Consider the following 72089-nt stretch of genomic DNA (forward strand, 5'->3'; position numbering starts at 1 on the left):
ATGAACCATTTTATACCAAGGAAGTGCATTTTATACCAAGTTTGACTAAATTATATTAGAATAGGAGTTAGAGTGATAAAGCTGAAGAACTAAAATGGGATATTTTGATAAGAAAAGTGACTTTGAGATTACAGTCATGATTTTTAGAGATCTTTCCACTGAGTGATTTCTTCCCATGATGGTATGTCTTTGTTTTTATTTATTTTTTGCTTATTTGCTTTTTAGAATGGATAGAATGATAGACAGATTTGACTGAGAACTCCGTGTCTTGGAATTCACTATATGAAAATAATAAAAGATACACAAAAATGTATGCATAAAATTTAATCACTGTAGCATTATATTGCACATAACCTAGTTATGAGTTAAATATTAAATTAGTTAAAATATTACTATGCTATAAAATAGAATCTAGCTGTTTAAAGTGTGTTACAGAGAAATATTTCAGCATCAAAAATTACATATGATTCTAAATGAAAACTAACCAATGATACCATTAATATTTTAATTATATATGAAAATATATGTACAATAAATAATGGAACACTATATATACAAATTATTAACAATGATCACTGATAGATATGTTTCACACTATATCTTTTTAGCCTTTTATTGAATTTCATGTTATTCTAGGATACTTTTGAAAACAATGTCAAATTTCATGTGAAGTAGGAACCACTTTTTTCACAAAATGAGGCAAACTATTGAAACTTTAACCTGTAAATATAAAATTACTAAGAGCCTGTGATTATCTAAATATAAAAAAATAAAATAATAAGACTCTGGGATTATAAATATACTTTTCTGTTAAATACACTGCACAGTATCATTCATTTTCCTTAATCTTGATTTAGTAAAAAAGGAAGTCTGTAAAATGTGTTAAGATTGAAGTAAGTTTAATAATCCATTATCCACTTAACAATTTATGTACTGTGTTAAATTATGTACTTTCCAATTAAATGAAGATGTTAGAAATTTGGCAACAATCATGATAAAAATATTATTCAACAGCCAGTAAATCAGTTATTGCCCTGAGAATATGATTCTTCATTAAAAGGAACTAGACCTTCTGATTCCAAGCTGAAGTGGGAAATGTACAAGATGAAGCTACAACAGCTTGGTGAACAGAAATAAGTACTTTAAAATTATTAATTAATCATTTTATAATTGAGATAAATTGGAGCCACAACATTAATCAAACGATCCATAGTAGTATGGCAAGTATTGGGACAAATTAACATTGCTGTGCATTAATGAAAAGCATTAAGAAGGCACATTTTGTTATCCTATCCAAATCTTGAGAATGAGCTAAAAAAATGGGAGGTCTTAAACCCAGATTGAGAAACCTTATGCAAAACACTGGATTGTACTCTTTGGAAATATCAATATCAAGGTAAAGAAAGACTGAGTAACTTTTAGATTAGAGGAGATAAAATATGATATGTGATATTGAATGGCATCTTAGACCAGAGGAACAGAAAATACTGTATTTAGAATAGAGAACCATGTTAATGTTACATTTCCTGATTCTGGTACTTATTCTGAGGATAGATTAGTGAATATTTTTGTTCTTGGAAAAAATTAAGGGTTTAGGAAGAAATTGGCTCTATGGCTGTATGTTACTCTCATGTTTTCATAAAAAAGGATATGTATTTACAGAGAAAAATAAATTATAATGCAAATATGGAAAAGAAATTTGGTGAAATGTATAAAGTACTCTCACCATTTTTGCTAGTTTGAATTACTTCACAATAAAACTTCTAAACAAGGCAAAGAAACAACTGTGGGGAAAACTCAGACAAGTAGGGACAAGCATACAAGCTTCCTTTGAGTTCCTTTTGAGACAAATAACACCAATTTGTATTGATATCTGGCTCTGACTTTTCTATCATGCTTTAGTTTTTGGCCAACTATCGTTAAGAATGGGGGGCAACCAGTCATGGATCACAGAATTCATCCTGGTGGGATTCCAGCTCCGTGCGGAGATGGAAGTGCTCTTCTTCTGCTGCTGCTTTGTGTTATATGTCCTCAACCTGCTGGAAAATGGCCTGCTCTTGGGACTCATCTGGCTAGACGTCAGGCTGCACTCCCCCATGTACTTCTTCCTTTCTCACCTGGCCATCATTGACATGTCCTACGCTTCTAGCAATTTGCCCCATATGCTGGAAAACTTGGTGAAACACAAAAAAACCATCTCATTTGTCTCATGCACTATGCAGATGGTTCTGTTTTTGACTTTTGCTGCTGTAGAGTGCCTGATTTTGGTGGCGATGTCCTATGACAGGTTTGTGGCCATCTGCCGTCCCCTCCAGTACCCTGTCCTCATGAGTTGGAGAGCGTGCACCATCCTGGCCATCACTTCCTGGGTATGTGGATTTTCCCTGGCCCTGGTACATCTAATTCTTTTTCTAAGGTTGCCCTTCTGTGGGTCCCCAGAGGTGAACCACTTCTTCTGTGAAATATTATCTGTTCTCAAAGTGGCCTGTGGTGACACTTGGATCAATGAAATTTTTGTCTTTGCTATTGCTGTGTTTATCTTAGTTGGGCCCCTTTCCCTGATTCTGGTCTCCTATGTGCGCATCCTCTGGGCTGTCCTGAAGATCAAGTCAAAGGAAGGCCGCAGAAAAGCCTTTTCCACTTGCTCCTCCCACTTCTGTGTGGTTGGCTTCTACTTTGGCATAGCCATGATGGTGTACCTGGTCCCAGACAATAGCCAGCAAGAGGAACAGCAGAAAATCCTATCCCTGTTTTATACCCTTTTCAATCCATTGTTGAACCCCCTTGTTTACAGTCTAAGGAATGCTCAAGTGAAGGCTGCCTTCAACAGAGCATTGCAGAAAAAGAAGACATTCTAAAGAAGGATATATTTTAGTTCACAGGATTTTTCCACTTAAGAGATGGGATTACTGGTATAATAAAACTCAAGAAAATTCCCCAAGAATGAGGCATGATAGAAGGACAGGAATTATCAAGTGTAACATCAGCCAGATGGCAGAATAGGAATACCGAGGCCCTCTTCCTCCATGGAGACAATATATAGATTGGCTTGTCTTTGGGAAAACAGCAGAGACCAGTTAAGAGGATACAGCACCCCCAGACAATCGCAAGCCCAAGAAGAGATACAGTAAAGAGATTAGGCGAATGTGTGGCCTTTGCCTGCCCTAGTCATTCCCCATCCCTGGCCTCACGTGACATGATCGGGAGAATTGTCCCAACTCCCAGCTCTCCCTCAGGGGAAGGGGAAGAGTGGGCCATACCTATTGCATTCATTCTTCAGGGGACGCCCTGAAGGGTTGTTTCCTGTCTTGCATGAATACAGACTGAAGGCAATGGCAGCTCAGACACCATGTCAGGGCCACTGAGAAACAGGGCAAGCCCTCCAACTTTTTACAGCTGTAGAGAGATTGTGGCATCTCAGATACACACCAGGGGAAGCAAGTGTTTACAAGCTCCAGACGAGAAGTGGGCAGACCTCTTTGAGAAAATACGTGCACCAGCTCAGAGAAGCTGCATCCCCAGGAAAAGCTGGAAAAGCCACAAGAATTTCTAGAAGGGCTGGATTGCATGAAATCAGTCAGTGAAGACTGGGAGAAGTAGCTGTTTTTCCAAAAGGCCAAACCTCAACTAAAGTTCACAAGGCATACAAAAAAAATTGGGGAAAATATGGACCAATCAAGGGAACAAAACAAATCTCTAGACACCGCCCTAAAAATATTTGGAATCATGAATTACCTGACAAAGAAGCTACTGTAATCATATTAATGATGTTTAATGATCTAAAAGAGAACACAGACATAAATAAAAGGAGGAAAATGATGCATGAACAAAGTAAAAATATCAGAGATAAACATTACAAAAAAGGACCAGATTCTGAAACTGAAGAACAGAATAACTGAATTGAACATTTTACCAGAGGGCCTCAAAAGCAGAAATTAGGAACTAGCTGGAGACAGATGAAAACAAAACACAGCACAGCAAAAAGAGGCTGCGGTAAGCACAGCCTGAGGGTAGCTTCCTGCACAGACTCCTGCACTAAAGGAGACTGCACATCAGCGATCTCCCTTTACACCCCAAAAAGTAGAAAAAGAAAACAAATCCCAAAGTTAGCAGAAATAAGGATATGTGTAGTAAAGATTAGAGCAGAGATCAGTGAAAGAGAATAGAAAAACAATCAACAGAAAACAATCCAGGAGAGTAAGAATTGGTTTTCTGAGAAATCCATCAATATTGACAAACCCTCAGCTAGACAGAACAAAAAGAGGCACTAGAATAGTCAACTTCATAGAAACAAAGTAAAATAGTGGTTACAAGGGGCTGGGAGAGGGAGAAATGGGGGGGGGTTACTGTTTAAGGGGTACAGAGTTTCAGTTTGGCATGAAAAAGTTCTGGGGATGGACAGTGGTGAGGGTTATACATGGTGTGAATGACTGAATGCCACTGATTCATACATTTAAAAATTGTCAAAAATTCTACGGATATTTTTTCCATGATAAAATATTAAGGAAATGCTTTAGCTGGTGACTGTCCAAAATGGTGGTCTTTGCTGATTACATCTCTGTAATGGGAGTGGCTCATTCTGGTTTCACAAGACGAGAGCTTTCGTAGTGGTGACAGTGCAGAGCGGTCTGTTCACAAACGTCCCGTCCACCTGAGAGGTCAATGAAATAAATAAAAAACTCTGCATCACTTGACATGATTTCAGAGTAAATGATGAAAAGCTGTGGAAATCGTTAATCTAGCCAGAATTATATAAACAATTCTAAGACCTATTTCAAGTTATGATGAACGGAATGAAGTCCATTTGAAAATGTTTAAATGGTCCTGGAAGCTAGCGTTTTGAGCATTGATCTAATGTTACATTTATGGGTTTATGATAATTGCCAGTATTGATTCACCGGCAGAGACTCTTGGGTAAATTTTCCTACCACTGTTTTTAATGTTTGAACCAATTTATCTTAAAATGGTTTGGAGTGACACCAGAGGATGTGCGAATGACCTTGAAATAACCGACACTGTTTATCTTTCATGGTGGCAAAACACCCTCTGGATTTATGGAACAAGAGTGAGCAATACTCTCACCAAATAGACGTTAGGCTAATGTTTGCAAAATCAGTAAAGGCTGCATTTCTGTTGCCATCAGCTAAAGCATTTCCTCTAGTTGTGAAAGTATTGTCTTTATTATGGACTTTCACCTATGTAACAGATTTCATGTGCAATTGTATCAGTTAAGTCATTAATGTCCTTTTCTAAAGTGAATGTGCTTGATTTTTAGTTCAATTTCAGGTTTACACAAAACTTGAGTGCTAAGTTCAGAAAGTTCCACATGCTCCCTCACCCCTTCCCACACGGTTTTTCCTATTTTTAACATCTTGCATTGTGTGTTGTACATTTCTTACAATTGATGAGCCAATATCGATCTATTATTATTAACTGAAGTCCATAGTTTACACTGGAGTTTGCTCTGTGTTGTGCTTTGTGTGAGTTTTGACAAATGTGTAATAATGTGCATCCACCATTACAGTATCATATAGAATAATCTCACTGCCCTACAAATATTCTGTGTTCCACCTACTCATCCCTTCCTCTCTCTCCCCAAACTCCTGACAACCACTTATCTTTTTAATATCTCCATAGTTTTACCTTTTCCAGAATGTCATGTAGTTGAAATCACACAGTATGTAGCCTTTTCAGATTGGTCTCTTTGATGCAGCAATATGCCTTTAAGGGTTTTCCATGTATTTCATGGCTTGTCATTTCTTTTTATTGTTGAGTAATATTTCAATCTATGTATGTACTAGAGTTTGTTTACCCATTCACCTGTTGAAGTACATCTTTGTTACGTCCAAGTTTTGATTTTTATGAATAAAGCTGCTATAAACATTTCTGTGCAGGTTTGTGTGTGTTTCAGTTCCTTTGAGTGAACACCAAAGAGTGTGATTTTCTGGGTCACATGGTAACCATATGTTTAATTTTTTAAGAAATCACCCAATTGTCTTCCAAACTGGCTGCACCCTTTTGCAATCTCACCAGCAAATAGTGAGAGTTCCTGCTGCCCCACATCCTTGTCAGCACTTGGTATGTCGGGGTTTGGGGCCTTCACCATTGTAATGACATACAGTGGTGTCCCAATCTCATTTTAATGTGAAATTCCTGAAAACATGCAGCATTGAGTGTCTTTGCAGGTGCTTTCTTTTACCATCTGTATATCTTCTCTGGTGAGGTATCCCTTCATATCTTTTGCCCATTTTTATTTAATAAACTTCAGTTTTAGAGCAGTTATAGATTCATAGCAAATTTGATTGGAAGGTACAGAGATACTCCTTGCAACTCCCTTCACACAAGCATAGCCTCCCCCATTCTTGGCATCCCCCCCAGAGTGGAACATTTGCTATCACTGATGAACCTACATTGGCAGATCATTACCACCCAAAGTGCATAGTTCACATTGCTTCTCTCGTGGTGGTGTGCAAGCTCTGTGTTTGGGCAAGTTTGCAGTTGTGTGCATCCACCATTAGAGTCTCACAAAGCAGTTTCATTGCCCTAAAAACCATCTGTGTTGCACCCTTTCCTGTCTTCCTCCACCACCGCTAATCCTGGCAACCAGTGATCCTTTACCTGCCTCCATAGTCTTGGCTTTGCAAGATGTCATATGGTTGGAATCAGAATTATTCTTTTTCAGATTGGCTTCTTTCATTTAGTCATATGCATTTGAGTTTCCTCTATGTCTTGTCTTTGCTTGATATTTGGGTTCTTTTTGGTAAGGAATAGTATTCTATTGTCTAGATATTTCCAGTTTACTTATCTCTTTATGAACTGCAGGACTTCTTGGTTGATTCCAAGTTTAGGCAATTATGAATAAAGCTGCTTTAAACATCTGTGTGCAGGTGTTTGTGTGACATAAGTTTTCAAATCCATTGAGTAAATACCGAATAGTGCAATTGGTAGATCGAATAGTAAGAATATGTTTAGTTTTTATTATTTTATTATTTTGGTATCATTAATATATAGTTACATGAGCAACATTGTGGTTACTAGATTCCCCCATTATCAAGTGCCCCCGACATAGCCCATTCCAGTCACTGTCCATCAGTGTAGTAAGATGCTATGAAATCACACTTGTCTTCTCTGTGCTGTACTGTCTTACCCGTGACCCCCCACCCCCACATTATGTGTGCTAATCGTAATACCTCTTTTTCCCCCTTAGCCCTCCCTTCCCACCCATCCTCCCCCATCCCTTTCCCTTTGGTAACTGTTAGTCTATTCCTGGGTTCTGTGATTCTGCTGCTGTTTTGTTCCTTCAGTTTTTGCTTTGTTCTTATACTCCACAGATGAATGAAATCATCTGATGTTTTTCTTTCTCCGCCTGGTTTATTTCACTGAGCATAATACCCTCTAGCTCCATTCATGTTGTTACAAATGGTAGGATTTGTTTTCTTCTTATGACTGAATAGTATTCCATTGTGTATATGTATCACATTTTCTTTATCCATTCATCTACTGAGGGACACTTAGGTTGTTTCCATTTCTTGGCTATTGTAAAAAGTGCTGCGATAAACATAGGGGTGCATATGTCTTTTTCAAAATGGGCTCTTGCATTCTTAGGGTAAATTCCTGGATCAAATGGTATTTCTATTTTTAGTTTTTTGAGGAACCTCCATACTGCTTTCCACAATGGTTGAAGTAATTTACATTCCCACCAGCAGTGTAGGAGAGTTCCCCTTTCTCCACATCCTCACCAACATTTGTTGTTCTTTGTCTTTTGGCTGTTGGCCATCCTAACTGGTGTGAGGTGATATCTCATTGTGGTTTTAATTTGCATTTCTCTGATGATTAGTGATGTGGAGCATCTTTTCATGTGTCTGTTGGCCATCTGAATTTCTTTGGAGAAGTGCCTGTTCAGATCCTCTGCTCATTTTTTAATTGGCTTATTTGCTTTTTGTTTGTTGAAGTATGTGAGCTCTTTATATATTTTGGATGTCAACCCTTTATCAGATATGTCATTTAGGAATATATTCTCCCATATTGTAGGGTACCTTTTTGTTCTATTGATGGTGTCCTTTGCTGTACAGGAGCTTTTCAGCTTGATATATTCCCACTTGTTCATTTTTGCTTTTGTTTTCCTTGCCTGGGGAGATATGTTCATGAAAAAGTTGCTCATGTTTATGTCCAAGAGATTTTTGCCTATGTTTTCTTCTAAGAGTTTTATGGTTTCATGACTTACATTCAGGTTTTTTGATCCATTTTGAATTTACTTTTGTGTATGGGGTTAGACAGTGATCCAGTTTCATTCTCTTTCATGTAGCTGTCCAGTTTTGCCAACACCAGCTGTTGAAGAGGCTGTCATTTCCCCCATTGTATGTCCATGGCTCCTTTACGATATATTGCTTGACCATATATGTTTGGGTTAATATCTGGACACTCTATTCTGTCCCACTGGTCTGTGGGTCTGTTCTTGGGCCAGTACTAAATTGTCTTGATTACTGTGGCTTTGTAGTAGAGCTTGAAGTTGGGGCTTGAGATCCCCCCCAACTTTATTCTTCCTTCTCAGGATTACTTTGGCTATTCGGGGTTTTCTGTGGTTTCATATGAATTTTAGAACTATTTGTTTCAGTTCACTGAAGAATGCTGTTGGTATTTTGATAGGGATTGCATTGAATCTGTATATTGCTTTAGGGAAGATGGTCATTTTGATGATATTAATTCTTCCTAGCCAAGAACATGGGATGAATTTCCATTCGTTAGTGTCCTCTTTAATTTCTCTTAAGAGTGTCTTGTAGTTTTCAGGGTATAGGTCTTTCACTTCTTTGGTTAGGTTTATTCCTAGGTATTTTATTCTTTTTGATGCAATTGTGAATGGAATTGTTTTCCTGATTTCTCTTTCTGCTAGTTCATTGTTAGTGTTTAGGAAAGCAACAGATTTATGTTTTTTAATTTTGTATCCTGCAACTTTGCTGAATTCTCATATTAGTTCTAATAGTTTTGGAGTGGATTCTTTAGGGTTTTTATGTACAATATCATGTCATCTGCAAATAGTGACAGTTTGACTTCTTCTTTACCAGTCTGGATGCCTTTTATTTCTTTGTTTTGACTGATTTCTGTAGCTAGGATCTCCAGTACTATGTTGAATAAAAGTGGGTAGCGTGGCCATCCCTGTCTTGTTCCTGATCTTAGTTGAAGAGCTTTCATCTTCTCGCTGTTAAGTATGATGTTGGCTGTGGGTTTACCATATATGGCCTTTATTATGTTGAGGTACTTGCCCTCTATACCCATTTTGTTGAGAGTTTTTATCATGAATGGATGTTGAATTTTGTGGAAAGCATTTGTGGAGATTATCATGTGGTTTTTGTCCTTCTTTCTGTTGATGTGGTGGATGATGTTGATGGATTTTCGAATGTTGTACCATCCTTGCATCCCTGAGATGAATCCCACTTGATCATGGTATATCATCCTCTTGATGTATTTTTGAATTCAGTTTAATAATATTTTGTTGAGTATTTTTGCATCTATGTTCATCAGGGATATTGGTCTGTAATTTTCTTTTTTGGAGAGGTCTTTGCCTGGTTTTGGTATTAGAGTGGTGCTGGTTTCATAGAATGAGTTTGAAAGTATTCTCTTGTCTTCTTTTTTTTGGGAAAACTTGAAGGAGAATAGGTATTATGTCTTCTCTAAATGTCTGATAAAATTCAGCAATGAATACATCTGGCTCAGAAGTTTTGTTCCTGGGTAGTTTTTTGATTACCAATTCAATTTCATTGCTGGTAATTGGTCTGTTTAGATTTTCTGTTTCTTCCTTGGTTAGTCTTGGAAGGTTGTATTTTTCTAGAAAGTTGTCCGTTTCTTCTAGGTTATCAAGCTTGTTAGCATTTACATTTTCATAGTATTCTCTAATAATTCTTAGTATTTCTGTGACGTCTGTCATGATTTTTCCTTTCTCAGTTCTGATTCTATTTATGTGTGTAGATTCTCTTTTTCTCTTAGTAAGTCTGGCTAGGGGTTTATCTATTTTGTTTATTTTCTGAAAGAACCAGCTTTGGTTTCATTGATTTTTTCTATTTTATTCCTCTCAATTTTATTTATTTCTTCTCTGATCTTTATTATGTCCCTCTTTCTGCTGACTTTGGGCCTCATTTGTCTTTCTTTTTCCAGTTTCAATAATTGTGACTTTAGGCTATTTATTTGGGATTGTTCTTCCTTCTTTAAATAGGCCTGGGTTGCTATTACTTTCCTCTTAGAAACTTCCTTTGCTGCATCCCACAGAAGCTGGGCATTATGCTGTTGTCATTTGTTTCAATATATCGCTTGATCTCTGTTTTAATTTGGTTATTGATCCATTGATTATTTAGGAGCATGTTGTTAAGCTTCCATGTGCTTGTGAGCCTTTTTGTTTTCATTGTACAATTTATTTCTAGTTTTATACCTTTGTGATCTGAGAAGTTGGTTGGTAGAATTTCAATATTTTTTAATTTACTGAGGCTCTTTTTGTTGCCTAGTACGTGGTCTATTCTGGAAAATGTTCCATGTGCACTTGAGAAGAATGTGTATCCTGCTGCTTTTGGATGTAGAGTTCTGTAGATGTCTGTTAGGCCCATCTGTTCTAGTGTGTTGTTCAGTGCCTCTGTCTCTTTACTAATTTTATGTCTATTTGATCTGTCCTTTGAAATGAGTGGTGTGTTAAAGTCTCCTAGAATGAGTGCATTGCATTGTATTTCCTCCTTTAATTCTGTTAGTATTAGTTTCACATATGCTGGTGCTCCTGTGTTGGCTGCATAGATATTTAAAATGGTTATATCCTCTTATTGGACTGATCCCTTTATCATTATGTAATGTCCTTCCTTATCTCTTGTTACTTTCTTTGTTTTGAAGTCTATTTTGTCTGATACTAGTACTGCAACCCCTGCTTTTTATTCCCTATTGTTTGCATGAAATATCTTTTTCCATCCCTTCACTTTTAGTCTGCATATGTGTTTGGGCTTGAGGTGAGTCTCTTGTAAGCAGCATATGGTTGGGTCTTGCTTTTTTATCCATTCAGTGACTCTGTGTCTTTTGATTGGTGCATTCAGTCCATTTACATTTAGGGTGATTATCGATAGATATGTACTTATTGCCATTGCAGGCTTTGGACTTGTGTTTACCAAAGGTTCAGGGGTATTTTCTTTACTATCTAACCACCTAACTTAAACTCACTTACTGAGCTATTATAAACACAGTCTGATGATTGTTTATTTCTCTTCCTTCTTATTCTTCCTCCTCCACTCTTTACATGTTAGGTGTTTTATTCTGTACTCTTTTGTGTTTCCCTTGACTGCTTTTGTAAATAACTGATTTTATTTTTTGCCTTTAGTTAGTATTTGGTTGGTGTGCTTTTTTTGCTGTGATTTTATTTTCTCTGGTGACTTCTATTTAGCCTTAGGAGTACTTCCATCTAGAGCAGTCCCTTTAAAAGACCCTGTAGAGGTGGTTTGTGGGAGGCAAATTCCCTCAACTTTTGCTTATTTGGAAATTGTTTAATCCCTTCTTCAAATTTAAATGGTAATCTTGCTGGATATATTACTCTTGGTTCAAGGCCCTTCTGTTTCATTGCATTAAATATATCATGCCATTCTCTTCTGGCCTGTAAGGTTTCTGTTGAGAAGTCTGATGATAGCCTGATGGGTTTTCCTTTGTAGGTGACCTTTTTTCTCTCTCTGACTGCCTTTAAAACCCTGTCCTTATCTTTGATCTTTGCCATTTTAATTATTATATGTGTTGGTGTTGTCCTCAGGTCCCTTGTGTTGGGAGGTCTGTGGGCTTCCATAGTCTGAGAGACTACTTCCTTCCCCAGCTTGGGGAATTTTTCAACAGTTATTTCTTCAAGACACTTTCTATCCCTTTTTCTCTCTCTTCTTCTTCTGGTACCCCTATTATGTGAATATTGTTCCGTTTGGATTGGTCACACTGTTCTCTTATGCTTTCATTCCTAGAGATCCTTTTATCTCTCCCTGCCTCAGCTTATCTATATTCCTGTTCTCTGATTTCTATTCCACTAACAGTCTCTTGCACCTCATCCAGTCTGCTCTTAAGTACTTCTATTGATTGTTTCATTTCTGTTATCTCCCTCTGAACTTTATCTCTTAACTCTTGCATATTTCTCTGCAGCTCCATCAGCATGGTTATAACTTTTATTTTGAATTCTTTTTCAGGAAGATTGGTTACATCTATCTCCCCAAGCCCTCTCTCTGGTGTTGTGTGAGTGATTTTTGACTGGACCAGGTTCTTCTGCCTTTTCATGGTGATGGAAGTGATTACTGGCAAGTGGTGCATGTGTCAGCTGGGAGGACAAAGACCCTTCCTGCTTGCTGGTCACCTTGCCCTTCTGAACTGCCTGTGCCAGTTACCCACACACAGGGAGCAGTCTCTGTGTTAATCCCCTGAGCTGCCGTGGGTGTGACAGCCGTCTGGATGTCCTAGGGCACTGCTGGGTTCACAGGCGCCCAGTGTGTGTTCTCCTGAGAGAATGGTGCCCCTTTATGCCTTCCGGACTTTGTACCAGCTTCCTCTGTGCTGAACAGCTGTGTGCTGGCAGCAGTCTCTGGGTCTGGCCCCGGTAGCTGAGCGCTGGAAGAAGATTCTGTGTGGTTACTGTGGGCGGGGCTGCTCCCCGGCTGCTCTGCAGCAGTGGCGAGTCAGCCAGTTTGCTTGCAGGGGGTGAATGAATGGCAGGCTGCTTATTGCCATGAGGGGCTTCGGAGCTGCATTCCCACTCAGGGGGTTAGGGTGCCTGAAGTTCCTTAAGATTCCCAGCCTGCTGGGTTGAGTGTGCTGGGACAATTTTGTCCACCTGTTAAACCCTTGTCCCTTTAAGACTTTTAAAGCACCTGCTTTTCTTTTGTCCCAGGGGAGCCAGCTGTGGGGACCTGCTCACAGTCTCAGTCTTGGATTTTACTTCTCCATTTCTCTAATATCCAGTACACCATGTATTGTGTGTCTGTGCTCTTGGTACAGAATACTGGGGCTGGTTATTTAGCATTCCTGTGCTTCCACTCCCTCCCCACTCTGATTCTTTTCCTCCTGCCAGTGAGCTGGGGTTGGGGGAGTGCTCGGGTCCTGCCGGGTCATGGCTTTGTATCTCACCCCCTTCATGAGATGCTGAGTTCTCGCAGATGTAGATGTAGCCTGGCTGTTGTACTGTATCTTCTGGTCTCTCTTTTAGGAATAGCTGTATTTGTTGTATTTTCAAAATCTATATGGTTTTGGGAGACGATTTCCACCACCCTACTCACGCTGCCATCTTGAGCGCCTCCCATATATTTAGTTTTATAAGAAACCATCCAACTGCCTTCTAAAGTTGCTGTACCATGTTGCATTCCCTCTGGCAATGAATGAAAGTTCCTGTGGTCCACGTTCTAATCAGCGTTTTGTGCTGTCAATGTTCTGGATTTTAGCCATTCTAATAGACATGTAGTGATATCTTGTTTTAATTTACATTTCTGTAATGATGTATGATGTGTAGCATTTTTTCATATACTTACTTGCCATTTGTTTAACTTGTTTGAAGAGGTGTCTGTGAGGGCTTTTGGTCCATTTTTTATTTGGATTCATTTTCCTACAGTTAAGTCCTGAGTTTTTTTAGAGTTCTTCAGATATTTCAGAATTGAGTCATTTTTCCTCTATGTGCAAAGGTTTTCTCCAGTCAGTTGTTGGACTTTCAATATTCTTAAGTGTTTTTTCCAAAGCAAAAGCTTTTAATTTTAATAAAGTGCACCTTATCAATTTCTTTTTTAATGATGAAGAGTTTTTTATTTTTGGCTTGTTTTGATTATTTTCTTGTGCAAGGACAGGAATGATGACTTCCAAGTTCTTTATACTTTATACTCAAATGAAAACCAGAAATTACCAAATTCTCTTGAATCTTTATTAAGGTGACCACAGAAGTTAGAAATAGATTTATTTTTACAGCAACTGAAAATAAAGCATGATCATTCATATATTTCTTATTACTGCTGAAACATATTACCACAAATTTAGTGTCATAGAACAACACAAACATGTCATCCTAAAATTCCAGAGGTCATAAATTTAACGGGTCTGTTGGTTTATACTTCCTGGAGTCTCCAGGGAACATTCCCTTGTCCTATACATTTTCCAGTCTACTTACATTCTTTGAGTCTATTTTCATAGCTGGCAGCATAGCATGCTCACCCCTCTCTGAACTGCCTCCTCCTTCTAAGAATTCCTGTGAATAAAGAGGACCCTTGTGGATAATCCATGATAATCCCTACATCTCAACATCTTTAAATCACATCTGCAAAGTTCCTTTTTCCATAATCAGTAACATATTCGCAGCTTTCTGAAATTAGGATGTGAATATCTTGCAGAGAGGTCATTATTCTGTCTACCAGATTTCCCAAAGACACAGCTCTTATTCGTAAAGATGTTAACTCTCAAAATGTTAACAATAAATTATCAAGTAATATATTATCTCATTTGGTTGTCACTGCTAAACAATTTCAAGAAAATAATGTGCTAATGTGTCAGGTTTTCTACATCTCTGATTCATTATCTCAACCAACAGGTCATATAATTTACCTGTTCTGCTTTCTATTTGTGAAGCATATATGAAAATACTAATTTGCATTTCTTGAATATTCATGTTTATGCCTTATTTGGATGCAAATGTGCTGGGATAAATAAAAAAATAAATGAAAAATACTGTCAATACCTAATATGACCTGCCCACTGGAGTAACATTTGAGCAACAGTCCTAGAATCAGTAGACAACAAAAACATTTTGGAGAAATGTTTGAGATTAGAGTCATATAAACTATAATCTAAAGAATCTTCCAGTAAGAAACAGAAAAAGAAGTTATTCTCTTCTGAGATTCTGGTTCATACCCAAGGAAATATGAGTAGGAAATCTGGAGGATTATGACACTGGTGAAATAAAGCAGGTGAAGTCTTTCTGAGAGGTCACTTTAGAAGTTTTGAAAATGAGCATTTATTCATTAGCTAAAGCAAAGGGTTTGGTATCTGTGTCTATCACTCAGTCTTGGTGCTGGCAGTTGATAGACTGTGGACAATTTACCTATTTCTCCAGCTTCATAAACCACATTATAATGTGGAGATAGCTATTAAGCAGTTTGTAGGATTGAAGTAGAAAAGCATGTGTGACACACGTACCTGAAGTCCCCAAACATAATAAATGCTAAGCCAACAGCAGTGTCCTATGATGGCCCCACTGCCTTGCATCTCAGTCTCATTTTTCAGAATATGAAGATAATGCATCTTCTTGAGAGGGTTTATTCACTTTGAGGTGGCAAGCAGCACAGATCCCATACATACCTTGTATTAGACATTAGGAAAACTCATATCACATAAGCCATCTTGGGGATAAGAAATTTGAATTAGCAAAACTATTATACATCCAAGTGTTATGTCCTATAAATTGTGATATTTGCCTTAGGTTATAGCCTCTGAGGTGTTTGCAACTCTATTTGCATTCTGTGAGAACCCATCTGCTACTGCCCTTTCCCAAAATATTTCCTCAGGAGATAATCAAACAGGTGATCTTTGTTTCCCTCCAGGGGGAATGTTCATCAAAAACTTTTTTCCCTTAGGAAAGGTATATATAGGTGTAATGACTTATGGGGCCCTCTCAGCAAATCTAAATTCTCAAAAGAGTCATTAGAATTGTTTGTATTGAGCTGATCATAAAATACAACCTTTGCTCCTAGGGTTGAAGAGAACAGCTGTTATTCTCCAACAGTATCAGAAAGTGAAGCAAATATTTTCAACCCTGGGATTTCTCATATGGAGACTGCTAGAAGGAGTAAGTCTTCGTTCAGTGGTAGACTCATTTGCCTCTAGCCTAAAGTAGAATCTGAAGGTAACAGCCATGGTTAACACCACCATAGGTGGCAGGGATTTATTTGCACTGGAAGGTGGTTTGTGGTATGGGTTTATTGCAGTAGGGCAAGGAGACAGCAGAAATCACGTGGGCTATGGTAAGAGAAAAATCACAGCCTGGACACCTGTCTTCCTGAGTCAGAGTTTGTGTTCAAGGCACCTGGACTGGCAAACGAATTCACATGGGGTGCTCTTTGGAACTGGGCTGTGAACGTGGGCATGCTGACTCCATTTGATGTCCTTTTCCACGTCACCTCCAATGTGACTGGGTAATGGAGGTGAGAACAGGCACTAATGTAAAAAGAGTAGGAGACAAAATGAGAGACCTCTTGTCCAGGCTATGGCTGCTGCATTTGGCCCTCTGAACTCAGCCACAGAGATGAGAGGACTTCACACATATAAATGAAGGAATTGATGTGCAGAAATGTTAAATAACTCACCCATAATCACTTATGGAAGAATGTGGTTGGGAATTTGTAACTCTGGATACATCCACCAGCGCAATTCTCATCCTACTAATCTTGATATTATTAACTGGCTGGAAATCGGCCTAAAACCAAAATTTTAGTGACAGTGTCTCTAAGAAAGATTTTATTGCCTTTTATGAAACAAAGAGTTGTGTGCCTTATAACTATTTCTGAGCTATATTCTCCCAGTTTGTTCATGAGTGTTGGTATATATTGTACCATGATAGCATCTGTCTTTTAGGAAAATGTTTTTCTGTTCCCAGAGTAGGATAGGATGAATACCAATGATACTCAGTTTTCTGAGGCTGTCACAGAAATGGAGATACAGTAAAACTCTCAGCTCAAGAAACATTTTCAGAGGTTCCTATGTTATATGTTCAATGGAAACCCCTGCCCAGGTGAGGAAGTGGTCTATTTTTTTTTTATGTCCATGAACTGATGCACTTACATCATTAAAAAATTGAACTGTCCTTCAACCATCAAATGCTTTCATGTTTTCATCTCTTTTCCACTGCTGTAATGACTTAGTGTTCTGTTCTACCTTAACTTTTACTTTTAGTTTTGGTCAATTAAAAAAAATAATATAATGGTAACTGAAATGAGAGATAAATAATTTCATAATTAAAAAAAACTCAATTGAATGAAAAATAATCTAGGAGATAATTTGTGGTGTATAGGAGGAAACTGTCCCTACCCAGTTGAAATAGGTTATCCTTATCTCAATTATTAACTTTCTAGTTTAGAGATTAAATATTTTAATCACTGCTGATTGTTTCTAATAGTGTCTGAAGAGATATATATGTCCCTGATGTTTCTTACCCAATACTTAACACTAGACAATTATTTTTGTAGCTAAATTTAATACCACATACTCAATATACTGCTAGGTAGAATCCTTCCTCACTTGAACACATTTATAGAAAATAAAATGTCTAGGACATCATGGAACCGTTTCTCATAAAGAGACATTGCCCCATCTTAACTGATGATTCTCTTGGGTTCTTGGTTTAAAAACCTCAAAGCTCTACCATACATCGAAACTGTGACTTTAAATTTACTTTAAGAAGTCCTTCTTTTTTGATTTATACAACTTCCTCTTCAGATTTCTCCAAATTCTAAGTGCAAAGCAGATATAAACTACAAAATGCATTTAAGTGTTAAAATATTTTGCATAGTTTTGTAATAGACCAATATTACAGACTGATTCTGTATTTATCCTTAAGAGACAATATATTCTAAGCTGATTAGTTGAATCATTATAGTGTTTCAAATAAAATTATTGTCACCTCATTAACATCTAACAGTAAAAATTTCTTTTAAAGCAAAAATCACAACTTCGCAAAACACAGGTTCAGTATACATTTAGCATTCAATATACGTGTTTTTCATTGAATATGACACACATTTAACAAAAACTTTTTCAGTGTTTTTTACATCACAGTGAACTCTGCTGGGCACTCGAAAGGACAAAAAGAGGTATATGATAATACATGGTCCCGGGATACATTTTATATGATAAACATGGCACGTGAATTCAATTGAATGGACTTCTGCATCAGACTCCTCACTGATCCTGGCTTGAAAAATAACTAGAGATTTATAATGACAATGTAACTATTTTTCCTGATATCCTGACCACGATAGCACATTTAATATCAGCTTATAGAGACTCCTTGCTGTACACGGCACTGAAGACTTGGGTGTATGTGTTCTGTTGCGGCCCCTGACCTGTAGAAGGACTAGAATGGTGTGTGTGAAGGAGGAGCCATTAAGAAAGCTCTAAAAACCTAGAAAGTAAGTAAGATACTAAAACATGGTGTGTCTGGAGTGTGCCTGCCCTTTTGGATTTGAGGGCAGTTAGATCAAGGCAGAGGGTAGAATGAGCCGTGGTCTCAAGACTGGTAATTACAGCAGGATCAAGGTCTGCCTGTTGCTGGATCATCTTAGTTGGGTGCCCTAGAAATGGGCGCTAAGACGGAGTGTGGCATGGAGCATATTTTGGTAGGGATCAAACTCATAGGAGGGGGCGGAAGCAGGAACCCTTCAGCCAAGGCCACGCGCCCCACAGGCGGCTCTGAGACACACTTGGCCACCAGCTCTCCTAGCCTTTCTGGAGCTGCCACAGTCCCGGGCGGAGGCCCTGCTGAGCTGCCGCAGCCTGGGCAGAGCAGGTGGCTGGGGGCGAGCAACCAGCCGCCGGGGTGGAGCCGTCCTGCGAGGGTGTGGATGAATCCGCGGAGGCTGAACCCAAGTTTGAGGGGCCTCTAGTTTCCTTTTTGTTTTTCTCAATGAACCACTTATGAAGTAATATTAAAAATAACTCCAAGGCAGCAGATTATTCCCAGTTTGTGCCGTCTCAGGAGCCAGCGTGGTAGGCGTGCCCATCTGCTCTGACAGCTGCAGGGGAGGGGAGCTCAGGTTTACCAAGTCCACACTGCCGAGCGAGCCACCTTCCCCACGGAGGGATCCTTGCCCAGGCTAAGCTTTAAATTATCTGTTTTGCTTGCTTTTATTTTTTTTTTCAGGTTTACTTTTTTATTATTTTTATTTTGGTATCATTAATCTACAATTACATCAAGAACATTATGGTTAACAGGCTCCCCCCTTCACCAAGTCCCCCCCACAAACCCCATTACAGTCACTGTCCATCAGCTTAATAAGATGCTGCAGAATCCCTACTCATCTTCTCTGTGTTGCACAGCCCTCCCCGTGCCCCCCCCCGCCAGCAATGACTATACATGCTAATTGTAATGCCCCCTTTATTTTTCCCCACCCTTATCCCTCCCTTCCCACCCGTCCTCCCCAGTCCCTTTCCCTTTGGTAACTATTAGTCCATTCTTGGGTTCTGTGATTCTGCGGCTGTTTTGTTCCTTCAGTTATTCTTTGTTCTTATACTCCACATATGAGTGAAATCATTTGGTACTTGTCTTTCTCCACCTGGCTTGTTTCACTGAGCATAATACCCTCTAGCTCCATCCATGTTGTTGCAAATGGTAGAATTTGTTTTCTTCTTATGGCTGAATAATATTCCATTGTGTATATGAACCACATCTTCTTTATCCATTCATCTACTGATGGACACTTAGGTTGCTTCCATTTCTTGGCTATTGTAAATAGTGCTGTGATAAACATAGGGGTGCATCTGTCTTTTTCAAACAGGGCTGCTGAATTCTTAGGGTAAATTCCTGGAAGTGGAATTTCTGGGTCAAATGGTATTTCTATTTAGAGCATTTTGAGGAATCTCCATACTGCTTTCCACAATGGTTGAACTAATTTACATTCCCACCAGCAGTGTAGGAGGGTTCCCCTTTCTCTGCAACCTCACCAACATTTGTTGTTGTTTGACTTTTGGATGGTGGTGATCCTTACTGGTGTGAGGTGATATCTCATTGTGCTTTTAATTTGCATTTCTCTGATGACTAGCGATGTGGAGCATCTTTTCATGTGTCTGTTGGACATCTGGATTTCTTCTTTGGAGAACTGTCTGTTCAGCTCCTCTGCCCATTTTTTAATTGGATTATTTGCTTTTTATTTGTTGAGGTGTGTGAGCTCTTTATATATTTTGGATGTCAGCCCTTTATCAGATCTGTCATTTATGAATATATTCTCCCATACTGTAGGGTTCCTTTTTGTTCTATTGATGGTGTCCTTTGCTGTACAGAAGCTTTTCAGCTTGATATAGTCCCACTTGTTCATTTTTGCTGTTGTTTTCCTTTCCCGGGGAGATACGTTCAAGAAGAAGTTGCTCATGTTTATGTCCAAGAGATTTTTGCCTATGTTTTTTTCTAAGAGTTTTATGGTTTCATGACTTACATTCAGGTCTTTGATCCATTTCAAATTTACTTTAGTGTATGGGGTTAGACAGTGATCCGGTTTCATTCTCTTACATGTAGCTGTCCAGGTTTGCCAGCATCAGCTGTTGAAGAGGCTGTCATTTCCCCATTGTATGTCCATGGCTCCTTTATCTAATATTAATTAATCATATATGTTTGGGTTAATGTTTAGAGTCTCTGTTCTGTTCCATTGGTCTGTGGCTCTGTTCTTGTGCCAGTACCAAATTGTCTTGATTACTGTGGCTTTGTAGTAGAGCTTGAAGTTGGGGAGCAAGATACCCCCCACTTTATTCTTCCTTCTCAGGATTGCTTTGGTTATTTGGGGTCTTTGGTGGTTCCATATGAATTTTAGAACTATTTGTTCCAGTTCGTTGAAGAATGCTGTTAGTAATTTGATAGGGATTGCATCAAATGTGCATATTGCTTTGGGCAGGATGGCCATTTTGACGATATTAATACTTCCTAGCCAGGAGCATTGGGTGAGTTTCCATTTGTTAGTGTCGTCTTTAATTTCTCTTAAAAGTGTCTTATAGTTTTCAGGGTATAGGTCTTTCACTTCCTTGGTTAGGTTTATTCCTAGGCATTTTATACTTTTTGATGCAATTGTGAATGGAATTGTTTCCTGATTTCTCTTTCTAATAGTTCATTGTTAGTGTATAGGAAAGCCACACATTTATGTGTGTTAATTTTGTATCCTGCAACATTGCTGAATTCCGATATTAGTTCTAGTAGTTTTGGTGTGGAGTCTTTAGGGTTTTTTATGTACAATATCATGTCATCTGCAAATAGTGACAGTTAATAAAGATTTACCAATCTGGATTCCTTGTATTTCTGTTTTGTCTAATTGCCGTGGCTAGGACCTCCAGTACTATGTTAAATAACAGTGGGGAGAGTGGGCATCCCTGTCTTGTTCCTGATCTCAGAGGAAAAGCATTCAGCTTCTCGCTGTTCAGTATGATGTTGGCTGTGGGTTTATCATAGATGGCCTTTATTATGTTGAGGTACTTGCCCTCTATTCCCATTTTGTTGAGAGCTTTTATCATGAATGGATGTTGAATTTTGTCGAATGCTTTTTCAGCATCCATGGAGATGATCTGTGGTTTTGTCCTTCTTTTTGTTTATATGGTGGATGATGTTGATGAATTTTCGAATGTTGTACCATCCTTGCATCTCTGGGATGAATCCCACTTGGTCATGGTGTATGATCCTTTTGATGTGTTTTTGAATTTGGTTTGCTAATATTTTGTTGAGTATTTTTGCATCTACATTCATCAAGGATATTGGTGTGTAGTTTTCTTATTTGGTGGGGTCTTTGCCTGGTTTTGGTATTAGGGTGATGTTGGCTTCGTAGAATGAGTTTAGGAGTATTCCCTCCTCTTCTATTTTTTGGAAAACTTTAAGGAGAATAGGTATTATGTCTTCTCTGTGTGTCTGATAAAATTCCAAGGTAAATCCATCTGTCCCAGGGGTTTATTTCTTGGGTAGTTTTTCAATTACTGCTTCAATTTTGTTGCTGGTAATTGGTCTGTTTAGATTTTCTGTTTCTTCCTTGGTCAGTCTTGGAAGGTTGTATTTTTCTAGGAAGTTGTCCATTTCTCCTAGGTTTCCCAGCTTGTTAGCATATAGGTTTTCATAGTATTCTCTAATAATTCTTTGTATTTCTGTGGGGTCCGTCGTGATTTTTCCTTTCTCATTTCTGATTCTGTTGATGTGTGTTGAATCTCTTTTTCTCTTAATAAGTCTGGCTAGAGGCTGATCTATTTTGTTGATTTTCTCAAGAACCAGCTCTTGGTTTCATTGATTTTTGCTATTGTTTTATTCTTCTCAATTTTATTTATTTCTTCTCTGATCTTTATTATGTCCCTCCTTCTGCTGACGTTAGGTCTCATTTGTTCTTCTTTTTCCAATTTTGATAATTGTGACTTTAGACTATTCATTTGGGATTATTATTCCTTCTTTAAATATGCCTGGATTGCTATATACTTTCCTCTTAAGACTGCTTTCACTGCATCCCACAGAAGTTGGGGCTTTGTGTTGTTGTTGTCATATGTTTCCATATATTGCTGGATCTATTTTAATTTGGTCATTGATCCATTGATTATTTAGGAGCATGTTATTAAGCCTCCATGTGTTTGTGAGCCTTTTTGCTTTCTTTGTACAATTTATTTCTAATTTCTTACCTTTGTGATCTGAAAAGTTGTTTGGTAGGATTTTTTGAATTTGAATTCATTGAGTCTCTTTTTGTTGCCTAGTTTGTGGTCTATTCTGGAGAATATTCCATGTGCACTTGAGAAGAATATGTATCCTGCTGCTTTTGGATGTGGAGTTCTATAGATGTCTATTAAGTCCATCTGTTCTAGTGTGTTGTTCAGTGCCTCTGTGTCCTTATTTTCTGTTTTGATGATCTATCCTTTGGAGTGAGTGGTTTGTTGAAGTCTCCCAAAATGAATGCATTGCATTCTATTTCTTCCTTTAGTTTTGTTAGTATTTGTTTCACATATGCTGGTGCTCCTGTATTGGGTGCATATATATTTATCATGGTTATGTCCTCCTGTTGGACTGAGCCCTTTATCATTATGTAATGTCCTTCTTTATCTCTTGTTACTTTCTTTGTTTTGAAGTCTATTTTGCTGATACTAGTACTGCAACACCTACTTTTTTCTCCCTGTTGTTTGCATGAAATATCTTTTTCCATCCCTTCACTTTTAGTCTGTGCATGTCTTTGGGTTTGAGGTGAGTTTCTTGTAAAGAGCATATTGATGGGTCTTGCTTTTTTATCCATTCTATTACTCTCTGTCTTTTGATTGGTGCATTCAGTCCATTTACATTTAGGGTGACTATTGAAAGATATGTTTTATTGCCTTTGCAGACTTTAGGTTTGTGGTTACCAAAAGTTCAAGGTTAGCTTCTTTACTATCTTACTGTTTAACTTTACTCGCTTATTGAGCTGTTATAAACACTGTCTAGTGATTCTTTATTTCTCTCCCTTCTTATTCCTCCTCCTCCTCCTCCTCCATTCTTCATATGTTGGGTGTTTTGTTCTGTGCTCTTTTTTTATTTCCTTTGACTGCTTTTGTGTGTAGTTGATTTTTTATCTTTATTTAGTATTTGGTTGGTCTTCTTTCTTTGCTGTGATTTTATTTTCTCTGATGACATCTATTTAGCCTTAGGAGTGCTCCCATCTAGAGCAGTCCCTCTAAAATACCCTGTAAAGGTGGTTTGTGGGAGGCAAATTCCCTCAACTTTTGCTTGTCTGGGAATTGTTTAATCCCTCCTTAATATTTAAATGATAATCGTGCTGGATACGGTATTCTTTCTTCAAGGCCCTTCTGTTTCATTGCATTAAACATATCATGCCATTGTCTTCTGGCCTGTAAGGTTTCTGTTGAGTAGTCTGATGATAGCCTGATGGGTATTACTTTGTAGGTGACCTTTTTCCTCTCTCTAGCTGCCTTTAATGCTCTGTCCTTGTCCTTGATCTTTGCCATTTTCATTATTATGTGTCTTGGTGTTGTCCTCCTTGGGTCCCTTCTGTTGGGAGTTCTGTGTGCTTCCGTGGTCTGAGCAACTATTTCTTCCCCCAGTTTGGGGAAGTTTTCAGCAATTATTTCTTCAAAGACACTTTCTATCCCTTTTCCTCTCTCTTCTTCTTCTGGTACCCCTATAATGCGAATATTGTTCCATTTGGATTCATCACACAGTTCTCTTAATATTCTTTCATTCCTGGATATCCTTTTATCTCTCTCTGCGTCAGCTTCTCTGCATTCCTGTTCTCTGATTTCTATTCCATTAATCACCTCTTTCACCTCATCCAGTCTGCTCTTAAGTCATTCAAGAGATTGTTTCATTTCTGTAATCTCCCTCCGGACTTCATCCCTTAGCTCTTGCATATTTCTCTGAATATCCATCAGCATGGTTATGACCTTTATTTTGAATTCTTTTTCAGGGAGATTGGCTAGGTCTGTCTCCCTTGGCCCTCTCTCAGGTTTGTCTGGACTATTTTGGACTGGACTAAATTCTTCTGCCTTTTCATGGTGATAGCGGTGGCTATAGGCAGGTAGCGCATGTGTCAGCTGGGAGAACAAAGTTCTTTCCTGCTTGCTGGTCACCTTGCCCTTCCCCGCTACCTGTGTCAGTTACCCGCCACTCCTGGAGCAGCTTCTGTGTTAATCCCCTAAGGTGCTGTGGGTGGGGTTTCTGTCAGAGTAGTGCAGAGCCCTGAGGGGAGTGGCAGGCACACCGGGTGCGCTCTCCCATGAAAGTGGCTCCCCTGCTGGGCAGCTGTGTGCTGACAGTGGCCTTTGGGTCTGGCCCGGGCAGCTGTGTGCCAGGCTGAGTGGCTACTGGGGGTACGGCTGCTCCTGGGCTGCTCCTCTGCTGCTGCCACCAGCTCCCACGGGCTGCTCCCAGGCCACTCTGGTGCTGCCGTGGGCTCATGCAGGCCGCCTCTGGGCCCCTCTGGCACTGCCTCCCCTGGCGCACGCTGCCGCTCTCCCACTACTGGGCCAGTGTGTTGGGGTCTGTGCCAGTTGGGGGAACAACTGGCAGGCTGTTTATCCCTGTGAGGAGCTTCAGAGCTGCACTGCCACTCAGGGGGTTAGGTTGCCTAGAGTTCCCTGGATTCCCAGGTGCTGGGGTACGTGTGTCAGGGCAACTTAGTCCAGCGGTGAGGTCCCTGTCCCTTTTAAGACTTGCAAAAAGCACTCGCCTTTCTTTTGTCTCAGGGGTGCCGGTTGTGGGGACCTGCTCGCAGGTTTTGCTTTTCCGTTTCTCTAATATCCAGCATCCCATGCACCGTGTGTCTGCGCTCCTGGTGCAGATTTCTAGAGTTGGTTGTTTAGCAGTCCTGGGCTTTCACTCCCTCCTCGCTCTGATTCCTTTCTTCCCTCCGGGGTCTGGGATAAGGGGGTATTCGGGTCCCACTGGGCCACAGCTTATATCTTACCCCCTTTGTGTGACGCTGAGTTCTCACAGATGTAGACGTAGCCTGGCTGTTTAACTGTATCTACTGGTGTCTCTTTTAGGAATAAATGTATTTGTTGTATTTTCAAAAATATATAAGCTTCTGGGAGGAGATTTCTGCTGAACTACTCACGTCGCCATCTTGGCTCCTCTCTGCTTGCTTTTATTTTTCTCTTAAGGAAATGGAAGGTGTGTCCTTTGACTTAGAAGTTCTATTCCTAGGAGCATATCCTAAGCTTTTAATGAAAAAACCAGATTTTGTGTATATACTTACATATACATATTGCATACATACACAAACATGCATGTGTATTTAGTGCTCCATAGCACATTATAGCAAACAAAATAGCAATTGTCCATAATCCGGAAAATTAGATTCCCTAAGTCACATTACATAAGAAATGAAAAAACCCTTAAGTGTTAAATAAATGTCATAGAAAATTTTGATACAAGAAAAGATTCATAAATATTATTGACACAGGTAAAATAAAGGATGGGTATAATATTTCTTACCATTTAAAAAATAATATATAGTCAGTGAATATATATACATTACAGAGACTATATTGATTCCAAAATAATTAAAATGCTCACCTTCAGCTCATACATTTTAGTCTTTTACAGGATACTTCATTTTTTATTGCTAAAAAGTAGAAAATTGAATGTCATATTCTCAGATAAAACATGAATCTTATTTCCCCTATGAATTAGCCTTTGAAACTTTGCCCTGTGACCTGAAGCTGTCAAGTATCAGCAAACTCTTCCACGGGAAGAAAAGTAAGTAAAGGTATTAAGTAAATAAAATATAATAAAGTTCTAGAATTACAAGATGTTTAAGGTAGAAATAAACTAACAGTTAATATAAGTACTGTTAAATTAGTAAAATAGATTCTATAGAAGAGCCAGAAAGGCCGAGAGAGGCTCTAGAGCAAAGCAGCCCATATGGCTCTATCATCCCACACTTCTGTTTTTATACTATGCCAAGTACTTTGTCTTTCCTCTATCAGTGTGGTTTTGAAATACCTGTTAGATTAAGACTGAAAATGATTGAAACATAATCAAAAGTAGCATGTTTCCTCTGAATTCTTTTGAAATAAACAGCTCCAATTTTTATTCACTCTTCAGCTCTGACCTTCCTTCCTGTCACCCTTCAGTCCTTGACAAACTGTTACTAAGGAATGGGAGACAACCAGTCCTGGGTCACAGAATTCATCCTGGTGGGGTTCCAGCTCAGGGAAGAGCTGGAAGTGCTCCTCGTTGGGCTCTTCTCCCTGTTCTATATCTTCAGTCTATTGGCAAATGGCGTAATCTTGGGGCTCATCTGCCTGGACTCTAGACTGCACACCCCCATGTACTTCTTCCTCTCACACCTGGCCATCATTGACATGTCCTATGCTTCCAACAATGTCCCCAAGATGCTGGCAAATCTTGTGAGTCAGAAAAGAACCATCTCCTTTGTTCCATGCATAATGCAGACCTTTTTGTATCTTGCTTTTGCTCACACAGAGTGCCTGATTCTGGCAGTGATGTCCTATGACAGGTTTGTGGCCATCTGCCGTCCACTCCAGTACACTGTCCTCATGAGCTGGAGAGCGTGCACGGTCCTGGCTGTCATCTCCTGGACATGTGGATTTATTCTGGCTCTGGTCCATGCAGTCCTCCTTCTACGGTTGCCCTTCTGTGGGCCCTGGGAAGTGAATCACGTGTTCTGTGAAATTCTGTCTGTCCTCAAACTGGCCTGTGCTGACACCTGGATCAATGAAGCTGTCCTCTTTGCCGCCTCGGTGTTGGTTTTAGTCGGGCCTCTCTGCTTAATGCTGGTCTCCTATGCACGCATCCTCTGGGCCATCCTAAAGATCCAGTCAAAGGAGGGCCGAGTAAAGGCTTTCTCCACCTGCTCCTCCCACCTCGGCGTGGTCGGACTCTTCTTTGGCATAGCCGTGGTGGTGTATATGGTCCCGGACTCCAGTGAGCAGGAGGAGCAGGAGAAAATACTGTCCTTGTTCTACAGCCTCTTCAACCCAATGCTGAACCCCCTCATCTACAGCCTCAGGAACGCTCAGGTGAAGGCTGCCTTCCGTAGAGCGCTGCACATGAGGTCCACATGAAGGGTGGATAGAACCTTTGGCTAAGTAGAGCCTTTTCTCTTTGAGATTAGTTTGAAGACAGCTTAAAGGACAGAAAATTACCTGACAGTGAAGTTTGATAAGAGAATGTAAATTGTCTAAGTCTCTACCTGAAGTTAGGGAAATTTTTGATGTGCTAGGGTAATCCGTGGTTTTTGCAGTTTTGTTCATAGATGAGGCATCTGGGTTATCAATATGCTTAATGCTATAAATATGTATAGAGCCCATTGCTTCAAGAAACAGATTAATATCTTAATCAAGAAAATATCTTTTTTTGTTTAATTGTTGAAACAAAATGTGAACATATTACCCTACCTAGCCAGTTCAGTTGTAAGCATGCACATTTGGTAAGAAGTGGCATTTTGCACAGAAATGAACTGCACAGAAATGAACAGCTGGAAGGGAAATCCCTGGCTAAAGGGTGTAGCTTAATGCATACAATCATTGCAGACCTGTGTATTTCTAGAATACCACCCATGAGTCACATGAAGGAATGACTGACACTGTTAGGTAGCTAATAAATTCCAAGCACTCTGACTAGGGCTGAAAAATACTGAGAGTTGAACAAAAATAAGGCAACACTATCTCATAGTGTTGACAACTCTTTATAGAAATGTTTATAAGACAACCCTTTATGGAAATGTTTCCTTCCTCCTCCTACTTTCATTTTCGCCTCCCCCTATATTCTCTCTTCTGAGCTCCTATTTACATTTTACAACATGAATAATTATTTTCATGTTGTAAGCGAATAAGAATAGGCAAATTTATTCCATAACTACCTCACTTCCATATTATTTTTATATCTCTTGACAGTTTTCCTTGAAGCTTCTGTCTTTTTGTTTTCCAGAGGAGCAGAGTATTTTCAGGCAGTAATATTTCACCTTCTTGCCTCTCAACCATTAAAAAAAAGAGAAAGTAACAAAGTAAGTTAGTATATAGTGGAATATAGTAGTAATGCAGAATGAGACTTGGCTTCTCAATGTATAAAGATAAACCCCACTAGTGATCATTTATGGAGAGTGACTTCCAAACAATGTCATGCAAAATGACCAGTACTTCTAAGACATACTTTTATTTATGAATAAATCTCTTTTCTTACCAATAATACAAAGTCAATTAACACATATATTGTATGTTATATATATATTACAGTATATATTATATACTGTATTCTTACAACAAAGTAAGCCAGAGCAAAGAAAATGTTTTTTCAAAGTGTTGCAAATCTCCAAATAATTTTTCCAGTATATTGATTGCAAAAAAATCCATGTATAACTAGACCTGCACAGTTCAAGCCTATGTTTCAAGGGTCAACTGTATTGAAAACAACTTTAGTTGTCATTGAAGAAACAAGGAAGGGCACGTGAGGTGAGAACCACATTTTCCCAGATTTTTCTAGAATACATATTTTTCAAAGCACAGCTCCTCACATACAACTGAGCCTTAGGGGAGGCTAATCAGAGAGTATCAAATAACTATAAATCCAGGGTTGCCTATCTTGAGCTGAGGTGCTGTAAGATCCATCAAATCATAAGACTGAGTAGTCAAAGCAACCACACACCATATAAAGAATGTGGTATGACTTAGGACAAGAGCAAGTGCAGAAGACATAATCTGGCTGAATGAACAGTTGGCCCAGATACCCATTTCATCTATATCACTAATACCTCCCTCTCAGTTTATGCGCATGTATGTGTCTGTGCATCTTGGTGAACAATTTGCTACAACCGGCTAACAGTTTAACAGTTTAAGGAAAAAGACCTGATGCAAGGATGACCTGTCTCGATATAAAGGTGCCACCACTTGGGTGTGGGGCCTTAAAGGTAGTTGATGGGGGTAAATCTCTTAATGCCCATAGCTGGAGATTCACCAAATCATCTCCTTGGTCAAGACAGAAGTCACCTGAGTTGAGAATATGCATAGACTCCTGGAAATTGGCAAATGGTCTGACTGGTTGGTCATGGACCTGGAAGACTAGTGGGAATATTGGGTTGATGGAGGTATGGCGTAGAGATGTGGATGTAGAGTATTGAGACTTTGTATATTCCACATTTGTGCCAAACAAGTGACTATATGTGATGTAAATACAGAATGGCCTGGGAAGTTGGGCCTCAAAGTCAAGGTGAAGGGGGATGCCTGAATGGGCTGAAAGAGGCTCCCAAGGAAGATATCATGAAAGATTACACTGGCAAAGTGGAAGACCTAGAATAAGAATATGGAGTATAAGTGACTAGATTTGGCTGCCAGCCACACATTTCATCTAAACTGGTTTAATGCCTTGTCTTTCTAATGTTGTGAATGAAGTGAAATGATGAATATGACTAGTTAGCCCAGTTCTTCAAGACTGTCCAGGGTACAACTCTAAGAGATTAGGGGCTGAAATGGTTATTGGCCTTTGTTAAGTAGTTTTTATCTGTAGATCAACTAAAGGTGTATTTGTTACAAAAAAAAAAATCGTCATTGCAGGAGAGGCACAAAGCAGCCAGTTACAGGATTACTCTTAGATGTTAGCCAGCCTTTGCTGTCAGCCACCTCAGTCTCAATGGTTGCACAGTGAGTGCATGAACGCAGTGGCCGCAGCAACAGAGATGGACGCTTTGCAGGAATCCAGCAGCACAGGCTGCCCCTCACCAAGGCTGCTCCTCAGCTGAATGCGTATTCTGAATGCCCTTCTGCAGCAGAGACCAATCCTGCGCCTCAATATGGTACCTTCCTCATAAGGAGACCAATAAATCAGCTGGTGGCATGCTGATTCCTTCTATCGCACACGAGGCAATGAGTCATCATGACTGCTGATGATATACATAACAAATATGAATTTCCCTTTCTTGTCTGCAGTACCTTGGCCAGGCCTCTATTGGATGGCTATTAGAATATCTGACTTCTGATATGTTTCCCCATATAACATTGCTTCAGTCCAATAGATCCATTTCACAGCAAGGGAAGTGACAATGGCAAGTGACCAAGGGACTCACTGATCCCCACCCATATTGTGTTACTCAGAAATTGTAGACCTGACAGAAATTGTAACTTGACATATGTATGTATGGCACTGGGTTCTTGATAACTCCCTGCAGAACTGAAATACTGTCCTCCAGTAAATATTATGATAGCAGTATGTGCCTACTCTGATAGGTAAAATACATATACATCCAGCCCCATCCTTAAAGAAGAAAAGGAAGGAGCTGGCACTCTATTTTTATGCAGCTCTGGATTTCCCTTGAGGGCAGGACTAGAAGTAATCAGAAAAGGAGAATTTTCTAAAGTGAACTTTGCTCAGCCCTTCTGTCTCATCCATTCTTCCAGATAGATCAGCAACCCCCAGGGCATGTCTAACATGAGCCCCTAACATGGAAGCCCACACATCTCCAGATTTGGGCTCAAGGATGTAGGGTGTAAGTTGCTATCTAAAATGATCTAATGATTAATTTCTTCAAGTTCATTCTCCTACTAGCTTCAGGAGAGCTGAGACACCAGACTACAGTGAAAGAAATACAGAGGAAGGCATTAATGTCAAGATTCTATTTCCATGTTAAACAATAACCAGGCATGGATTCTTGCATCTCCCAAATGCTTCCTGAATGGTCAGGAGCTAGAACTACATAAAATATCATGAGCATAACAGATCAGTGTCTTTGGGTTAGCAGTAATATTCATGTAGCACCAGAGTATGACTTTATACGTGTGGATCCTTTCAGTTATTGAAGTTATTCCCTGTTCTTAGCCTCTAAAGATCTTGCTCTCTCTCTGACTTGCTCCAAGACAGAAATAGACAGGGACTATGTTATCTCAGGATCAGAGCGGTTGGGACCTTCAAGTCTCTATAGGGAGTTAGTGCAAGTGAGACCTGTGTCATACCCTACACAGAGCCCTCCTGACAACTGGGAAGGTGCTCAGTGGAGAAGAAAAACTGAATAAAGCCTCCTCTTCCCAAAAGCAACTTGAGCCAAGGTCCTTCTTTGGCAGTTCTCAGGTGAGCAGCAAGGCTTCAGGCACCGTCAGTAAATTCAGCCACACTGGATATGTTTGCCTTATAGGCAGGAAGAGTTATCAACATCTTTATACAACAGCTCTTTATACAACAGCTGTCTCTAGGCACACTGGTTTCCTGATTCCTTTGTGAGTTCTGGTCAAATATATTTTAACATGATTTTCACTGCCTGTTAGCTTTCACTGTCACACTTTAACATTAGGGAAAAGTGTATTTTTACTAATGCTCAATGTTGATCATTGATAGTTTAAATAGGATAATTTGAGTAAGATATATTGACTACCTTATATGTTAATATAGTCAATATATTAATGGTTATTTTTGACTGGTAGCAGTTTTAAAGGTAAGGAGATAAATGTGTGCAAGTGATTTTTCTGGTAAACGTTTAATATTAGGCAAAAAAAGGGCAGCGGTTCTTTATTAGAACACTAGAGTAGTAGTATCTCATATAAACGAAAGTGAAATATCTAAATATAAGTTACTGAATAACTATGTAAATGCATATTTATTATGTGCAGTATTATGAGGCCAGAGTACAGGCTCAGAGTTCTTATCATTGATAGCTCTACACTCAAACAATGGTAGAGGCTAATAGGAAATCAATAAACCCCTGGAAGTTAACATGCTGGACATTACACTTGCCATCAGCGTGGTAATATGAGAGTTACAACACAAATGGGATGATTTTTAAATAACTTTATAATTTTATAGCCATTTAAATTGAGAAGTATTGCTCATCCTTATTGTCTCCCAAATAAGATGATTTTACATACAAGACGGGAATAAAATTCAAACAAAAAGGGCAATTCCATGTCTGTACCTACACTTCAATTGTGGAACCATAGAGCAAGAAAGGTGATGTGGTTCAACAGCTCAAGGCACGCAGGAAGCCCCTCTGCAGCCCCCCTCCCAGGAGTCCTCCTGCTCTTGTCAGTCTCCAGCAGAGACGGTGTCTAAACCTGGGTATTTTTAGAGTGTTTCTCAATATTAAGTCAAAATCCAGCAAAGTTAGTGTTTGTCTTTGTGTTTGGATAAATGACATAGTACACATCCATTCAGTCATTCACATAAATGTTCATCTAAATATTGTGGAAAACTAGATCAGAAAATTATTTATTCAGCAAATACAAAGGCTGAAAATAAGTCTTTATATTTGCATAAGAAGAGATTTTGTGAGATATTAGTTGTGGAGGTGACAATAGATGCAGGAGTGGGAAGTGTGTTTACCCAGGCAGGTGAGAGGTTAATGGCTAAAGGTGTCTTCAGCCAATGGTTTCTCTAACTTTAGAATATCCGGTCCTTAATGATCCCTTTCAACTTGAGATTAGATATTGCCGCTTAAGGACTTTGGCATGTGTGTCAGTTAGGGGTCATTGTTTTAGAAAAAAAAAGAGAATAACTGACTAACATAAACAAGGAAAAGCAGGATGTATTTGAAGAAGAGAGGTTCCTTGCTGAGTAAAACAAAAACTATTCAATTAACATGTGACAATATATTTTGAAAATGTAGCCACTGTTAAAAACATTTGCAACAACAAAGAAGTAATATATGTATATGTGTATATGTATATATTTTTAAATTTATTTTAGGGTTATCAAAGTCTTTAAACATTCATTTAAAAACACAAAAATTCACTGAACACTTTTCTATCCCACAAAAAGGTATCAACCAAATTAACATAAATCTACTTTTAAGGACTTCTCTTAATCCTTGAATATTTACTCAATTTCCTCTGTCATAGGGGTATGGGAGACATATAACCTCTGTCACAGAGTTCATCCTGCTGGGATTTCCCCTCAGCCCGAGGATTCAGGTGCTTCTCTCTGGGCTCTTCTCCCTGCTCTACGCCCTCACGCTGCTGGGGAACGGGGCCATCCTGGGGCTCGTCTCCCTGAACCCCCAGCTGCACACCCCCATGTACTTCTTCCTCTGCCACCTGGCCGCTGTCGACATAGCCTGTGCCTGCAACACGGTGCCCCAGATGCTGGTGAACCTCCTGCGTCCAGCCAAGCCCATCTCGTTTGCTGGCTGCATGGCACAGACCTTTCTCTTTGTGACTTTTGCTCACACGGAATGTCTTCTCCTGGTGGGGATGTCCTATGATCAGTGCGTGGCCATCTGCTGTCCCCTCCGGTGTTCTGCCACTGGGAGCTGGGGAGTCTGCATCACCCTGGCACTGACTTCCTGAGCCATTGGAGTCCTTCTGTCTTTGATTCCTTTAATGTTACTCCTTGTTCGCCCCAAATGAGTCACTTTTTCTGTGAAATCAGGGCTGTGCTCAAGCTTGCCTGTGCAGATACCCAGATGAGTGAGCTCATGGTTTTGGCTGGAGCAGTGTCTGTGCTAGTGGGACCCTTCTCCTCAACTGTAATCTCCTATATGTGCATCCTCTGTGCCATCCTTAGGATCCAGTCTGGGGAAGGTCAAAGAAAAGTCTTCTCCACCTGCTTGTCCCATATCTGTGTGGTTGGGCTCTTTTATGGCTCAGCCATCACCATGTACGTTGGGCCCACATATGGAAACCCTGGGAACCAGAAGAAATATCTCCTCCTGTTTCCTAGCCTTTTCAACCCCATGCTCAACCCCCTGATCTATAGTCTGAGGAACAAAGAAGTGAAGAATGACTTGAAGAGAATGCCAGAAATAGAGCTTTATGAAAAGATTAAAGCATCGGAGCTAACAGTGACCTAGGTGGATATTATTCCAAGATGTTCCAAACCTAACTCAGCACGAAAATTATCTGAGACACGCTGAAAATGGAGCTATCTCCTGTCCCACCATTAGATTGCTGATCCAGTAAAATATGGCATGTTTTCTAGAAATCTACGTTTTCAAGTATTATCAATAGCAAATTGTGATGCTGTTGGTCCATGGACCAGGATATGGAAGCCACAGATCTAGAATGATACCCTTTATAATATCTTCTCCAAGTGATGGTCCAGCACTGTATCTCCCAGAATGTTTTCCTTAAAAACACTAGTCCCTCAAGAGGGCTTTAAAAATAAATTCTGTGGTCAAGTAAGTTTGAGAATTATTGCATATTAGATGTCTCATTTTGGGGCACATGATTCATATCAGCATAATGAAAACTAAAAATCCCTGTAGTAAAGAAGAATTCTTTTCCAGTTTTTAGCTAGTTTTTTTCTAAACGTATTTGATTACATGAAATATTTTTCATGACATTTAATAGTTTCCTGGCATAGGAGATCTTGATCTTGACTCATTGTAAATACTTGAACTACCTTCTAGAGCAAAAGGATTATTTTCCTGCAAGGTGAGCCTCTAAAGAGGATGTAGGTCTAGACATGGTACCCTAGATCAGCCTGTGAGAATACTTTGGGCCCAAAAAGTAAGGGTCGCTGTCTCCCCTCTTCAATGCCAGGTCATCTGGGGGTCATGAACACACCTTCTGTTTCGCCTTGGATCAGCTTTCCTAGATAAATCTTTGGGGATGACCTCATTCAATGTTACCATCTTCTAAATCTGAGATTTAAAAATTATCCATTTTTCTGTTTACCTACTGCATGAGATCAATTTTTTCTGTCCTGAGACTTTATAGATAAAGCCAAGTTCTTGCAGAAATCTGAAAGGATTTGCAAAACCCACTACCTACATTTTGTGTAACCTTTAAAAATATTCCTCAGTCATTGTGTTTAGAAAACGGATATGGAAGAAGTTCTATAAGAGAATGTTCACGTGCAGGTACATGATGAATATGATGGTTAAAGAGGAAATGAACAAAAGACAGAATGCCTGGGGTACTAGTTAATTCTTTGGAGATTAAGTAAGTAAAATAAGGGAAGTGCATAATTTATTATTCATTGGCTATTCTTGCAATGAACAAATCTCAAATGACCTTACAAACAGGAATTTTGGATACTCTGTATAAGATGCCGTGTGCTTTACTGTAATTTCAAAAGAAAAAGGGTTAAGTGAGGTGTTTACGCAGTTGCAAAGATTTCCTCCTAATGAAATTTTTTAAATGAACACTTCATGTTCTTTTGAAGCTAAATACATAGAGAAAAATTTGAGAATTTTGTTATTTTCCTAATGCTGGAAGAAAACACTGAGTTTAAGGGGTCTAAAATAAATTAATATCTTTTACAAATTATATTTTTTAATGTTATTTTGGGATATAGTCAGCTACTCGAAAAGCAATAAAACTTGGCGATAAGCAAGGCTTTTATGTGCTTTACTAATAGGAAATTATAGGAATGTTTTGATTGTAAATTAAAACCTACAGTAAATTGAAGAAATAAGTTCTATCAAGCTTTAGAGGAATTAAACACTGGTGAACAACTAGGAATTTGGAGGATTAAGAGAAAATACTTAAATGCATCAAAGTGTTTATTATTGGACAAATATTTCAATAAAGGGATTAGTGCTTTTGTTTATGGGGTAAATAGTGAGTCTTTAATGAGGTTTATACTTAATTGAGTCAGAAATAAGCATACCAACCTCTCAGTTAACCGTGTTTGTGGAAATCCTGATGATCAGGATTTGAAATCAAAATTTGAACATAAGTATTTATCTGGTATAGGGCTTTTTCTTCGGGAGTTTATGGGTACTGGGGAACACAGGGGGAGTCCTCAGTGGCCCAGTGGATCCTGGAATATGTAAGCAAAGTCGTGTGCATGTGTCGTGTGTAAACAGAAGAGGAGAGCAGTAAGGAGACACTTAGCGTTGGCTTATGGAGACCCATGACTGCCTCCAAAGTCAAGTACCACTGATTTATTAAAGAAAGGCTTTTTAAAGAAGGGTATTGCATCCCTAGTCCCATAAAGTTAAACCTCAAAAAGGAAAAAGGGGAAAGTCAAAGATGGCAGATCAACTTGAGAAAAAACATAAGTGCTTGAGTCCTGGCCCTCAGCTCAGTAGGTGCAGAATTTAGGTTTCTATCGGTTACCTGGGATTGGTCAGAATTCAGAGAACTGAATGACCATCACAAAACTCACAAGAGAGTTCTGCTTAACCCAGATGCCCATTTCAACCTTTACAGTGCAGGACATTTCTTGTCAGAGAAAGGACTACCAATACTCATTATGCAAGATTGCCCAGTTCTCTTAAAAAATTTGAGAAGTGAATAAAAAAACAAAAATATGACTCAAGGAGCCTAGCATCCTAGAGCAAATGGAATTGGATAATATTGAAGAATATACATATTTTTCAAAACTATAGAAAAAAATTCCCAATAGATCACAGTTCTCATAATCAGAACCCAGATGTCTATCAACTGAAGTTTCTGTATCTTGGGCTGTGCTCAATAAGCTCTAACAAATTCTGCCTCTTTATTTTCCCATTTTTCAAGATCTCAAGTGACATACTGGTGACATTTTAATGCATAGTTACTCTAGAAGTACAAATAATAATATTTTACAATTCTTACTTTCCATCAATTATATGCCTGTTATGACTTTCTGAAGGTACATTCAATCCCTGACTTGGGTATTATTTCATCAATAAAAGCCAACATTTTGCAAACCAATTATAAGGTAATTGGATGTTGACAGTATTTAAATTATCAGTGTTTTGATTTTTGCTTATTCTACTTTCAAATAGAAAGAATGTCCAAATTTTAAGGGACCTTGATATAACCAAACAGTTCTAAATGCAGGTTGAAATAAGATCAGTGACTAGAGAAAATGCTTAATGTTGACAGATAATGTAAAAATTTGAGAACATATTGTAATTAAGAGCTGATTATTGTGTATGTTATTTTCCTTTGTGTATATTTGTTTTACTCTGACCACTTTTAGAAGTTGTCACAAGTTAAAGCAATGTCACCTTGATATGCAATGGAAAACATGTCATTTTGAGATGATATAGTTTCCAAGGTTAATGTTTGTTTGGTATTATAAACATTTATATTGAATTTTTTATTGTGTTCAAGTTTTTTGCATTTTATAACTGATGGTCATATAGTGATAAGCTTAGAAAACTGTGTCCTGAACTATTGTTTTCACAGGATCTCTGTTTGCTACTAATTCTTCTATGTCAGTTTCCAAATTTTCCATTTTTTTGCAGGACACCTGGAACATAAAAAGAAAAAGAAAGAAGAAAGGTCCCAATATTTATGAGTTGCCTAGTAGGCACCAGACTTTTTATGTGGTCAGGAGCCATATTTGGTGTTCCTAAATGTGTGTTTCTTCTCCCAGTGGATATGTAGAGGAAGAATACAGGTTGACATAGTCTCAAAACTTGATCAAGTTTATGTTAGAACCCCAGCAAATCAGGAATCAACTGCAATGACTGAACTAGCTTGTAAATTGCATGATTGATTGATATGAGATTTCCAAAATAACATTTTAACCCCCTTTTGTCCAGTATAAGAATGCAGTGGAGTACAAATAAGTATGAAAACATCTTAGGCAGCACCTCTTCTCCTGGTCCCAGAAGAGGCAGGAAGGTTCTAAGGGAAGCTGCCTTGGGGAGGCTTCCTCTCTCCTCTCCTGGAAGGACTGTACTCAGAATCTCCCCACTTCAGAACAGAGATAAGAGACCTACTCCATTGGTTGACCTATTTTGATGGGTTGTGCCCTAGAATCCTTCCCCTCAGGCAGGTTCTAATGAGCCCCTTGGGACATCTGTGCCCTCTTGGACTCCCCAGTCTGCCCCCTGCCTCCATAACCAGCTCTCCCCAGCATCTCCCCACCACGGGCTGTTACTTGGAATCAGCTGATGTTTCAGGGGCCTGTCTGCCCACCTCTGCTGCAGCACTAGGGGCCCAGATTAAAGCAGGGAGAAGCTAAGCTACAGAGGCTGATGCCAGTTGCTTATTCGCCACCACACTGGTGCTGCTTCCTTACAGGCTCACCTGAGCATGGGAGTTTGGGCTCCAGGGCAGTGCAGGGGTTCATGAAATCCAAATGAGGCTGAGTGTTTGGGGACTGTGATGAGTGATGGTCTCACAGGCGTGCTCTGTGGCTGTCTGTGTTTCCTAATTTGCATCCTTCTGGGGATGAGAGCAGAAATAGAGAATTGCTTTGTCCCCCACTTCCCAGTGGAGGTCACACACACGACATCTCAGGGCCCATGTCCTCCTGGGAGCCCTCAGGATTGCCAGCTAGTTTGTTCCCATCAGAGAGTACAACGTCCTTTTCTGAGGATTCTGCCACATTTTTACTAAGGATCAGGTTCTGAGGGTTCCCACAGAAGCTTCCAGAAAGCAGGACCCTGCCCAACCTTCTGGTGCTCTCCCCTTCTGAGGTCCTTGAGTTCAAATGCGGGAGCTAACCAGGTTGCCTCATCTTAACTTTAGCATAAATTCCTCTTAGATGTGCTGTAGCATCTAATCTTTGTTGACTATTACTCTGCTATTTGAAATCTTTATTTAAATATTGGAAAGAGAAAAAAATGCTCTCTGTTAATGTTAGACATATAAACTCATCATTCATATTCTGTATAAATAGTTTCAATGGAATATTAGACGCACATCTTATAGACAAAATTCTGTGATATTGTTTAGGATTTGGTTAATTTTGTTTCATTGCTGGAGAAATATCCACGTGATAGAGAACTACCTGGAAAAGATGCCACTAACAAAAAAGTAAGAACTTTCTGTATTACGGATTTAGGTACAATGTATGGACTAATTCCCTAGCCAAAGGAAATACAGTGGAATATATTACGGAATGATGTTACAATTTCAGGAAAATTCATATGTTGTTTATTGTAAAACTTGTGCATTTACTTGTTATCAGCAAGTCACATTCATGCTAAATCTATGAGACCATATTTCTTGCAATGGAATACAAAGACCAGTGGATACTACATCTATGTCTCATACTTATCTTTCATTAAGTATAGCATTAGAGATTTTACGAGGCAGCTATAATGTACTCAATAAATATGTGTCAGTGTGTGATTTTCTATAAGTTGGAGGATAAGCTTTTGCAGTGGGAATGGGAAAAGTATAGAAAAGGAACAAAGATGTTAGGTGCTGGTGCAGCAAAGTGGGAGAGGGATGACATAGTCAATGACACTTCAAATTTTCTTTCTGTAAGATTTTTATTTTTAATGCATGTCTTTTTATTTAACCCTGCTCTTTCTCTTGAAGCACATTTTTATGAGAAAATCTTCACAAAGCTCAGAAACATCGACCTGCTTCACTGTGTGCTTCCACAGTGCCTGGTGCATAGAAAGCAATCAATAGCATGATCTATTATTATCAACTTTTTACAGATTCTCCAATAGACAATATCATGTAGGCCTGACGATCATTTCTTCTTTATGGTCCACCATCTTTCTTATATCCAGAAAAATCACTTATCCTATCAACTCTTACCCTGTAAGACAACTTTGCAAAGTCTTGGCTTATAACTATGTAAGCGTAAGATAGATTTGTTTTCAGTTCTCCTTGTTACTCAGAAGCCCCATATACAGTTCAGCTAAGCTGTGGATTAACAATATGTGATCATTCTAGGAATTCTGTACTCACGCCCACTGCTTTAGCGAAGAACTAACTTGTCAGCTCATCACACATCGAGATTTACTTTTTCAAATACAGGTTCCATTAAATTCTGATGTTTATGTATGAAATTATTTTTGTCTTAGATATTTACTTTAGAACTTTACAGTTGCCTGACTATTTTTTACCCAGGTTATAATTTGATATTTTTGAAATTCCAAAATTGTACCTATATAAATTAATGTACTTTACTGTGCCTGAAAGTCACATTTGGAACTGGGACATGTTTCAAAGTTGAGCCACGCCGTTTTGACCCCAACAGCTCATAAGAAATTTAATCTGCTTGCATTCCATTTGATTGTTTCTAACTAACCTTATCTAAATCATAGGTATCAAATAAAATTAAAAAGGTAGATAAAAGGGAAGTATCTCCAACATTTAATTGTTTAAAACCCTTTGTACATCTTTCTGTCCATCTTACCCAATTTTTAAAATGCTATTTTAGTACATTTCATGAGGGGTACAATTCTTCTGAACTGCTGTACATTTACCTCTGTTGAGAGGAAAGGGCTGAAGATAGCGTAATCATAGTAAAATATGTTTTAAAGGAAACCAGGTCTAATATAAGCACATCAATATTTAGATGTTCATTTGTTTATATTTAATCATTTATTTGTCATTTCACAAACATTTATTAACTGTCAGGGATATAAAAATGAGCAAGCCTATTTTGCTGCTTTTAAAAGAAATCAGATTGGAGGAAAATAAGGCTACAGTGTTGAAAAAATGAATGGATGCTGGCTCTCTTTTCCATCTGTCTTTAAATTGGCTTTCAAAAAATCGTGGTTTGGATGGTACTTTTTTTCATTTATGTTTTCATGTTGAGGAAAATAAAGGAAAATTCGGAAAGGAAATTATTATTTTATAAGTGGGTGGATTCAAATGTATTTTTCACAGTCAAGTATGTTCCTACACTTTGTGTTTAAAAATCAAATTTAGAAAATTTGTGAAGCAGCAAGAAATTTTAATATTAACCTGAAATCAAACAAGCAGTGGTCATGTGTAAGGAGATTACTTCTACGTCCAGGTGATTTGACAATTTGTCAATAGTGCTCATAAGAAAACAGGCATCTCATCTGTTGCTGTTGGGAAGGCATGTGTTTCTTTCCCCACGTCTTCCTTCAATGAGATTCTCTTGGTCCATGGTCTTGTCCTCACTTTTTAGATCCAGCTTTGAAAATTTTGCTCAAGAAGTGTACCATGCTGTGCAAAGACACAAGGACATGCGCAGACCACCGTGCCTAAACGCTCGTTTGTTTAGAATTCAGTATGCGACCGCATAATGAGCAGAGGACCTTGTGGATCAACATATTCCTTCTTTGTGGAAATAATCTACTCAGGAATCCTGTTAGTTTAGTACCTCATGGCTGATTGACAAGAGGGCTCATCAGAGATCTAACTGACTAGGGTTGCTCATTACTGGTCCCCTAAGCTACCCATGTAGACTGTGCACACAGACTCGCCAGGTGACTAGGATCCTTGTGCCAGCTGGTCAGGTTACTTTCCCCCTGAACGTCCTTAAAGACGAGCAGATAAATACCGGCTCTCTGACCTCATGTCGTGCCCGTATGGATCCTCTCCTTTCTTTCTCCCACACTGCTTCCCTCCCTGCGAGGGACGCCCGGGCTTTTGGAGGCACCCGGAATTCTGCACGCGTCTATTTCCTGATATTATCTTGTTGCTATCAAGTCTATGATCAAGATCGTAGGCAAAGGCTCTTCCCACTAACTGGCTGACACTGCCTTTGTCAAGAGACAAACGAAATTACCCATTTGTCAGTAATTTGTTTATTGGCTAAAATACATGTTAATTCATGTTGCTGAGGTCAGCCACTGTTTCTTAGTTCGAATATCAGTTTCTTCCTTTGGGATTTCAGATATAAGGCATGTAACAAATATGAAGGACTGAGTTAACAGCAAGATGGCTCTAATTCCTCTTTATTTCCATTCTAGGCTATGACGTTTTCTCTCCTTTTTCGAAAAATTTTACTGTTGTATTGTTACACAATTGGCATAGAGCACTATGTCTTTGGATTTATACTCTTAGTCACTTTCTTATATGCCATACAGCCCTAGTAAGTACACTCCCCGGGCTGTGCATTAAATCCCTAGTATTTATTTATCTCACAACTCCAAGTTTGTACATTTTGACTACCTTCATCCATTTCACCCTCCTCCCATTCTACACATCTAGTAACCACAAATCTGATCTTTTTCTATGAGTTTGGTTTTGCCCTTTTTTTTTGATCCCGCACAGAAGTGAGATTATATAGTACTTTTCTTTCTCTCACTTATTTAACTTAGCATCATGCTCTGAAGGCCCAGCCATATTGTCAAAAACGGGAGGCTTTTCTTCTTTTAATGGCTGATATTCCTTTGTGTGTGTGTGTGTGTGTGTACATACATGTGTGTATATGTACACATATATAATATATTCTCTTTATTCCTCTGTCAATGGACATGTAGGTTGTTTCCATGTCTTTGCTATTGTAAATAATGTTGTGAACATAGGCACACGGATATCTCTCAGACATAGAGTTTTTGTTTCCTTCTTATATATTCCCAGACGTGGAATTGCTGAATAACATGGTAGTTCCAATTTTTATTTTTTAAGGAACTTCCACACTGTTTTCCATAGTGGCTGTGCTAGGTTACCTTCTTACAAATAGCACACAAGTTTCCTTTTTCTTTACAGCCTCAACATCATTTGTTATCTGTTGTCCTTTTGATAGTAGCCATTCTGACTGGTATGAGGTGATACATCACACCAGTCAGAATGATTTGCATTTTCCTGGTGATTAGTGATGTGGAGCACATTTTCATCTACCTGATTGCCATCTGTACGTCTTCTCTGAAAAATGTCTATTTTGGGCCTTTGCCCATTTTTTGATAGGATTACTTGTTTGTTTTTGCTGTTGAGTTGCATGAGTTCTTCATAGATTTTGGGTATTAACCCCATAATTGGGTATGTGTTTTGTAAATATATCTTCCCTTTCTATAGGTTTCTTTTCATTTTGTTGATCGATTCCCTTTTTGTGCAGAAGCCCTTTAGTTTGATGTAGTTCCTCTCATTTACTTTTTATTTTGTTGCTTGTACTTTAGGTGTTATATCCAAAAAATCTTTGCCAAGACCCACATCAAGGAGCATTTGTCCAATGTTTTTTTCTAGGATTTTTAAGGTTCTTATCTTATACTTAGTTCTTTAATCCACTTTGAGTTAATTTTTGAAGTGGTGTAAGGTAGAGGTCTAGTTTCATTCTTTTACATGCAAATATCCAATTTTCTCAGTGGAACTCATTGAAGAGACTCTTCTCCATTGAATATTCTTGGCTGCCTTGTCAAATATTAGTGGATCATGTATGTATGAATTTATTTCTGTGCTCTCAATTCTGTTCCATTGGTCTAAGTGTCTGTTTTTATGCTAGGACCATACTGTTTTTATGACTATAGCTTTACAAAATAGCTTGAAATCAAGAAGTGTGATGGCACCTGTTCTCTTCTTTCTCAGGATTGCCTTGGCTCTTCAAGGTCTTCTGTGGTTCCTTTAACTTATAGGATGTTTTAAAGTATGTCAGTAAAAACTGCTGTCTTGATAGGGATTGCATTGACTCTATAGATGGCTTAGGATAATATGGACATTTTAATATTATTTCTTCCAATCCATGAACATGGGATTTAATTATAGTAACTCAATCATGACTCCTGCTGAACTAGTAACATTGTTTCTTTTCAAGTATCATTCTCCTTTAAGCTTTTCTATTATTGATTATTTTTACTACACACACTATTTTTCTTACCAATTTGGACATACGTAGTCCTGAGCAATCCATACTTCATGATTCTGTAACCTGGTTTTATATTTCTTAATTGCATCCATGCCATGGCTCTAGGTAGGTAATTAATGGTGACATATGCCTCTTGTAAAATTGGATGTCAGATTACAAGTTTAGTTTAATGGATAGGCACTTAAATTCAAATGTTTCAATAGGTAAGCCTATCTTTCTTATTTATGATTCAGTGAGTTCTTAGCAAAATAGATGTCTTAAAATAACTGTCATGTAGCTCTCTGGTTCTCTATTAAATAGTGAAATGGAGGAAAATCAGACAGTGGTTACAGAGTTCATCCTACTGGGATTCTGTGTTGGTCCAAGGATTCAGGTGCTTCTCTTTGGGCTCTTCTCCCTGCTCTACGCCCTCACGCTGCTGGGGAACGGGGCCATCCTGGGGCTCGTCTCCCTGAACCCCCGGCTGCACACCCCCATGTACTTCTTCCTCTGCCACCTGGCCGCTGTCGACATAGCCTATGCCTGCAACACGGTGCCCCAGATGCTGGTGAACCTCCTGCGTCCAGCCAAGTCCATCTCGTTTGCTGGCTGCATGGCACAGACCTTTCTCTTTATGACTTTTGCTCACGCGGAAAGTCTTCTCCTGGTGGTGATGTCCTATGATCGGTATGTGGCCATCTGCCACCCCCTACGTTACTCCGTCGTCATGAGCTGGAGAGCGTGCACGGTCCTGGCCATCACTTCCTGGGTGTTTAGCTTCCTCCTGGCCCTGGTCCACGTGGTTCTCATCCTGAGGCTGCCCTTCTGTGGACCTCATGAAATCAACCACTTCTTCTGTGAAGTCCTGTCGGTCCTCAAGCTGGCCTGTGCTGACACCAGGCTCAACAAAATTGTCATCTTTGCCGCCTGTATTTTTATCGTACTGGGGCCTCTCTGCTTGGTGCTCGTGTCCTACACGCGCATCCTGGGTGCCATCCTGAGGATCCAGTCCGGAGAGGGCCGCAGAAAGGCCTTCTCCACCTGCTCCTCCCACCTCTGCGTGGTGGGGCTCTTCTTTGGCAGCGCCATCATCCTGTACATGGCCCCCAAATCCCACCACCCTGAGGAGCAGCAAAAAATCCTTTTACTGTTTTATAGTTTTTTCAACCCTTTGCTGAACCCACTGATCTACAGCCTGAGGAACAGAGATGTCAAGGGTGCTCTGAGGAGAAGGCTGTTCAAGGAAAGTCGTTCCCAGTTGGAGTGATATTGACATCACCAGCCTAATGGCTGGAATACCTTGTAAATCCAGAAACATTCCCTGCCCTCTTCTTTTATGTACCTTAGTGACACAAGAATCAGCCTTCCCTCTTCCTCTGAAGGACAAGTTTAGATATGTTACATTCACTGAGTTTTTGTCATATATGAATGTATAAAGTATGATTTGTTGTATTGCTCATTTACTTGAATATCTGTGAATTAAAATTATCTTAATTCACTTTCTGGGTCCCAAAAATTGGATGCAGTCAATCTATATGCATAACCTAAGTATTTAACTCACATTAAATAGTCAGTATTTAACAGAGTGGGAAGAATAAAAACAACAGCAGTGAAAGGAAGTGACCTCCAAAGCCAGAGGCGCACCTGTCCACGCTCCTCATTCTCCCCAGATGTGCCTGCCCTGGCAGTGTCACCCAGAGAATTGTTGCACGGTGTTGACAAATTCTGTATTAAGATTATTGACTCACATTAAGGAGTTGACAAGTGGCTGAGTGAAGGGGGAGAGTTCATACAGCATGTGTGACAGAGGGGAGAGGAGCAAGAGCCCCATCAACAGCGGAACAGTGCATGCTGTTTACACCCTCGAGGACGACCTCGTTGGCCAGCAGCTAGCTAAAGGCCAAAACCGGGAACCGTCCCCTGAATAGGCTTCTCATGCGTGTCAAAGCAAGTGTAGTTGTTCACAGATTCCCTGGAACGTTCTGAGTGTCTCCCCATAAGTGATGTAGCTGTGTAGACCATGGTTTTCCACATCTTTTCATCAGCACTTCCACCTTGGTCTGTCCAGGTGTGCAGTCTGCCCATTAGAACAGCTTTCCCCTCAATAGGACATTTCACTAGTGTAGCTGGTGTTCTGCCTTGGTAGTGGACTGATCTTTGCTGATTCATTCTAGTTTACGAAGCTGTGGTCAGGGATGAGTCCCACACATTTTAAGTGGCTTCTGGGGTGTCACCTATGAAGTCCACTCTCTAACCTGCCCTGAGACTAGCACGACCGCTTGTTTCTAGCGTCTTTCCCAATTCCACAGAGTGAGCATCTGACTTGCTCTGAAAAGGGAGTGTGTGTCCCACACTCGGGGATTAATCAGTCTTCAATTCTTAGCTACTGTGTGTGGCCTGCAGAGCTGACCAAATGCAAACCCAAAATGGGTGATTATAATTACAGCCTTCATTTTGGCTAATCACTTTCCCAGCTTTCATGCTATGTATTGATAACACTTCACATGGGTTGTTTAGTCATCACACCCAACAATGAAGAAGGTCCCAGTACCCTCCACTTTATACATGCCATGCCAGGAAGTAGTGAATGCCAGGCTCTCACCTGGAGGGCCTGCTTCTCAAACTTGGACTTTTAACGACAGCAATGTGTATTACACTCGTCCATATCAGTGTGTCAAGAAGAACATGGCTAAGTTATGCCAAGGAAGGATGTGGTAAGTGAAGGAGGGCTTCCCTAAAGCCTCATGTGCTCCGCAGTGAGCTGATCCATGCTCGGTAAGGCGTGGCAGACGAGAGATCATTTATGAGGCTGGTTGTCCTAGGCAGTGAATCCTGTGGACAGTTGCAAAAATCATTAGATTTTTAGAGGAACACTGTGTGAAGGTGAGATAGAAGACTGTTCTTGTTGACATTGGTGATTCAGTTGAGCCAAGACCCAGAATCAAGTCCCCGACACCATAGTCTCTGTCCCTCTGTCTCTCATTGTAGGCCATTCACTGCTCTTGCCATACATTATTTCTGACCTTCAAAACAGCCTTTTGAGGCAAAGGACAATATGCCCTCTTTACATACATGGAAGCTGAGGCACAGGGAGACGGAGCATCTGCCCAGTTTCACAGCTCCCGACGTGCATTGCAGGGCGGAACCGAGGCATCTGATGCCCGATCCTTCGCTCACGACCACTCGGCACGTGGCCTCTGGGAGCCTGTCGACAAAGATCGGAGAAATCACAGAGAAATAGAACAAATGACTCAGACCGAGGGGCAGGCATCAGGCTGCAGACAGAAAAGGACTGGGGGTGCTGAAGACCCGCCTTGAGTCTAAACGGTTTTGTAAAAATGTGACAAGAAGAACCGAGAGTGAGAAGGGGAGGACGCGTGTGCAGTGAGGCAGACACATGGAAACGGGGACTGACCCTGCGGGTTCACGCGGGCGCCTCCCCGACTGAGCGCAATTAGAGCAGACATTTGGTTGGTATTTGATCTAAAAAGTGCCCTTTTGCAAGACAAGGAATTCAGGTTTCATGTTTGGTGTACAAAATTGTTGTAAACTCTCAGGTGGCATGTACAGAACGTTGCTCAGGTGGGTATCCAGTTCCACATATGGTCCGGGGGCTCCTCAAGGGTAGGAACAGGACCCCGCTCCCCACTTTTCCTCACAGCAGCACATGCCGAGCACAAAGAAGTCAGGCAGCGAGCACTGGGCCCATCCACTCAGGAGCCTCAGCTCTCAGTTAACTACTTGTACAAAATGTGCTAAACAGTCTTCTGATTTCTACATTTTAAACGTCCTTTCATTTGTGAAATATAGTGTGGTAGAAAATAATTGTAGGTAAAACTTATTTAGTAATGGCTGTGTATAAGATAGCATATTAAATTCCTTAGATGGAATCCTCATAGCAAAGCAATAAAGTATGTATTAATAGCATTCTCATTTATTGGAATATTTATAGAGAAATCTATTTATCAGAATATTTATAGGGAATCTGGGATTTAGAGAACTAACAAATACAGTGTCAAAAAAATATCAGTACTGGAATCAGAATTAAAATCCAGTCAAGCCACTCTGGATCAACTATGAGCCATTCCTTTGAAAAGGACCTTCTGGTATTTACATCTTCCATGACTAGATCAAGACTGTTTCATTCAATTAATGCTAACTAACTAAATAAAAGACTATTTAGCCAAACTCCTATTCAGAAAGAAGAAGGGAACACCATAAAATATGCAAATATAGCAGACATTATTCTGTATTAATTAGACATCTTACTGTCTTTAGTCACTTTTAGTTCCAGATGTGCTCTGTTCTTGGGAAAGTTTCTTATGGGGTACATATTAGTAATTATATCCCATTTGCCAGAGATCATAGAGGAATTGCAGACATATTAGGAGAAAGTATTTAGTGCTTAATGTGAAAAGAGAGAGCTATGCATACTAATTTCTAGCATGTAGAACAGAGGTTTTGAACCTTTCAGAAAGAGCATGCCAAGTTGCCCGCTGCACGATGATCGTGTGTCAAGCTGGAGCCTGTGCTGGCAGTGTAGCCTCATGGAGGGGGTTCACCTTGCTATTTCTTCCAAGATGGTGGAGCATTAGGGGCTGTAGCTACTGAAAATGGTAGGGATGGCATGCTGTGGGTGGGGATCAGTTCACAGGCTGCTTGAAATTGTATCCCACAGTGCTTTGGCATGTGGGGTGGGCACTGCCCGCCACGGACCTATACACTACAGGACAGTTGTCTTTCCTTTGCTGGTCAGTGTAGACCATGGCTTCTCTGATGTTGGTGGGTACAAATCATCTGAAGACCCTGAGAAATGCAGGTTCTGATTCAGCAGGGCAGAGATTTGTATTTCCAACAGTCTGTCACATCCTGTGGATGATGCTGACTTAACAGACCACACCTTGACTGCTGATGATATAGACAGGCATTGTTAAATCGATCTGCGGTTCTTAGGAGGAATGGAGAGGAAAATGAAAAAAGGGTTAGAACGTGGCCTCACAGGACGTCGTGGCCGCGATGCCTTTTCCCAGAGCACAGGCGAGGGTCCGCTTTCCTTGCCATCTTGATGAACTTTGACTAGAGCACTGACTGACTCAATTTGATCTGGTCTCTGGTTGGTTTTAGTTTTTTTTTAGCATATTCCCTGCTGTTAGTTTGCCTTTAATTTGTGGAGCCTTGTTGGGCCAGGAGAAGAGGCGTGTTCTTGGGCACGGTCTGGTGAAGCCCTTAGAGGGCCAGCTCAGAGCCAGGACATCTGGGTCCCTAGCCCAATTCTACCAGTTCTACCCGGTTGCTGTGTGACCTTAGAAAAGTCACTTAATCCCTCTGGGCACTGGTTTCCCCACCTATAAAATGAAATGTTGGGCAAGGTGCTCTAGAAATTCTTTCCGGTTCTCTAATTCTATGCCTCTTTACTAACCTTTTAGCATTTAGAGTTTTTCCTTTACACAGGAGACAAGAGTAAATGGATTATTTTTTGAATAATTATTCAATTAATTCTTGGGCTTTGCACATTGTAGGAGTTCAAAAATAACCACCAAATTAATGAATATTTTGCATAGTTAATGATCTCAAAACTATGAATGCCATAGATATAGAGAACAACACATAAAATATTCCACATGAACTGTCCTCCCTAAGAAAAGGATTTTGTCATCCTGTTTGGAAAGGATTTAGAATACCATTCATTTGCATAGGGTCCCAGATCTCTTAAGTCTGTGCTGGTGTTGTATAACTGGCATCATACTAAAATAGCTTACATTTATTGAGGGCTTATTCCATATCAAGCATTGTTCTGTGAGAACGAATCCCAATTAATATCAATCTAATCTTCACAACAATTGCCAGAAATAAGTTTTGCAATTAGACTCAATTTGTATGTGAAAAAATCAAGGTACAGAGATGTTAACTATCATTCAAGTGTCACACGGCTGGTGAGTGGCATAGCAGGACTTTCATCCAGATCTTCCAAAAGCCAAAGACCGTGTCTCTAACTACTAAGCCTACTGTCCCCCCTGCATCCTGAACCTACGGAGCCTTCCCTCTCTGTGATTAACTAAAGCTTCAGAAGAAAAAGCCTGAATTTTTCCCTAGCCTGGAAATTCATTCTAAGAAAGGGGAAAGGTAATATATTTTAACATATGTAAAACAACAAAAAGGTGATATACAAATCCATGAGAAAATGGACAAAAATATATACAGATACTCACAATATTGACAGAAAAACAAAAGTCACCAATAAATATGACAATGTCTTCATCCTCCATCAGGAAAATCTCCTTTAAAATGATTTACTGTTTCTGTGCCCAACAGACTGTGGAAAATAAACAAAAACTTGATGCTGTGCATTGCTGGTGAGTACACGGGTCAGAGTAAACATCACAACCTGTTGGTGGAGGTTTAAAGGGGCACAGGTTTGAGATGCTACCAAACTTGGAAATACCTACTCAACACTTAAAATGTGCGCACCAGTTCTAAAAATTTATTCTAGAGAAATACTTAACATATGTAACAGCACAACAAAATGTATGTAGGATTTTGAATTGAAATTTATTGTAAACAATTCCAAATAATCTAATGTTCATTAATTTTGGAGTAACAAAACTTTGGTGTGTCATGCAGCTATGAAAAAGAACAAATATTTTGTATAACAGGCTACAATGGAAATTGCACAACAAATATAGTTAAATGAAGAAAACAAGTCATGGTTTTCAACTTTTCTCATAGAGAAAACTAGCTTTACATTAATTCATATATAATAATTGTGTGTGTATGTGGCTGCATGTGTGTGCATGTGTATCTGTCTATATGTCTGAATGTAGTCAACACAAGTTGCTTTTAGAAAGCGGGGTGAGCTATGAGAAATAAATGCTTCTATGTTTTTTGATAATCTTACACTGGGCATGTATTAATGGTCGGATTAGAAAAAAAGACCCTCTGGTTTCTCAAAATCGTGTCAGTAAACATTTCTCACAAGTCATAGTGGAAGCCAAAATTAAATTAAGCATTTAGTACAAGCAGTTTAGAATTTTGTTGGACTGTGGCATTGTATCAAGGTGTTTCTTTGAAAATATCTTTCTTTGTATCATTATTCAATGCTCTCCTGTAATGTTTAAGCTAACCTGTATTTATTAATTAAAATAATTTGAGTGAGAAATAACACAGACCAGGAATCCCAGATGCTAAGGCAACTGTATGGCATAAACAATAAACCAATATATCGTGCAGTCATGTGATGCCATGTACAATGTGAATTGAAAATGAAGTATTTTTGGAGTGACTAGGCCTTCCTCATTTTTGAAAATTTCCAAAATAATGTTATGCAATGTATTAGGGGGAAAAGCTCTACCAGGGACACCCCCAAATCACAGTGATTTAATAAAATAAAAGCTTATTTCTTGTTCATGTAATATCCTATGTAGGTATGCAAGACAGCCTTCCACATGGTGATGCAGGGACCCAGGCACCTTCTGTCTCATGCTCCCAGCATCCTCTAGGACCTTGGAGACCTTCACTCGCAGCCAATAACTAGGGGAAGAGCAATTGTGCAGGAAGCATCCCCTTCATACCTACTGCAGCCAGAGAAGTGACACAAACTTGTCTGCTTTTATTCCTTAGGTAAGAATATGACACCCTCTCCCCAAACATGAGAGGGCAGGAAAATGCAGCCACGTGCTGACAGTTACATCCCAGTGGCCATTGTACATAAGGAAGAGAAGCACATTTTTTAAAGCACGATTTCTTAATTAAGGTAACACTAGAAACCGATACAAATAAACCCTAACAATAGGCCTTGCAAAGTGTGCCTCTTTTATTGCCTATTGTTAAGGATTCCAGTCTTTGGCCCTTTTAACTTGCAGTTCCTTAAGAAATAAAATTGAGAACTTAACCATTTTCATTCTCCACCAGTACATTTCTGTCATGCACCCTGATGATGTGATGATGCATTTACTGGTGTGTTGGGTATTTCTCACAACTTTATTTTTATTCTTTTTTCTCTTTTACAGAATATCCCTTATGGTGAGTTACTTTCAGAGATAATTGAATCCACACATTTTATGTTGACTTTTATCTGTGTTATACTCAAATGAACTCTTTGGTCAAATTGTAGAATACTTTACACATAAAAGTTGGAAATGTCTGGTGACATCAAATGCCCAACGGTAACAGATAATGCTTTCGTTTCGATTCATCGTCACTGTGTTGTCTGTATGCCTTCTTTGATATATTTGTCATTTTTACTCTCTTTAAACAACAAACTCTACCAAGATAAAAGTAAAGTTTAATTTCCACAAAATATAGACCATTTTGAATTATAAATATTGATGTCTATGTTCAGAAAGGATTTTTTCTCAGTTTTAGTTTGTGTGATAACCCCCAACTATTTATTACTGATTATCTTACTTTTAATTTTCCATTTTTTGAGAATGTCTTATGTAACCAATATTCCTGAAGTGTTGATAACAGAAATGTATTCTTGAAAACTCTTCTTTACACGGATTTTCATTTTGCTCATGAAAGGCAGTTTTCTGATTTCTGCATACTGACATATAATAACATGTGAGAGCATAGTCATGTCAAATAAGATCTGACTGTTCTCTGTGTGTTATTTTCCTTTGTATACATTTATATTTTGTATATGTTCATGTTCCTCTATGACCACGTTTACGAACTGTGCACAGGTTAAACGTTGCATTAGCTTGACATAGCAGTGAAAATGTTATTTTTGAGATGACGTATTTCCTACATTTTAGTTTGTGTGGTATCATAAAATGATTTAACTTCTGATTGTCTCATTTAAAACTTTCTACTTTTACACCTTAAAAGGTCTTTTTATAACTGATGTTTCTTTGGTGTTGGATATAGATAAATATGTCCTAAAACTATTGTTTTCATAGTACTTCATGATACTTTTGTTGTTTATATCAGTTTCTTACTTTCCACATTTTCTGCAGTTCACCTGGACATGAAAAGAGACCCAAAGAAGATAATCTAATGCTTAAAGATTGCCTTCCATGAAGCAGTGTTCTTAAATAATTAGGAGAACATTTTCGCACATCTGAATACACGTGTGGTTCTTCTCACAATGACATACGCCCTCGGAGTACAGGTGAGCATGTTCTCAGCTCGTGATGCCTTCTGCAAGATTGTCCCTCAGGTTCATGCCCCGGTCCCGGCAGACTGGGGACCACACTGTAACAAACTCAGTAGTTTGTAAATTGCACAGTTCTTGAGATGGAATTCCTAACCCTCCTATGTCCAGTATAAGAGAGAAATGTCAACAAACATGAGAAAACCTTGGGCAGCTGATATCTCCACCCTCCTGGAGAGGCAGTGGCTTCTAGGGGAAGCTGCCTTGGAGAGGGCCTTCTCCTTCCCTCCCCTGAGAGAATAGATCTTTCAGCATCCCTTTCAGAACAGAGGTTAGAAAATGCTCCCAAAGATCACCTTACTTTGGTGGCTTGTGCCCTAGAATCCTTCCCCTCAGGCAGGTTCTAATGATCCCCTTGGGACATCTGCACCCTCTTGGACTCCTCAGTCTGCCCCCTGCCTCCATAACCAGCTCTCCCCAGCATCTCCCCACCACGGGCTGTTACTTGGAATCAGCTGATGTTTCAGGGACTCGTCTGCCCACCTCTGCTGCAGCACTAGGGGCCCAGATTACAGCAGGGAGAAGGTAAGCTACAGAGGCTGATGCCAGTTGCTTATTCACCACCACACTGGTGCTGCTTCCTTACAGGCTCACCTGAGCATGGGAGTTTGGGCTCCAGGGCAGTGCTGGGGTTCATGAAATCCAAATGAGGCTGAGTGTTTGGGGACTGTGATGAGTGATGGTCTCACAGGCGTGCTCTGTGGCTGTCTGTGTTTCCTAATTTGCATCCTTCTGGGGATGAGAGCAGAAATAGAGAATTGCTTTGTCCCCCACTTCCCAGTGGAGGTCACACGCACGACATCTCAGGGCCCATGTCCTCCTGGGAGCCCTCAGGATTGCCAGCTAGTTTGTTCCCATCAGAGAGTACAACGTCCTTTTCTGAGGATTCTGCCACATTTTTACTAAGGATCAGGTTCTGAGGGTTCCCACAGAAGCTTCCAGAAAGCAGGACCCTGCCCAACCTTCTGGTGCTCTCCCCTTCTGAGGTCCTTGAGTCCAAATGCGGGAGGTAACCAGGTTGCCTCATCTTAACTTTAGCATAAATTCCTCTTAGACGTGCTGTAGCATCTAATCTTTGTTGACTATTACTCTGCTATTTGAAATCTTTATTTAAATATTGGAAAGAGAAAAAAATGCTCTCTGTTAATGTTAGACATATAAACTCATCATTCATATTCTGTATAAATAGTTTCAATGGAATATGAGACGCACATCTTATAGACAAAATTCTGTGATGTTGTTTAGGATTTGGTTAATTTTGTTTCATTGCTGGAGAAATATCCACGTGATAGAGAACTACCTGGAAAAGATGCCACTAACAAAAAAGTAAGAACTTTCTGTATTACAGATTTAGGTACAATGTATGGACTAATTCCCTAGCCAAAGGAAATACAGTGGAATATATTACGGAATGATGTTACAATTTCAGGAAAATTCATATGTTGTTTATTGTAAAAATTGTGCATTTACTTGTTATCAGCAAGTCACATTCATGCTAAATCTATGAGACCATATTTCTTGCAATGGAATACAAAGACCAGTGGATACTACATCTATGTCTCATACTTATCTTTCATTAAGTATAGCATTAGAGATTTTACGAGGCAGCTATAATGTACTCAATAAATATGTGTCAGTGTGTGATTTTCTATAGGTTGGAGGATAAGCTTTTGCAGTGGGAATGGGAAAAGTATAGAAAAGGAACAAAGATGTTAGGTGCTGGTGCAGCAAAGTGGGAGAGGGATGACATAGTCAATGACACTTCAAATTTTCTTTCTGTAAGATTTTTATTTTTAATGCGTGTCTTTTTATTTAACCCTGCTCTTTCTCTTGAAGCACATTTTTATGAGAAAATCTTCACAAAGCTCAGAAACATCGACCTGCTTCACTGTGTGCTTCCACAGTGCCTGGTGCATAGAAAGCAATCAATAGCATGATCTATTATTATCAACTTTTTACAGATTCTCCAATAGACAATATCATGTAGGCCTGACGATCATTTCTTCTTTATGGTCCACCATCTTTCTTATATCCAGAAAAATCACTTATCCTATCAACTCTTACCCTGTAAGACAACTTTGCAAAGTCTTGGCTTATAACTATGTAAGCGTAAGATAGATTCGTTTTCAGTTCTCCTTGTTACTCAGAAGCCCCATATACAGTTCAGCTAAGCTGTGGATTAACAATATGTGATCATTCTAGGAATTCTGTACCCACGCCCACTGCTTTAGCGAAGAACTAACTTGTCAGCTCATCACACATCGAGATTTACTTTTTCAAATACAGGTTCCATTAAGTTCTGATGTTTATGTATGAAATTATTTTTGTCTTAGATACTTACTTTAGAACTTTACAGTTGCCTGATTATTTTTTACCCAGGTTATAATTTGATATTTTTGAAATTCCAAAATTGTACCTATATAAATTAATGTACTTTACTGTGCCTGAAAGTCACATTTGGAACTGGGACATGTTTCAAAGTTGAGCCACGCTGTTTTGCCCCCAACAGCTCATAAGAAATTTAATCTGCTTGCATTCCATTTGATTGTTTCTAACTAACCTTATCTAAATCATAGGTATCAAATAAAATTAAAAAGGTAGATAAAAGGGAAGTATCTCCAACATTTAATTGTTTAAAACCCTTTGTACATCTTTCTGTCCATCTTACCCAATTTTTAAAATGCTATTTTAGTACATTTCATGAGGGGTACAATTCTTCTGAACTGCTGTACATTTACCTCTGTTGAGAGGAAAGGGCTGAAGATAGCGTAATCATAGTAAAATATGTTTTAAAGGAAACCAGGTCTAATATAAGCACATCAATATTTAGATGTTCATTTGTTTATATTTAATCATTTATTTGTCATTTCACAAACATTTATTAACTGTCAGGGATATAAAAATGAGCAAGCCTATTTTGATGCTTTTAAAAGAAATCAGATTGGAGGAAAATAAGGCTACAGTGTTGAAAAAATGAATGGATGCTGGCTCTCTTTTCCATCTGTCTTTAAATTGGCTTTCAAAAAATCGTGGTTTGGATGGTACTTTTTTTCATTTATGTTTTCATGTTGAGGAAAATAAAGGAAAATTCGGAAAGGAAATTATTATTTTATAAGTGGGTGGATTCAAATGTATTTTTCACAGTCAAGTATGTTCCTACACTTTGTGTTTAAAAATCAAATTTAGAAAATTTGTGAAGCAGCAAGAAATTTTAATATTAACCTGAAATCAAACAAGCAGTGGTCATGTGTAAGGAGATTACTTCTACGTCCAGGTGATTTGACAATTTGTCAATAGTGCTCATAAGAAAACAGGCATCTCATCTGTTGCTGTTGGGAAGGCATGTGTTTCTTTCCCCACGTCTTCCTTCAATGAGATTCTCTTGGTCCATGGTCTTGTCCTCACTTTTTAGATCCAGCTTTGAAAATTTTGCTCAAGAAGTGTACCATGCTGTGCAAAGACACAAGGACATGCGCAGACCACCGTGCCTAAACGCTCGTTTGTTTAGAATTCAGTATGCGACCGCATAATGAGCAGAGGACCTTGTGGATCAACATATTCCTTCTTTGTGGAAATAATCTACTCAGGAATCCTGTTAGTTTAGTACCTCATGGCTGATTGACAAGAGGGCTCATCAGAGATCTAACTGACTAGGGTTGCTCATTACTGGTCCCCTAAGCTACCCATGTAGACTGTGCACACAGACTCGCCAGGTGACTAGGATCCTTGTGCCAGCTGGTCAGGTTACTTTCCCCCTGAACGTCCTTAAAGACGAGCAGATAAATACCGGCTCTCTGACCTCATGTCCGTGCCCCGTATGGATCCTCTCCTTTCTTTCTCCCACACTGCTTCCCTCCCTGCGAGGGACGCCCGGGCTTTTGGAGGCTCCCGGAATTCTGCACGCGTCTATTTCCTGATATTATCTTGTTGCTATCAAGTCTATGATCAAGATCGTAGGCAAAGGCTCTTCCCACTAACTGGCTGACACTGCCTTTGTCAAGAGACAAACGAAATTACCCATTTGTCAGTAATTTGTTTATTGGCTAAAATACATGTTAATTCATGTTGCTGAGGTCAGCCACTGTTTCTTAGTTCGAATATCAGTTTCTTGCCTTTGGGATTTCAGATATAAGGCATGTAACAAATATGAAGGACTGAGTTAACAGCAAGATGGCTCTAATTCCTCTTTATTTCCATTCTAGGCTATGTTTTCTCTCCTTTTTCGAAAAATTTTACTGTTGTATTGTTACACAATTGGCATAGAGCACTATGTCTTTGGATTTATACTCTTAGTCACTTTCTTATATGCCATACAGCCCTAGTAACTACACTCCCCGGGCTGTGCATTAAATCCCTAGTATTTATTTATCTCACAACTCCAAGTTTGTACATTTTGACTACCTTCATCCATTTCTCCCTCCTCCCATTCTACACATCTAGTAACCACAAATCTGATCTTTTTCTATGAGTTTGGTTTTGCCCTTTTTTTTTGATCCCGCACAGAAGTGAGATTATATAGTACTTTTCTTTCTCTGACTTATTTAACTTAGCATCATGCTCTGAAGGCCCAGCCATATTGTCAAAAACGGGAGGCTTTTCTTCTTTTAATGGCTGATATTCCTTTGTGTGTGTGTGTGTGTACATACATGTGTGTATATGTACACATATATAATATATTCTCTTTATTCCTCTGTCAATAGACATGTAGGTTGTTTCCATGTCTTTGCTATTGTAAATAATGTTGTGAACATAGGCACACGGATATCTCTCAGACATAGAGTTTTTGTTTCCTTCTTATATATTCCCAGACGTGGAATTGCTGAATGACATGGTAGTTCCAATTTTTATTTTTTAAGGAACTTCCACACTGTTTTCCATAGTGGCTGTGCTAGGTTACCTTCTTACAAATAGCACACAAGTTTCCTTTTTCTCTACAGCCTCAACATCATTTGTTATCTGTTGTCCTTTTGATAGTAGCCATTCTGACTGGTATGAGGTGATATATCACACCAGTCAGAATGATTTGCATTTTCCTGGTGATTAGTGATGTGGAGCACATTTTCATCTACCTGATTGCCATCTGTACGTCTTCTCTGAAAAATGTCTATTCTGGGCCTTTGCCCATTTTTTGATAGGATTACTTGTTTGTTTTTGCTGTTGAGTTGCATGAGTTCTTCATAAATTTTGGGTATTAACCCCATAATTGGGTATGTGTTTTGTAAATATATCTTCCCTTTCTATAGGTTTCTTTTCATTTTGTTGACTGATTCCCTTTTTGTGCAGAAGCCCTTTAGTTTGATGTAGTTCCTCTCATTTACTTTTTATTTTGTTGCTTGTACTTTAGGTGTTATATCCAAAAAATCTTTGCCAAGACCCACATCAAGGAGCATTTGTCCAATGTTTTTTTCTAGGATTTTTAAGGTTCTTATCTTATACTTAGTTCTTTAATCCACTTTGAGTTAATTTTTGAAGTGGTGTAAGGTAGAGGTCTAGTTTCATTCTTTTACATGCAAATATCCAATTTTCTCAGTGGAACTCATTGAAGAGACTCTTCTCCATTGAATATTCTTGGCTGCCTTGTCAAATATTAGTGGATCATGTATGTATGAATTTATTTCTGTGCTCTCAATTCTGTTCCATTGGTCTAAGTGTCTGTTTTTATGCTAGGACCATACTGTTTTTATGACTATAGCTTTACAAAATAGCTTGAAATCAAGAAGTGTGATGGCACCTGTTCTCTTCTTTCTCAGGATTGCCTTGGCTCTTCAAGGTCTTCTGTGGTTCCTTTAACTTATAGGATGTTTTAAAGTATGTCAGTAAAAACTGCTGTCTTGATAGGGATTGCATTGACTCTATAGATGGCTTAGGATAATATGGACATTTTAATATTATTTCTTCCAATCCATGAACATGGGATTTAATTATAGTAACTCAATCATGACTCCTGCTGAACTAGTAACATTGTTTCTTTTCAAGTATCATTCTCCTTTAAGCTTTTCTATTATTGATTATTTTTACTACACACACTATTTTTCTTACCAATTTGGACATACGTAGTTCTGAGCAATCCATACTACATGATTCTGTAACCTGGTTTTATATTTCTTAATTGCATCCATGCCATGGCTCTAGGTAGGTAATTAATGGTGACATGTGCCTCTTGTAAAATTGGATGTCAGATTACAAGTTTAGTTTAATGGATAGGCACTTAATTTTAAATGTTTCAATAGGTAAGCCTATCTTTCTTATTTATGATTCACTGAGTTCTTAGCAAAATAGATGTCTTAAAATAACTGTCATGGAGCTCTCTGGTTCTCTATTAAATAGTGAAATGGAGGAAAATCAGACAGTGGTTACAGAGTTCATCCTACTGGGATTCTGTGTTGGTCCGAGGATTCAGGTGCTTCTCTTTGGGCTCTTCTCCCTGCTCTACGCCCTCACGCTGCTGGGGAACGGGGCCATCCTGGGGCTCGTCTCCCTGAACCCCCGGCTGCACACCCCCATGTACTTCTTCCTCTGCCACCTGGCCGCTGTCGACATAGCCTATGCCTGCAACACGGTGCCCCAGATGCTGGTGAACCTCCTGCGTCCAGCCAAGCCCATCTCCTTTGCTGGCTGCATGGCACAGACCTTTCTCTTTATGACTTTTGCTCACGCGGAAAGTCTTCTCCTGGTGGTGATGTCCTATGATCGGTATGTGGCCATCTGCCACCCCCTACGTTACTCCGTCGCCATGAGCTGGAGAGCGTGCACGGTCCTGGCCGTCACTTCCTGGGTGTTTAGCTTCCTCCTGGCCCTGGTCCACGTGGTTCTCATCCTGAGGCTGCCCTTCTGTGGACCTCATGAAATCAACCACTTCTTCTGTGAAGTCCTGTCGGTCCTCAAGCTGGCCTGTGCTGACACCAGGCTCAACAAAATTGTCATCTTTGCCGCCTGTATTTTTATCGTACTGGGGCCTCTCTGCTTGGTGCTGGTGTCCTACACACACATCCTGGGTGCCATCCTGAGGATCCAGTCCCGGGAGGGCCGCAGAAAGGCCTTCTCCACCTGCTCATCCCACCTCTGTGTGGTGGGGCTCTTCTTTGGCAGCGCCATCATCCTGTACATGGCCCCCAAATCTCGCCACCCTGAGGAGCAGCAAAAAATCCTTTTACTGTTTTATAGTTTTTTCAACCCTTTGCTGAACCCACTGATCTACAGCCTGAGGAACACAGAGGTCAAGGGTGCTCTGAGGAGAAGGCTGTTCAAGGAAAGTCCTTCCCAGTTGGAGTGATATTGACATCACCAGCCTAATGGCTGGAATACCTTGTAAATCCAGAAACATTCCCTGCCCTCTTCTTTTATGTACCTTAGTGACACAAGAATCAGCCTTCCCTCTTCCTCTGAAGGACAAGTTTAGATATGTTACATTCACTGAGTTTTTGTCATATATGAATGTATCAGGTATGATTTGTTGTAATGCTCATTTAGTTGAATATCTGTGAATCAAAATTATCTTAATTCACTTTCTGGATACCAAAAATTGAATGCAGTCAATCTATATGCCTAACCTAAGTATTTAACTCACATTAAATACTCAGTATTTAACAGAGTGGGAAGAATAAAAACAACAGCAGTGAAAGGAAGTGACCTCCAAAGCCAGAGGCACACCTGTCCACGCTCCTCATTCTCCCCAGATGCGCCTGCCCTGGCAGTGTCACCCAGAGAATTGTTGCACAGTGTTGACAAATTCTGTATTAAGATTATTGACTCATATTAAGGAGTTGACAAGTGGCTGAGTGAAGGGGGAGAGTTCATACAGCATGTGTGACAGAGGGGAGAGGAGCAAGAGCCCCATCAACAGCGGAACAGTGCGTGCTGTTCACACCCTTGAGGACGACCTCGTTGGCCAGCAGCTAGCTAAAGGCCAAAACCGGGTGCCGTCGCCTGAATAGGCTTCTCATGCGTGTCAAAGCAACAGTGTAGTTTTTCACAGATTCTCTGGAACGTTCTGAGTGTCTCCCCATAAGTGATGTAGCTGTGTAGACCATGGTTTTCCACATCTTTTCATCATCACTTCCACCTTGGTCTGTCCAGGTGTGCAGTCTGCCCATTAGAACATCTTTCCCCTCAATAGGACATTTCACTAAGTGTAGCTGGTGTACTGCCTTGGTAGTGGGCTGATCTTTGCTGATTCATTCTAGTTTACGAAGCTGTGGTCAGGGATGAGTCCCACACATTTTAAGTGGCTTCTGGGGTGTCACCTATGAAGTCCACTCTCTAACCTGCCCTGAGACTAGCACGACCGCTTGTTTCTAGCATCTTTCCCAGTTCCACAGAGTGAGCATCTGACTTGTTCTGAAAAGGGAGTGTGTGTCCCGCACTCGGGGATTAATCAGTCCTCAATTCTTAGCTAGTGTGTGTGGCCTGCAGAGCTGACCAAATGCAAACTCAAAATGGGTGATTATAATTACAGCCTTCATTTTGGCTAATCACTTTCCCAGCTTTCATGCTATGTATTGATAACACTTCACATGGGTTGTTTAGTCATCACACCCAACGGTGAAGAAGGTCCCAGTACCCTCCACTTTATACATGCCATGCCAGGAAGTAGTGAATGCCAGGCTCTGACCTGGGGGGCCTGCTTCTCAAACTTGGACTCTTAACCACAGCAATGTGTATTACACTCGTCCATATCAGTGTGTCAAGAAGAACATGGCTAAGTTATGCCAAGGAAGGATGTGGTACGTGAAGGAGGGCTTCCCTAAAGCCTCATGTGCTCCGCAGTGAGCTGATCCATGCTCGGTAAGGCGTGGCAGACGAGAGATCATTTATGAGGCTGGTTGTCCTAGGCAGTGAATCCTGTGGACAGTTGCAAAAATCATTAGATTTTTAGAGGAACACTGTGTGAAGGTGAGATAGAAGACTGTTCTTGTTGACATTGGTGATTCAGTTGAGCCAAGACCCAGAATCAAGTCCCCGACACCATAGTCTCTGTCCCTCTGTCTCTCATTGTAGGCCATTCACTGCTCTTGCCATATATTATTTCTGACCTTCAAAACAGCCTTTTGAGGCAAAGGACAATATGCCCTCTTTACATACATGGAAGCTGAGGCACAGGGAGACGGAGCATCTGCCCAGTTTCACAGCTCCCGACGTGCATTCCAGGGCGGAACCGAGGCATCCGATGCCCGATCCTTCGCTCACGACCACTCGGCACGTGGCCTCTGGGAGCCTGTGGACAAAGATGGGAGAAATAGAACAAATGACTCAGACCGAGGGGCGGGCATCAGGCTGCAGACAGAAAAGGACTGGGGGTGCTGAAGACCCGCCTTGAGTCTAACCGGTTTTGTAAAAATGTGACAAGAAGAACCGAGAGTGAGAAGGGGAGGACGCGTGTGCAGTGAGGCAGACACATGGAAACGGGGACTGACCCTGCGGGTTCACGCGGGCGCCTCCCCGACTGAGCGCAATTAGAACAGACATTTGGTTGGTATTTGATCTAAAAAGTGCCCTTTTGCAAGACAAGGAATTCAGGTTTCATGTTTGTTGTACAAAATTGTTGTAAACTCTCAGGTGGCATGTACAGAACGTTGCTCAGGTGGGTATCCAGTTCCACATATGGTCCGGGGGCTCCTCAAGGGTAGGAACAGGACCCTGCTCCCCACTTTTCCTCACACCAGCACATGCCGAGCACAAAGAAGTCAGGCAGCGAGCGCTGGGCCCATCCACTCAGGAGCCTCAGCTCTCAGTTAACTACTACAAAATGTGCTAAACAGTCTTCTGATTTCTACATTTTAAACGTCCTTTCATTTGTGAAACATAGTGTGGTAGAAAATAATTGTAGGTAAAACTTATTTAGTAATGGCTGTGTATAAGATAGCATATTAAATTCCTTAGATGGAATCCTCATAGCAAAGCAGTAAGGTATGTATTAATAGCATTCTCTTTTATTGGAATATTTGTAGGGAAATCTATTTATCAGAATATTTATAGGGAATCTGGGGTTTAGAGAACTAACAAATACAGTGTCAAAAAAGTATCAATAGTGGAATCAGAATTAAAATCCAGTCAAGCCACTCTGGATCAACTATGAGCCATTCCTTTGAAAAGGACCTTCTGGTATTACATCTTCTGGTATCTACATCTAGATCAAGACTGTTTCATTCAATTAATGCTAACTAACTAAATAAAAGACTATTTAGCCAAACTCCTATTCAGAAAGAAGAAGGGAACACCATAAAATATGCAAATATAGCAGACATTATTCTGTATTAATTAGACATCTTACTGTCTTTAGTCACTTTTAGTTCCAGATGTACTCTGTTCTTGGGAAAGTTTCTTATGGGGTACATATTAGTAATTATATCCCATTTGCCAGAGATCATAGAGGAATTGCAGACATATTAGGAGAAAGTATTTAGTGCTTAATGTGAAAAGAGAGAGCTATGCATATTAATTTCTAGCATGTAGAACAGAGGTTTTGAACCTTTCAGAAAGAGCATGCCAAGTTGCCCACTGCACGATGATCGTGTGCCAAGCTGGGGCCTGTGCTGGCAGTGTAGCCTCATGGAAGGGGTTCACCTTGCTATTTCTTCCAAGATGGTGGAGCATTAGGGGCTGTAGCTACTGAAAATGGTAGGGATGGCATGCTGTGGGTGGGTCCCAGTTCACAGGCCGCTTGAAATTGTATCCCACAGTGCTTTGGCATGTGGGGTGGGCACTGCCCGCCACGGACCTATACACGACAGGACAGTTGTCTTTCCTTTGCTGGTCAGTGTAGACCATGGCTTCTCTGATGTTGGTGGGTACAAATCATCTGAAGACCCTGAGAAATGCAGGTTCTGATTCAGCAGGGCAGAGATTTGTATTTCCAACAGTCTGTCACATCCTGTGGATGATGCTGACTTAACAGACCACACCTTGACTGCTGATGATATAGACAGGCATTGTTAAATCGATCTGCGGTTCTTAGGAGGAATGGAGAGGAAAATGAAAAAAGGGTTAGAACGTGGCCTCACAGGACGTCGTGGCCGCGATGCCTTTTCCCAGAGCACAGGCGAGGGTCCGCTTTCCTTGCCATCTTGATGAACTTTGACTAGAGCACTGACTGACTCAATTTGATCTGGTCTCTGGTTGGTTTTAGTTTTTTTTTAGCATATTCCCTGCTGTTAGTTTGCCTTTAATTTGTGGAGCCTTGTTGGGCCAGGAGAAGAGGCGTGTTCTTGGGCACGGTCTGGTGAAGCCCTTAGAGGGCCAGCTCAGAGCCAGGACATCTGGGTCCCTAGCCCAATTCTACCAGCTCTACCCGGTTGCTGTGTGACCTTAGAAAAGTCACTTAATCCCTCTGGGCACTGGTTTCCCCACCTATAAAATGAAATGTTGGGCAAGGTGCTCTAGAAATTCTTTCCGGTTCTCTAATTCTATGCCTCTTTACTAACCTTTTAGCATTTAGAGTTTTTCCTTTACACAGGAGACAAGAGTAAATGGATTATTTTTTGAATAATTATTCAATTAATTCTTGGGCTTTGCACATTGTAGGAGTTCAAAAATAACCACCAAATTAATGAATATTTTGCATAGTTAATGATCTCAAAACTATGAATGCCATAGATATAGAGAACAACACATAAAATATTCCACATGAACTGTCCTCCCTAAGAAAAGGATTTTGTCATCCTGTTTGGAAAGGATTTAGAATACCATTCATTTGCATAGGGTCCCAGATCTCTTAAGTCTGTGCTGGTGTTGTATAACTGGCATCATACTAAAATAGCTTACATTTATTGAGGGCTTATTCCATATCAAGCATTGTTCTGTGAGAACGAATCCCAATTAATATCAATCTAATCTTCACAACAATTGCCAGAAATAAGTTTTGCAATTAGACTCAATTTGTATGTGAAAAAATCAAGGTACAGAGATGTTAACTATCATTCAAGTGTCACACGGCTGGTGAGTGGCATAGCAGGACTTTCATCCAGATCTTCCAAAAGCCAAAGACCGTGTCTCTAACTACTAAGCCTACTGTCCCCCCTGCATCCTGAACCTACGGAGCCTTCCCTCTCTGTGATTAACTAAAGCTTCAGAAGAAAAAGCCTGAATTTTTCCCTAGCCTGGAAATTCATTCTAAGAAAGGGGAAAGGTAATATATTTTAACATATGTAAAACAACAAAAAGGTGATATACAAATCCATGAGAAAATGGACAAAAATATATACAGATACTCACAATATTGACAGAAAAACAAAAGTCACCAATAAATATGACAATGTCTTCATCCTCCATCAGGAAAATCTCCTTTAAAATGATTTACTGTTTCTGTGCCCAACAGACTGTGGAAAATAAACAAAAACTTGATGCTGTGCATTGCTGGTGAGTACACGGGTCAGAGTAAACATCACAACCTGTTGGTGGAGGTTTAAAGGGGCACAGGTTTGAGATGCTACCAAACTTGGAAATACCTACTCAACACTTAAAATGTGCGCACCAGTTCTAAAAATTTATTCTAGAGAAATACTTAACATATGTAACAGCACAACAAAATGTATGTAGGATTTTGAATTGAAATTTATTGTAAACAATTCCAAATAATCTAATGTTCATTAATTTTGGAGTAACAAAACTTTGGTGTGTCATGCAGCTATGAAAAAGAACAAATATTTTGTATAACAGGCTACAATGGAAATTGCACAACAAATATAGTTAAATGAAGAAAACAAGTCATGGTTTTCAACTTTTCTCATAGAGAAAACTAGCTTTACATTAATTCATACATAATAATTGTGTGTGTATGTGGCTGCATGTGTGTGCATGTGTATCTGTCTATATGTCTGAATGTAGTCAACACAAGTTGCTTTTAGAAAGAGGAGTGAGCTATGAGACATAAATGCTTCTATGTTTTTTGATAATCTTACACTGGGCATGTATTAATGGTAGGATTAGAAAAAAAGACCCTCTGGTTTCTCAAAATCGTGTCAGTAAACATTTCTCACAAGTCATAGTGGAAGCCAAAATTAAATTAAGCATTTAGTACAAGCAGTTTAGAATTTTGTTGGACTATGGCATTGTATCAAGGTGTTTCTTTGAAAATATCTTTTTTGTATCATTATTCAATGCTCTCCTGTAATGTTTTAGCTAACCTGTATTTATTAATTAAAATAATTCGAGTGAGAAATAACACAGACCAGGAATCCCAGATACTAAGGCAAGTGTATGGCATAAACAAAAAACCAATATATTGTGCAGTCATATGATGCCTTGTACAATGTGAATTGAAAATGAAGTATTTTTGGAGTGACTAGGCCTTCCTCATTTTTTAAAATTTCCAAAATAATGTTATGTGATATATTAGTGGGAAAAGCTCTACCAGGGACACCCCCAAATCACAGTGATTTAATAAAATAAACGCTTATTTCTTGTACGTGTAATATCCTATGCAGGTATGCAAGACAGCCTTCCACGTGGTGATGCAGGGACCCAGGCACCTTCTGTCTCATGCTCCCAGCATCCTCTAGGACCTTGGAGACCTTCACTCGCAGCCAATAACTAGGGGAAGAGCAATTGTGCAGGAAGCATCCCCTTCATACCTACTGCAGCCAGAGAAGTGACACAAACTTGTCTGCTTTTATTCCTTAGGTAAGAATATGACACCCTCTCCCCAAACATGAGAGGGCAGGAAAATGCAGCCACGTGCTGACAGTTACGTCCCAGTGGCCATTGTACATAAGGAAGAGAAGCACATTTTTTAAAGCACGATTTCTTAATTAAGGTAACACTAGAAACCGATACAAATAAACCCTAACAATAGTCCTTGCAAAGTGTGCCTCTTTCATTTCCTATTGTTAAGGATTCCAGTCTTTGGCCCTTTTAACTTGTAATTCCTTAAGAAACAAAATTGAGAACTTTACCATTTTCATTCTCCACCAGTACATTTCTGTCATGCACCCTGATGATGCATTTACTGGTGTGTTGGGTATTTCTCACAACCTTATTTTTATTTTTTTTTCTCTTTTACAGAATATCCCTTATGGTGAGTTACTTTCAGAGATAATTGAATCCACACATTTTATGTTGACTTTTATCTGTGTTATACTCAAATGAACTCTTTGGTCAAATTGTAGAATACTTTACACATAAAAGTTAGAAATGTCTGGTGACATCAAATGCCTAAAGGTAGCAGATAATGCTTTCGTTTCAATTCATCGTCACTGTGTTGTCTGTATGCCTTCTTTTATATATTTGTCATTTTTACTCTCTTTAAACAGCAAACTCTACCAAGATAAAAGTAAAGTTTAATTTCCACAAAATATAGACCATTTTGAATTATAAATATTGATGTCTATGTTCAGAAAGGATTTTTTCTGTTTTAGTTTGTGTGATAACCCCCAACTATTTATTACTGATTATCTTACTTTTAATTTTCCATTTTTTGAGAATGTCTTATGTAACCAATATTCCTGAAGTGTTGATAACAGAAATGTATTCTTGAAAACTCTTCTTTACACGGATTTTCATTTTGCTCATGAAAGGCAGTTTTCTGATTTCTGCATACTGACATATAATAACATGTGAGAGCATAGTCATGTCAAATAAGATCTGACTGTTCTCTGTGTGTTATTTTCCTTTGTATACATTTATATTTTGTATATGTTCATGTTCCTCTATGACCACGTTTACGAACTGTGCACAGGTTAAACGTTGCATTAGCTTGACATAGCAGTGAAAATGTTATTTTTGAGATGATGTTATTTCCTACATTTTAGTTTGTGTGGTATCATAAAATGATTTAACTTCTGATTGTCTCATTTAAAACTTTCTACTTTTACACCTTAAAAGGTCTTTTTATAACTGATGTTTCTTTGGTGTTGGATATAGATAAATATGTCCTAAAACTATTGTTTTCATAGTACTTCATGATACTTTTGTTGTTTATATCAGTTTCTTACTTTCCACATTTTCTGCAGTTCACCTGGACATGAAAAGAGACCCAAAGAAGATAATCTAATGCTTAAAGATTGCCTTCCATGAAGCAGTGTTCTTAAATAATTAGGAGAACATTTTCGCACATCTGAATACACGTGTGGTTCTTCTCACAATGACATACGCCCTCGGAGTACAGGTGAGCATGTTCTCAGCTCGTGATGCCTTCTGCAAGATTGTCCCTCAGGTTCATGCCCCGGTCCCGGCAGACTGGGGACCACACTGTAACAAACTCAGTAGTTTGTAAATTGCACAGTTCTTGATATGGAATTCCTAACCCTCCTATGTCCAGTATAAGAGAGAAATGTCAACAAACATGAGAAAACCTTGGGCAGCTGATATCTCCACCCTCCTGGAGAGGCAGTGGCTTCTAGGAGAAGCTGCCTTGAAGAGGGCCTTCTCCTTCCCTCCCCTGAGGGAATAGATCCCTTTCAGAACAGAGGTTAGAAAATGCTCCCCACGATCACCTTACTTTGGTGGCTTGTGCCCTAGAATCCTTCCCCTCAGGCAGGTTCTAATGAGCCCCTTGGGACACCTGCACCCTCTTGGACTCCCCAGTCTGCCCCCTGCCTCCATAACCAGCTCTCCCCAGCATCTCCCCACCACGGGCTGTTACTTGGAATCAGCTGATGTTTCAGGGACCTGTCTGCCCACCTCTGCTGTAGCACTAGGGGCCCAGATTACAGCAGGGAGAAGCTAAGCTACAGAGGCTGAAGCCAGTTGCTTATTCACCACCACACTGGTGCTGCTTCCTTACAGGCTCACCTGAGCATTGGCGTTTGGGTGCCAGGGCAGTGCTGGGGTTCATGAAATCCAAATGAGACTGAGCGTCTGGGGACTGTGATGAGTGATACCATCTCACAGGTGTGCTCTGTGGCTGTCTGTGTTTCCTAATTGTTCATCCTTCCGGGGATGAGAGCAGAAATAGAGAATTCCTTTGTCCCTTCTTCCCGGTGGAGGTGACACGCACGACATCTCAGGGTCCATGTCCTCCAGGGAGCCCTTTGAGTTGCCAGCTAGTTTATGGCCATCAGAGAATACAATGTCCTTTTCTGAGGATTCTGCCACATTTTTACTAAGGAACAGGTTCTCTGGGTCCCACAGAAGCTTCCAGAAAGCAGGTCTTTGCCCAACCTTCTGGTGTTCTCCCCTTCTGAGGTCCTTGAGTCCAAATGTGGGACTAACCAGGTAGCCTCATCTTACTTTAGCATCAGTTCCTCTTAGACATGCTGTAGCATCTGGTCTTTTGTTGACTTTTACTGCATTCCTGCTATTCTTCTTAAGCATAGGTCAGGAAATTCTGTCCTCTCTAAATATGGGCTGATCATTATTCTGCTATTGGGATAATCTGAGGAAAAATTAATGCTAACTGAGTTGTACAAGTTGCTTATAAATAATTTAAGTATGTGTAGACTTTGGTTAACTTCATTTTCTATTAAGGTTAAGTAGCTACATGAAAGCAATAACTTTGTTGACATTGATGCTAAAAGTATAGGAAATTTCCCTGTGATTGGTTTTGGTTAAATATATGGAATGATTTTCTTAAGCCAAAGATAACACTGGAATATATTATTGAATAATCTTACAATTCCGGGTAACTGACATTAGTTCTGTCCTCGTGTTTATGTCAACAAGACCACAATGTATAATCGATGCTGCTCCTTGGAGAACACTGTCAGGTACACAGAAAGTACTCACTGAATACTTTTAAGTGCTAGAGTTTTCCAAACCAGGAACTCATGTGAGTGAATGTGCCCATTTGTGCCTGTGTGTGATTGTGGTTTTGTGTGTGTGTGTGATTGCAGTGGGTTGGGGAAGGGCACAAAAGCAAAGAAGTTGCTTCCTAAAGGATAATTTCTTCAGTTTGTAACAGAATTGTCACAGTTTTGTGGTCTTTTCAATCCCTAATATGTCTTCTATTGAACGTGTACTTTCCCACAGGAGATATTAAAAGGTCAGAAGCAAAAACCTACTTTACAATCCTTTAATAACATATTGTCCACCAAACAATGTTGTTGACTTACATTGCTATACTAAAGACTTTGCAAAACCTACTTAAACAGAGTAATGGCCTGTAAGGGAGACAGCTTCCAGGGACTACTGTGAAATCACAGACAAGCCATGCTTGTCAGATCCTTTCATATGCTGTCCAAGAAGCTCTTGAAAATGGATAATAATTGATCTTTTATTGAGAGTTGATTGTGTAGTAGGAATGTGCTCAATTAATGTATTACCTGAATTATCTCAATTAATTGAATTAACTAACATTATATCTCAATGGGTATTATCTCAATTAATCTTCACAGCAACCTCATGACATAAGTAATGTCACTTTTCTCCTTTCAAAAAAATAGGAAATTAGAGCTTGAGAAGTTCAGAAATATACTCAAAGTAATTTTCCTATAATAAATGTATGTGTGATCCATAGCCCATGTTTTTAAATTGCTGCTCTAGAGTGCCTTTCAATACTTGGGGGTGTCTTGGGGGAGGTCTTTTTGGTGATTTGTTTTGTTGTTGTTGTTTTGCTTGAGAATCTGGCTCATGGAAGAATGTGGAGAGGTCATTAATGTTTCGCTTTCTCATATTTAATCAAATTGTTACCCAGTCAGTCAATAAATGTTTACACATTGACTGTGTTCCAGGGACAATGCATGGTCCAGTAGATGATCTTTTTACTATTGACTAGATCAAAAAACTTTCTTCAATCCAAGGGTATATTTTAAATATTCTTATTAAATTACTTCTGAAGTATAACTAGATAGCCCTTATTGGCCACTATGGTATCAAGAGATAATGTTTCAATATTCCACATAAGTATGTTGTAGATATTATTGTTATTATGAATTATAAGATAGTGTTTTTCCAAGGTTGGTTATAAGACAAACTGAATGTAGACTTTCTATGTAATCAAAATACTCTAAGAAACTATTCAAATGTTAGAAATACTGTGGAGATGCATACTGGGGAGGTAAGAGAGCGAGGTTTTGAGAATGAGGAATTGTAGAAGAGAGATGAGGAAAATTGCAAATGGAGAGAGAATACCATAAAAGAGAGACTAGGGGGAAAAAAGAGATGGGAATGGAGACAGTGATATAGTGAGGGACAGGGACAGGGGAGACACAGCCACCAAGAGAGACAGAAGATTCAGAGCAAGAAAGTTACCAGTGATAAAGAGGGACACTGCATAATGATACTCCAAGAATACATAATCTTTAACATGTATGTGCCTAACAACAGAGCATCATAATACAGGAGGCAAAAACTAATGGAACTGAAAAGAGAAATATGAGTAGAGATGGAGACTTAAATATCCTTCTATCAGAAATGGACAGAGCCAGCAGACAGAAAATCAGTAAGGACATAACAGAACTAAACAACACCGTAAGTCAACAGATTACAATGTACACCTATAGACTACTTCACCACCAACAGCAGAACACATATTCTTCTGAAGCTCACGTGGAACATTCACCAAGACAGACCCCATTCTGGGCCATAAAATACACATGAACAAATTTAAAAGACTAGAAATGATACAATGTCTCCTTTTAGACTGCAATGGAATTGAAGTAGAAATCAATAACAGAGAAATAGCTGGAAAATCCCCAAATACTTGGAGATTAAACAACATCTTCCAAAAAACACGTAAGTCAAGGAAGAAATCTCAAGAGAAAATTAAAAATATTTCAGACTAAAAGAGAAATAGACGAGGGCTCTACTGAGGGCATTAGTTGTAATGAATATTTCTTACTACTTAGAACTAAGCCATCCAATACTTCTGTTGAACTGATAATTTAAAAATAGCTTTTATTTCAGGAATGCTGGATGACTCATGCCCACACATTAGAAAAGAATTTGTTAGCTCATCAGATCTTAAATTTTACTTTTTCAGACATGGGCCCTTGCTAGTACTGACAGGTTTGTTCATATGTAGAGAAATAATTTCAGTCTTAAGATTTTTACTCTGAAACCATGGTTATATACCAGATAATTTATTAGTCATCAAACAATTTGCTAATTTTTAAGTTACTAACTTGTACATATACATATCATTTCCAGCATAAAACAATGCCTGAATGTTGGATTTGGAATTGGGATATATTTATTTTCTTTTTTAGTCTCTCACTTCTGCCAGTTTAGCAAATTAAATCCATTTGAGTTTAGGTAAGATGCTTTTAATATCATGGAGAATGAAATAAAACATAGGGGGAAAAAGGGAAGAGAACAGAAGTGTCTTTCAAGTGATCAATGCTTAAACATTTTGGAGGTTCTACAGTTATTCTTATCAAACTTTAGACAGTGTTCTCTTTTGCCCTGGGAAGAATGCCCTTAATTGGGTAGGATTATGGTAGGCAAGATTTAAGCAAGGCAAGAAATTCCAGACCCAGTCCAGTCACAGTCCAAAAATTCAATATTTAGGCATTCACTCATTCATGTGTATTCATTCATTCACTTTTTCAACCAGTAAACATTTGCTAAGTG

The 72089-nt window shown here is 39.5% G+C and overlaps 4 protein-coding genes and 1 pseudogene across 4 annotated transcripts; all 5 read left to right on the forward strand.

The window, feature by feature from the left end:
- Positions 1 to 1925: 1925 nt before the first annotated feature.
- On the forward strand, positions 1926 to 2858 carry LOC118932621 (olfactory receptor 2A2-like). Its single transcript, XM_036926239.2, has 2 exons — positions 1926 to 2177; positions 2223 to 2858. The coding sequence occupies exons 1-2, from the start codon at positions 1926 to 1928 to the stop codon at positions 2856 to 2858; spliced, it is 888 nt and encodes a 295-aa protein (XP_036782134.2).
- Positions 2859 to 26325: 23467 nt separating this feature from the next.
- LOC118932622 (olfactory receptor 2A2-like) lies at positions 26326 to 27255 on the forward strand. Its single transcript, XM_057505024.1, has one exon. It carries the CDS (start codon positions 26326 to 26328, stop codon positions 27253 to 27255), a length of 930 nt encoding a protein of 309 aa, XP_057361007.1.
- A 2669-nt stretch (positions 27256 to 29924) lies between these two features.
- On the forward strand, positions 29925 to 33956 carry LOC118932623 (olfactory receptor 13-like; annotated as a pseudogene).
- Positions 33957 to 43820: 9864 nt separating this feature from the next.
- On the forward strand, positions 43821 to 44762 carry LOC118932624 (olfactory receptor 2A1/2A42-like). Its single transcript, XM_036926242.2, has one exon. It carries the CDS (start codon positions 43821 to 43823, stop codon positions 44760 to 44762), a length of 942 nt encoding a protein of 313 aa, XP_036782137.2.
- A 14215-nt stretch (positions 44763 to 58977) lies between these two features.
- LOC130684392 (olfactory receptor 2A1/2A42-like) lies at positions 58978 to 59969 on the forward strand. The gene has a single exon (XM_057505025.1). It carries the CDS (start codon positions 58978 to 58980, stop codon positions 59917 to 59919), a length of 942 nt encoding a protein of 313 aa, XP_057361008.1. The 3' UTR covers positions 59920 to 59969.
- The last annotated feature ends 12120 nt before the right edge of the window (positions 59970 to 72089 follow it).

This window comes from Manis pentadactyla, chromosome 7, assembly GCF_030020395.1.
Source record: "Manis pentadactyla isolate mManPen7 chromosome 7, mManPen7.hap1, whole genome shotgun sequence".
NCBI classification, from domain to species: Eukaryota; Metazoa; Chordata; class Mammalia; order Pholidota; family Manidae; genus Manis; species Manis pentadactyla.

Bases quoted from the DNA above. Each gene is read 5' to 3' on its own strand.
- LOC118932621 (XM_036926239.2), top strand. From the start codon at position 1,926: ATGGGGGGCAACCAGTCATGGATCACAGAATTCATCCTGGTGGGATTC. The intron at 2,178-2,222 runs GTGAAACACAAA...TGCACTATGCAG, and splicing joins CCCATATGCTGGAAAACTTG to ATGGTTCTGTTTTTGACTTT.
- LOC118932622 (XM_057505024.1), top strand. From the start codon at position 26,326: ATGGGAGACAACCAGTCCTGGGTCACAGAATTCATCCTGGTGGGGTTC.
- LOC118932624 (XM_036926242.2), top strand. From the start codon at position 43,821: ATGGAGGAAAATCAGACAGTGGTTACAGAGTTCATCCTACTGGGATTC.
- LOC130684392 (XM_057505025.1), top strand. From the start codon at position 58,978: ATGGAGGAAAATCAGACAGTGGTTACAGAGTTCATCCTACTGGGATTC.